The sequence below is a fragment of the Schistocerca cancellata genome, chromosome 2, assembly GCF_023864275.1.
Source record: "Schistocerca cancellata isolate TAMUIC-IGC-003103 chromosome 2, iqSchCanc2.1, whole genome shotgun sequence".
NCBI classification, from domain to species: Eukaryota; Metazoa; Arthropoda; class Insecta; order Orthoptera; family Acrididae; genus Schistocerca; species Schistocerca cancellata.
Window position 1 is genome coordinate 1,001,174,597 of NC_064627.1, and position 72,089 is coordinate 1,001,246,685.

General features: G+C 44.7%; 1 protein-coding gene across 1 annotated transcript; it reads right to left on the bottom strand.

Moving 5' to 3' along the window:
* Window positions 1-21,987: 21,987 nt before the first annotated feature.
* LOC126149193 (uncharacterized) lies at window positions 21,988-51,287 on the bottom strand. The gene is made up of 3 exons (XM_049915800.1): window positions 51,233-51,287; window positions 38,048-38,209; window positions 21,988-22,662 (listed from the first exon to the last, which is right to left on the bottom strand). Exons 1-3 carry the CDS (start codon window positions 51,279-51,281, stop codon window positions 22,274-22,276), a joined length of 600 nt encoding a protein of 199 aa, XP_049771757.1. The 5' UTR covers window positions 51,282-51,287; the 3' UTR covers window positions 21,988-22,273.
* Between the last annotated feature and the right edge of the window lie 20,802 nt (window positions 51,288-72,089).

A 72,089-nucleotide genomic window follows, 5' to 3' on the forward strand; every position in this document is an offset into this window, starting at 1 on the left:
GTACCGCGTGTGCCCAAGCTCGGCCTATGTGTTGCTCGGTTGTAGTCTTGCCTGGGAACACTAAATAACGTGACTAAGCTCCACGGTAATATATTTTCTAATAAAAAACTGTTGACTCGAGACATACATTATCTGATCAAACGCATTAGGACAGCCGAAAGTAATGCAGAATTTATCACCAGACGTCACGAGAGTTGGCCCCCACCAGTATAAAAGGAGAATGGAGTACTGTGTTGTCTACAGAGAAGCAGTAACATCAGAATGGGTCAGTCGGGGTAGCTGACAAGGGACCACTTGAGTATAAAGATCGCAAGTTCAGTCTTCAGTAAGCTCATTTTAAAGCATTGAATTAACAGTCATGACGGGAAAAATGTTAGCTGCTAATGACTCACCATGTGCTTCGGGAGGGCGACAGAAAATGACTGTCCAGGAGGTACAGAGATCAACCTCCTATGGGATCTACGTACTACACTTCACAAAATGCACATCATCGACATTCAAGTTATGCTCAAAACAAATCATTAAAAAAATAAACTGGTAGCCAAGATCACAGGCATTCTTTTTATTCCATGATTACCGGTTTCGGTGAAACTAAAGTCGCCCATCATCAAGGTCAGAGAGAGGGAGAAGAGGTGATGTACAAGGAGGTGAGAGGAAAAATACATAGGGGCAGGAAAAGATGGAGATGAAAAATGGGGAGGGAAGATGGACAGAAAGATAGAAAGGAGGTGATGGACAGGAGAGGGGCAAGGAGGAAGAGATGGACAAAGAAAGAAGGAGGGAGACAGAGACAGGGGAGAGAATGAGATTAGGACGTATATTCAATTCGCATACATGTTAGAAACGTGTGCTTTTCCCTTTATTTCTTTTTAAGCAGATTGAACCACAGGAAAGCGTGGCTGCATATAGCTAGTTGTAAAATATAAACGCTGCTAGTGAAGCTCGTCTACGGGGCTGTCATGATCACATGCTCTTCCCGCCCCTTACGAATCTGCACCTGCGTGGAGTGCACCTCGTTTACCCACCTTCTGCTCGTTGGCAGCACTGTTTGAAGCAGGTTTAGCGTACGCCCCCCTCCCCCCCCCCCGTCCTCATACCACCCACCACTGTTCTGCTCTGCAAGCTTCAAAGTGCATAGCACTTAATTTTAGATAAGTCACGACTTCAGCAGTTCTCGTTGCCAATTTTTCTCGGAAAGGAAGACCCAGCAGCTAGTGATTTCTCTCGCTTTAGAGCAAGATTGATCTTATCACCGTGATTACACAGCGAGTGCTAAAACATTTTTGCGTCACTAGTCTTTGCAATGAAGTGCGAGTAACATTTGCGACCCAGTTTGTCGATAAGGCCTTAGAGATAATCGTGTTCCACCGAAGCAGGAAATAATAGAGCCTAATAAAAGAGGCCGCAGAACTGTATCTATCAAGTATCCGTCTCCAGGAAAAATAATGAAAATTTTTGCGCTCGCCCTGCTGTTTGCAGCTGCAGGATCTGGCAAGAGAGACCCGATTGCGGCCATGGAGGTAAGGCGTTCTTTGATGTTTCGCTGAGGTCGGGTAGAATCGGATACGTACGCATTCCGATGTTATACACGTTACAGTCACATTAATGTGACCACCGCCTGTATCTGACGTCAAAGTGCAGTAACACTCACAGACGATAGGGGTGGCGGCACGAGCAGCGGAGGATACATAAAGCGTGTTGGGGCGAGAGCGGGGAACAGTAGAGTCGTTGTTGTAATGCGCAAGCAGAGCGACTTATTCGACATCCAAAAGGGCATGATCATTGGCTTTCGGGTCAAAAGTGGAAGCATTTCCGAAACACCTAAGTTTGTAAACTGTTTGCGAGCCGTCGTGATTAACGTGTACCGTGCATGGTACAATGGCACTATCCAACATTGGTGCCGAGGCAACAGAGGTGCAGTACAGGCCATGGATGACAGGGATGAACGTCGGCTGAGGAGACGCATACTGGCGAATAGACATGCAACTGTTGAGCATCTGACTTCCCACATGAACCAACGAGCTACCAACACTATCCCCTCAAAGACTGTTCAGCAAGCGTTCCTACGTACGGGCGTCTGCAGCAGGCGCATGGTTGATGAATCCATGCTGACAGCTGCTCACCAGTGACAAGGGATGGAATTTGCACGCGAGTACCGCAAGTGGACGTCAACAAAGTGGCCTTTTTACATGAATCACGGTTTCTGCTGGATCGGACAGATGGCCGTTTGCGCGTATGCTTAGGGAATGCTTTCGTAGTATTTCTGGGTGACCTCGTCTTTCTGTAAGGTATAATGAACCACTACAAGCATGACTCCGTCCTTGGTCACCACGTCCATCTCACATGCAGTGGACAATGTAACATGCCATACAGCTCGCCGTGTACACGCATGGTTTGAAGAGCACCAGAATGAGTTCACTATACTCCCCTGGCCACCAGACTTTCCGGATTTAAACTCCATCTAGAATCTGTGGGACCACCTCGATCGGGGTGTTAACGACTTGGATTCTCAGCCGAGGAACATAGCTCAGCTGCCCACGGCAATGGAGTCGGCATGGATCCACATCCCTGTCGCTACCTTGCATAACGTCATTGATTCTCTTTCTGTATGTCTCTTAGCGGTCCGTGGTGCAAAAGGTTGTTGTTTAGGCTTTCGACAGGTGATCGCATTAATGTGGCTGGATGGTAAATATTTTCTAAAGTACTTAATCATTATACGCTATCTGATGAAACGTATCCAGCACCTATTAGTGAATGTTCATATTGGGTATGTTTATTCTTAGCCTTTATCACGGCTTGAACGCTGATGGCAGCTCATGTTTCCCCAAGAGCCGAAACAAGGTGAGGAAATGATATTGGAAGCTGTTGTCTGGAGAAAAATCAAAACAGGTTACTTTGGTTTCAAGTTGCGACTCTGGACAGGTCAGTCTATTTCAGGAATATTATTGTCCACAACTTATTGGCTTATAGATGTTACTTTATGACAGTTTACATTATCATGATGATACAACCATTGCCTCCAAATAGTTCCTCTACAGAACGCAGCACCCACTTGCATATTTAATTTTTCCTGAAGCACAAAAAGGAGACTACAAATTAATCACGAATAACGCCCCAAATCGTAAAACCATCTCTTCCACACTTTAAATGAGAGAAGGTAGCGTTCTCCAGACATCTGCCGGAATCACACCCATCCAATTGTAAGTAGGCTATTTAGGTTTTCTTATTGGTAACGCCACGTAGCGCTCTGTATGAAAATCACTGGCTGTGCTGTGTGCAGTCTGTGGCTGGTTGGCATTGCTGTAATATTCGCCATTGTAGCGTTGGGCAGTTGGCTGTTAACAGCGCATAGCGTTGCGCAGTTGGAAATGAGCCGCCAGCAGTGGTGGATGTGGGGAGAGAGATGGCGGAGTTTTGAAATTTGTAATACCGGATATCATGAACTGCTATATACATTATGACCTTTGAACACTATTGAGGTAAATACATTGTTTGTTCTCTATCAAAATCTTTCATTTGCTAACTATGCCTATCAGTAGTTAGTGCCTTCCGTAGTCTGAATCTTTTATTTAGCTGGCAGTAGTGGCGCTCGCTGTATTGCAGTAGTTCGAGTAACGAAGATTTTTGTGAGGTAAGTGATTTGTGAAAGGTATAGGTTAATGTTAGTCAAGGCCATTCTTTTGTAGGGATTTTTGAAAGTCAGATTGCGTTGCGCTAAAAATATTGTGTGTCAGTTTCAGCATAGTCTTGTATAATTTTTCTAAGGGGACGTTTCGTATGGATCCTGGCAGGGTCGCCACAATTACACAATGGATTGACACAGGATGTAACGCAATTAATCACTCCAAATCACTCGATTCCAGTCATCCACTGTCCAGTGATGTCACTCTTTATGCCACCTCAAGTATCGCCCAGCAATGACTACAGAAATGTGTGACTTTTGAGCTACTCGGCCATTGTATCCAACCACCCTCCGCAGTGCTCGATGGTTTCTCACCTTAAACAAGCCTTGGGTGGGGTACTTCCTTATACTGACTTCTAGTTTCGTGACTGTGCGCCTTGTCGACACCACGTACCTGGTAATCCCGCGGCGGTTGTATTGTTCTGCTCCACAGCTGGCTGTTGGCTTGCCTGAAATTATCTATCGAAAAAATGCAAGCGGGTTTACGGAAGCCACTCAACGTTCAAACACAACACTGTCCTATGTCTGGTATGAACATCTATATTCTGAGACGATATGGAAACCACAGGTTGCACTGTTTACACTCTAAATCGTAAATGTTTATCCAAATTAACAATCTTGATGATTAACAGTCTAAAATACTAGGGCAGTTCGATAAGTAATGCAACACATTTTTTTTCTCGGCCAATTTTGGTTGAAAAAACCGGAAATATCTTGTGGAATATTTTCAAACATTCCCGCTTCGTCTCGCATAGTTTCATTGACTTCCGACTGGTGGCAGCGCTGTACGGAGCTGTTAAAATGGCGTCTGTAACGGATGTGCGTTGCAAACAACAGGCAGTGATCGAGTTTCTTTTGACAGAAAACCAGGGCATCTCAGATATTCATAGGCGCTTGCAGAATGTCTACAGTGATCTGGCAGTGGACAAAATCACGGTGAGTCGTTGGGCAAAGCGTGTGTCATCATCGCCGCAAGGTCAAGCAAGACTGTCTGATCTCCCGCGTGCGGGCCGGGCGTGCACAGCTGTGACTCCTGCAATGGCGGAGCGTGCGAACACACTCGTTCGATATGATCGACGGATCACCATCAAACAACTCAGTGCTCAACTTGTCATCTCTGTTGGTAGTGCTGTCACAATTGTTCACCAGTTGGGATATTCAAAGGTTTGTTCCCGAACTTCTCCTTCTTCATGACAACGCAAGACCTCACACAAGTCTTCGCACCCGAGAGGAGCTCACAAAACTTCAGTGGACTGTTCTTCCTCATGCACCCTACAGCCCCGATCTCGCACCGTCGGATTTCCATATGTTTGGCCCAATGAAGGACGCAATCCGTGGGAGGCACTACGCGGATGATGAAGAAGTTATTGATGCAGTACGACGTTGGCTCCGACATCGACCAGTGGAATGCTACCGTGCAGGCATACAGGCCCTCATTTCAAGGTGGCGTAAGGCCGTAGCATTGAATAGAGATTACGTTGAAAAATAGTGTTGTGTAGCTAAAAGATTGGGGAATAACCTGGTGTATTTCAATGCTGAATGAAACAACCCCTGTTTCAGAAAAAAAATGTGTTGCATTACTTATTGAACTGCCCTCGTATAATTCAGACGAGCGCACGCGTAACCGACACGACGCGATTGATTGTTGATGATACGGAAGCCGAATGATCGAACGAAAGTTCTTACGCTCGTCACACATACAGATATCTGGTAATAGTCCTCCTTGTCACTAGTAATGATATAACACTGGTCGTAAAGTTAATTTTTCAGTTCTCAGTTCTCACTTGTAATAGCGTGCGCGTAACCGTCGCGGCGCGGCAGATTGTTGATGATGCGGAACGCGTTGATCGAACGCACGTTCTCACGCTCGCTACAAATCACTGGCACTTGATTGCACTCTTTTGTGGTAAATAGTATTACTGATTCACATTTGTTCATTCTTGGAGACCGAACACGGCGCAGATGATCGATGCTATGCGACTCGCAACAAGAGGATACATAAATATGTTATTAACGCCACTCCTCATTTTCAATTACTTCTTGACGCACTTTCCTCTGAACCATTTCCATATGCCATCACTTTACTGTAACAGCACTTGTGGCAACACTTCAACCTGAATACTAAAAAAAACCTCTCACTTGCAGAGCTACACACTACACAACATAAGAGTTTCGTGTCCCGTGCTCGACTCACTATAGACGCGACTGCCCGCAAAGATACTCCACAATTAAGCCAGCGATATGACAATACGCTTACAGCTTGTTTAACACTGGTTTCACGTTTCCACTTCATAATAAAATCAGCAAACCCCGACTGGGCAGCTTTAAAAGGGTTGAGATATTCCTGATGCATCTGTTACTCAAGAGACATCCAATGACTGGTCAACATTTGAAGTCACGTAGCTCTCCTCACCCACAAATTCTGGTGATATTGCTTCTCTGCTGACAACAATAGTCTCTGACCCCATTTATAATGGCGGGTCCGTCTCTTGTGTCATTTAGTGGTCAATTCCAAATTACACGGGGGTATCGGGATACTATTTTTCAGATAATTTGTATAATAAATGTCAGCGTGGTTTGTTGGCCGCCTTATCTCCACACCACACGCCCGCAGCTCCATGCGAGTTATGTGGTATGGTTTCAGTTTTCGGTTTGCAACTGCCGGCGTCGGGTCCGAAGACAAGGGCGTCAAAAGATCTCATCGCATCGTGGGAAGTCGGTGAAGTACCCAGGAATTGAGGACCTAGATAGCCGAGAATGTCCAAAATATTACTTTTAGAATGTTCAAGAACATTTGAGAATGTTTTAGAATCTTCTAGAAAGTATCGAATCTTTCGGAGGGTTCGACAATTTTCTCGAAAGTTCCAGGAAGAAGAAACTAGTTGGGTCTTCTTCAACTAGGGGAATAGGCTATTTCCCTACGTTAAAAATACAGTTCGGATTGTTGTTATTTCTTGTGATTACAACATTCAAGTAGCATTTTCGGTGAATATTCTCACAAAATATCTGTTATTTTTATGTAATTAAAGCTTATAAATCAATGAAAATCAAGATTGGTCACGCGACCGAAAACGCTCTGTTCTTGCCTGAAGCTCTGGTGACGTCACAGACTAGGGGTAAGACAAAGCTATACGAAAGTTATATGAGTGTCAACCGAAGTTACTAGGTTTTTCCGTACTTTTTCTGCAAACAGTTAAGTTATTTAGTGAAGAAAAACACGTTTACAGCCTTTACCTACCAGCAGAAAGGACATTTGTGAACGGTGGTAGTGGAAACCTTCCGAAGGCTGATGCGTTTATGCTCCACCCATTTAGAATGGCGATATGTGTGAGGACGGAGACACTTTTCCCTGCTCCCTACAACGTCATTAAATTCCCTCAAAACTAAGGAATTGTAGAATGTTTTGCACGTGCCGATTTCCTCGTATACAAGACAATTAGCAGAGAGTACATAATGCAGATCGGCTCTGTGGCACAATTGATAACGTGTAAGACAACAGATTAGAGGATCGTAGGTTCTATTCCTTGTATGGTCATGAATTTTTAAATGTGCTACGCGAAATAAGAAAATAGTGACAGCAGGAACTCATTGTGGCAGTTATTTCGATGGTGAGACGTATTATATACAACTTACCATTAATTTTAGTCGGAGAAATGGACAACTGAGAATAAATGCATTTAATTTACGTACGCTCAACTGACTTGTATTGCCAATGGTGAACATATCTCCACACATCCAACGAGGTGCAGGACGATGACGTTTTGTATACGGAAGGGTGTAAAGCATATATACAATCCTGGAAATTGAAATAAGAACACCGTGAATTCATTGTCCCAGGAAGGGGAAACTTTATTGACACATTCCTGGGGTCAGATACATCACATGATCACACTGACAGAACCACAGGCACATAGACACAGGCAACAGAGCATGCACAATGTCGGCACTAGTACAGTGTATATCCACCTTTCGCAGCAATGTAGGCTGCTATTCTCCCATGGAGACGATCGTAGAGATGCTGGATGTAGTCCTGTGGAACGGCTTGCCATGCCATTTCCACCTGGCGCCTCAGTTGGACCAGCGTTCGTGCTGGACGTGCAGACCGCGTGAGACGACGCTTCATCCAGTCCCAAACATGCTCAATGGGGGACAGATCCGGATATCTTGCTGGCCAGGGTAGTTGACTTACACCTTCTAGAGCACGTTGGGTGGCACGGGATACATGCGGACGTGCATTGTCCTGTTGGAACAGCAAGTTCCCTTGCCGGTCTAGGAATGGTAGAACGATGGGTTCGATGACGGTTTGGATGTACCGTGCACTATTCAGTGTCCCCTCGACGATCACCAGTGGTGTACGGCCAGTGTAGGAGATCGCTCCCCACACCATGATGCCGGGTGTTGGCCCTGTGTGCCTCGGTCGTATGCAGTCCTGATTGTGGCGCTCACCTGCACGGCGCCAAACACGCATACGACCATCATTGGCACCAAGCCAGAAGCGACTCTCATCGCTGAAGACGACACGTCTCCTTTCGTCCCTCCATTCACGCCTGTCGCGACACCACTGGAGGCGGGCTGCACGATGTTGGGGCGTGGGCGGAAGACGGCCTAACGGTGTGCGGGACCGTAGCCCAGCTTCACGGAGACGGTTGCGAATGGTCCTCGCCGATACCCCAGGAGCAACAGTGTCCCTAATTTGCTGGGAAGTGGCGGTGCGGTCCCCTACGGCACTGCGTAGGATCCTACGGTCTTGGCGTGCATCCGTGCGTCGCTGCAGTCCGGTCGCAGGTCGACTGGCACGTGCACCTTCCGCCGACCACTGGCGACAACATCAATGTACTGTGGAGACCCCATGCCCCACGTGTTGAGCAATTCGGCGGTACGTCCACCCGGCCTCCCGCATGCCCACTATACGCCCTCGCTCAAAGTCCGTCAACTGCACATACGGTTCACGTCCACGCTGTTGCGGCATGCTACCAGTGTTAAAGACTGCGATGGAGCTCCGTATGCCACGGCAAACTGGCTGACACTGACGGCGGCGGTGCACAAATGCTGCGCAGCTAGCGCCATTCGACGGCCAACACCGCGGTTCCTGGTGTGTCCGCTGTGCCGTGCGTGTGATCATTGCTTGTACAGCCCTCTCGCAGTGTCCGGAGCAAGTATGGTGGGTCTGACACACCGGTGTCAATGTGTTCTTTTTTCCATTTCCAGGAGTGTATCTTCTGCGTAACACTAACGATACGATGTTCGTGAGAGGAAAATGACGTCAGTGTCTGAAGAAGACTTGTTGTTGTTGTTGTTGTGGTCTTCAGTCCTGAGACTGGTTTGATGTAGCTCTCCATGCTACTCTATCCTGTGCAAGCTTCTTCATCTCCCAGTACTTACTGCAACCTACATCCTTCTGAATCTGCTTGGCGTATTCATCTCTTGGCCTCCCTATACGATTTTTACCCTCCACGCTGCCCTCCAATACTAAATTGGTGATCCCTCGATGTCTCAGAACATGTCCTACCAACCGATCCCTTCTTCTAGTCAAGTTGTGCCACAAAGTTCACTTCTCTCCAATCCTATTCAACACCTCCTTATTAGTTATGTGATCTACCTATCTAATCTTCAGCATTCTTCTGTAGCATCACATTTCGAAAGCTTCTAATCTCTTCTTGAAGCAGATTTAGTTCACCTTTATGTAAGATGCTGAAACTTTAAACAAAAAGGATCCTAGCTGAACAGTGCCAAGATAAAAGAGCGTTGTTTCCACTAAAGTAAAAAGTGTGTGAACACATTAACTAGAAATCTTCGTGAAGATGACGTGTGTGAACAGAGATAGCATATTTAAGTGCGTGTAAACGGAAAGGAAAACTCAGCCATACCGTGTTTCTGACCGGTGCTGTAAAGTTTTGTAAATGTGATTTCGTTTTCATATGAGAGGACTGTTGAGTCGTTTACAAATGAGTTAAAATATCCATTCTGACTGTATTTGAAATATTGATCTATGGATGAGTGCCTATAAACAATTACAGTCCACCGCTCTGCCAACGGAACTACAGAAAGGTGCTTATACTCGTAGTATTGAGTATAACGACAGTCCATTCTCCTAATTTTCACTGCAAGTTTAATTTCGTTGAATGGCGCTGTCCTTCCTAGCAGCAGTGGGAAATTATAGCTTACAGGTAAAATAAAGTTGACTTCAGAGTGCAAAACATTCTTATGTTAGGAAATCTGTGCATCGATGTGGGGGCTTTTTCTGGCACAGTGCAACCACATTTTATTCATCTTCACACTCTTTAGAACACTGAAAAACAATTTTACCGGAGTTGTTGTACCCACATTTGTACAATGTGATACTACACACCATTTATATCCCATTTTCCGAAACGGAAATTCCAAAGGAAGGTATCACTGAATGACCTTTACGACACTAGGAACAGCGATCTAGCCAGTGACGTCACAAGCACAACGTGAGTCAAATAGAGCGTTTTAGCGGGCTTTCAAATTTTCTAATTTTTTAACACTGAAGTTCTAGAGGAAGAAAGTGTGTTACTAGCATAAAACCACATAATTAGCCATTTAAGACGATTTCCAGAAAACAGTCAAATACCTTATTATAAAACTAGATGCCACAAAAATTTACTTTCGTTGCTTTTTAATTATTTCTTTCTGGCCTTTGCATTCCAGTCTTTTAAATTTTTGGAGGATTGTATTGCAAATGGAACTGTAATGTGTAAAGATACATAGTTGTTGCTTTAAAACTGTAATTGGATCGTAAATACTCACAAACTTGATTTTTCCATCAACTAGCAGGATTTATCAAAGCATCTGTCAATTGTTCCTTGATGAAAACTGCTACTGTTCGCTGCATACTTGTGGACTCAGCTGTCCTCATCCTTAAGCCTTCACGTCTTTTCATAAAATCACAGTAAATGTGTGTACAAGCTTACATTTTTGTCTTACAGAACCGATGCTTTATTTTCGGTTGCTGTAGGTTTAAGCACTCAACTTTACTCTAAGGCATAAGCTGACAAATATTTCATCGTGATCGTACAAAATCCTTTCGTGTTTATCGTTGCATGTTGGATTTTGTGCATGAACGGACCTCTCAATTGTGTCCCGTCACTGTTCGATGGGATTCACGCCAGGCGATCTGGTTTGCCAAATCATTCACTCCAATTGTCCAGGATGTTCCTCAAACCAGTCGCGAACAACTTGGGCCTATGACATGAGGGATTTCCACTCATAAAACTTCTTTCGTTGTATGGGAACATCAAGTCCTTCAATGGCTGTAAATGGTCTCACTTGGTTCCGTCGGACCAGACGACGCAGTCCATTCCGTGTAAACACAGCCAACACCGTTATGGGCCCACCACCCTCTTCCACAACGCTTTGTTGACAAATTAGTTCCATGCCTTCATGGGGTCTGCACCACATTCAAACTCTACCATTATGTGTTACCAACTGAAATCGGGACTTATCTGACCAGGCCACAGTTTTCCAGTCGCCTAGGGTCCAACCGATATGGTCGCGACCCCAGGAGAGGCATTGCAGTCGATGCCGTGCACAGGAACTCTCGTCGGTCGTCTGCTGCCATAGCCCATTAACGCCAAATTTCACCGCACTGTCCAAACGGAGGCGTTCGTCGCACGTCCCAGTTTGATTTCAGCAGTTATTTCACTCAGTGTCGCTTGTCTGTCAGCGCTCTCGGTCGTAAAGTGATGGCCGTCGCCCATTGCGTAGTGCATGGTGGGAAGTAGTGCCAAAAATTTGGTGTTCTCGACATACTCTTGACACTGTAGATTTCGCAATACTGAATTACCTAACTATTTCTGAAACAGAATGTCCCAAATGTCGACTTCAACTATCATTCTGCGTTCAAAGTCTGTCAATTACCGTCGAGCGGCCAGAATCACGTCGGACACCTTCCCACATGAATCACCTGAGTACAAATGACACCTCCACTAATGCACTGGCCTTTTATACACTCCTGGAAATGGAAAAAAGAACACATTGACACCGGTGTGTCAGACCCACCATACTTGCTCCGGACACTGCGAGAGGGCTGTACAAGCAATGATCACACGCACGGCACAGCGGACACACCAGGAACCGCGCTGTTGGCCGTCGAATGGCGCTAGCTGCGCAGCATTTGTGCACCGCCGCCGTCAGTGTCAGCCAGTTTGCCGTGGCATACGGAGCTCCATCGCAGTCTTTAACACTGGTAGCATGCCGCGACAGCGTGGACGTGAACCGTATGTGCAGTTGACGGACTTTGAGCGAGGGCGTATAGTGGGCATGCGGGAGGCCGGGTGGACGTACCGCCGAATTGCTCAACACGTGGGGCGTGAGGTCTCCACAGTACATCGATGTTGTCGCCAGTGGTCGGCGGAAGGTGCACGTGCCCGTCGACCTGGGACCGGACCGCAGCGACGCACGGATGCACACCAAGACCGTAGGATCCTACGCAGTGCCGTAGGGGACCGCACCGCCACTTCCCAGCAAATTAGGGACACTGTTGCTCCTGGGGTATCGACGAGGACCATTCGCAACCGTCTCCATGAAGCTGGGCTACGGTCCCGCACACCGTTAGGCCGTCTTCCGCTCACGCCCCAACATCGTGCAGCCCGCCTCCATTGGTGCAGCGACAGGCGTGAATGGAGGGACGAATGGAGACGTGTCGTCTTCAGCGATGAGAGTCGCTTCTGCCTTGGTGCCAATGATGGTCGTATGCATGTTTGGCGCCGTGCAGGTGAGCGCCACAATCAGGACTGCATACGACCGAGGCACACAGGGCCAGCACCCGGCATCATGGTGTGGGGAGCGATCTCCTACACTGGCCGTACACCACTGGTGATCGTCGAGGGGACACTGAATAGTGCACGGTACATCCAAACCGTCATCGAACCCATCGTTCTACCATTCCTAGACCGGCAAGGGAACTTGCTGTTCCAACAGGACAATGCACGTCCGCATGTATCCCGTGCCACCCAACGTGCTCTAGAAGGTGTAAGTCAACTACCCTGGCCAGCAAGATCTCCATATCTGTCCCCCATTGAGCATGTTTGGGACTGGATGAAGCGTCGTCTCACGCGGTCTGCACGTCCAGCACGAACGCTGGTCCAACTGAGGCGCCAGGTGGAAATGGCATGGCAAGCCGTTCCACAGGACTACATCCAGCATCTCTACGATCGTCTCCATGGGAGAATAGCAGCCTGCATTGCTGCGAAAGGTGGATATACACTGTACTAGTGCCGACATTGTGCATGCTCTGTTGCCTGTGTCTATGTGCCTGTGGTTCTGTCAGTGTGATCATGTGATGTATCTGACCCCAGGAATGTGTCAATAAAGTTTCCCCTTCCTGGGACAATGAATTCACGGTGTTCTTATTTCAATTTCCAGGAGTGTAGTCGTGTACGCGATACTACCGCCATGTGTTTATGTACTTATCGCTTTTGTCACCTCAGTGTATGTTTTCAGAGCAACAGAGGTTAATGTAGTAACTTAATTCTTAGTCGTAATTACGCCTGGTTAATCCAGCTACGAGTAGTTTGTTTCGGTATCTAAGTTACTCTCAAGCAGTCCTGTTCTCCACTCTTGTATTTAGTAGTACATCTAGAGACATCTTGCAAAAGTATCCACACAGTAACGCTGCTGCAGGTCTTTTGGCTATCAGAAGAATTCTATAACGTCGAAACCGGTTTATGGTCGATAAATCAATTGAAAATTTAGTTAATACTTCAAGACCAAAGCACTTAGTGACGATAGTGATAGATGTGTGAGACTGTGAAGAACTGCAGGAATTCATCGGCGATGGAGTACTGAAATTATTTAGCGGAGAAAACAATACACATTTTACATAACTCCTGAATCTCTAAAGTAACGTTTTCAGGCGTAGCTTCGACTTTTGACAGACAAGCTGACAAATGTGTTCTTGCCATAACAGAGGTACCTTACCCGCACTAAGTGGAGGTGGTGCGAGCCCCAAAGACTACGATCTACTCTACAGATCCTCTTTAGGACCCATGAACGAGACGTGGTACTCCTACTCTGCTCTCATGCTGACGTCCATCATCATCCGTCGCAGATTTTCAACTTCAAGAACTCAGGTACACAAAGAGCTACTGATTTCAAAGTATCCGAAAATTTTCACTCGTTATAACATCTGTGGCACGGAGGTTAAGTGCCAGACTATAGACCCAAAGGTCTGGGTTCAATGGTTCAAATGGCTCTGAGCACTATGGGACTTAACTGCTGTGGTCATCAGTCCCCTAGAACTTAGAACTACTTAAATCTAACTAACCTAAGGACATCACACACATCCATGCCCGAGACAGGATTCCAACCTTCGACCGTAGCGGTTGCGCGGTTCCAGACTGTAGCGCCTTGAACCGCTCGGCCACCCTGGCCAGCAAAGGTCTCGGTTTCGATACCCTTTGAGACTTACAATTTTTGTCTCTCACGTATCGAGGTCGGGAAGAATGATTGCTTAAGCGCCTTTGTGTGCACTGTAAATTAATCTTTATTTTGTCTGTTTGTCAGTTACTTAATTTCATGTTCCGTGAATAATTTTGGATCTTTTTACACGATAAATCGTAATGCTCTGAAACGAGTCATTTTACATACGCATCGCAGATTAATTTGTACATATAGTTACATTTCTTTAGAGAAAGAAAAAAAAAAGATATACAGATGTGAGTTAGTAATTCCTATCCATCACCTTTTACACAATCCAGCAATAGAAATTCTTCCACCAAATTGGAGTTACCAAGGAGAAACTATCTCTGTTTGTTTTCAAATTTTACTTTGCTGTCTGTCAGACATTTTATATCACTGGGTAAGTGATCAAAGATATTTCATTCAGCATTGTGCACCTCTTTGTGTGCTCTAGACAACCTTGATATGTAGTAATGAATGCATTTTTCCTTTTGGTATCACAATTATGAACAAAATTGTTCCTTTAGTACTGTAGTGGATATTTAGAACAAACTTCACGAGGGAATAAATATACCGTGAAGCAGTAATCAGAACGCTCAACTTCTTCAACAAATGTCTACAAGATGAACATGGGTGAGCACCACATGTGATTGTTACAGCGTGTTTTTGACCAACGAAGACTTTCTTTCTTAAAGGTGAGTTACCCAAGGTCATTATTCTATACGACATTATTGAATGAAAATATGCGAAATATGTTAACTTACTGATCTGTCTTTCCCCAATATTTTCAATAATTATAGGTGCAGATGTGGTTGAATTAAGTTGTTTTAGGAGTTCCAAGATTCACTTTTCCCAGCTTCAATTCTCATCGGTATTGACACCTAAGAATTTTGAAGTTTCCACCCTATTTATTATTTCCACACCATGTGTTACAGTTATCACTGGTGTAGTACCCCTAGACGTGTAGAATTAAAATTGATGGTGATAACATTTGCAGAAAACTAGTGATACTTCTAAGAACTTTGTTTATCATTTCTTCTCTTTCTGTGCATACGCTTGGATTGATCACAATACAAGTATCATCTGGAAAAAGAACTGATTCTGCTTGTAGTATATTAGATGGAAAATAGTTTACATATCTGAGAAACAATAGCGGACCTAATATTTAGCTTTGACGGAGCGGGGTAGCACACTAGACTCGCATTTGGGAGGACAACGGTTCAAACCCGGGTGCGGCCATCCTGATTTAGGTTTTCTGTGATTTCCGTAAATCGCTTAAGGCAAATGCTGGGATGGTTCCTTCGAAAGGGCACAGCCGCTTTCCTTCTCCATCCTTACCTAACCCGAGCTTGTGTTCGGTCTCTAATGATCTCATTGTCGATGGGACGTTAAACACTAATCTCCTCCTCCCCTCCTTCTCCATTTAGCCTTGGGGAACCTCATATGTGATTGTGATCACTATGAGAGCAAAACTTATAGCTTAGTAATGTAGACCTGGATTCATAACGTTAAGTTGACGTTCAGGCGGTTGCAAGTGGGCTCTCACAGCATACTTTGCATCTATCACTATTCCTTTTGTATTTCTTGCATACTTGTGTTTCTAGTACCCACAGTTTCGCGTTTCAGTCACTGTGTAGTGTATACTTCCGCTCTTTACTTTGCGACAGGCGTTTGTTTTCGTGTGAGCAGTCAGTTACAACTGTACACCTCGCTACTTGGGGAGTAGCCCCGTCCAGTCAGCAGCACAGCGTTTCGTTTGTGAGTTAAGAGTTTTAATTGCAGTTTATTCTACAATTCCTCCGACTTTAGTATGGTTGGGGGCTGTGATTGCTGTGTTCAGATGCGAGCTGAGTTAGTGAACCTTCGCTCGCAGCTCCAGGTGGTGCTGGCTTTGGTCAAGCAGCTGTTGCCAACAGGCATCGCTCTGGGAGGCTTTACGTGTGGATGCAAGCTACATCCAGCACGCCCCTAGTGTTCCCCAATCAGTCCACTACTGTGATCGCCCCACCAGGGGAGCTGACTGGAAAGCCTCCCCAGTTCGTCTGACGAACACGTTTCGAGATCTAGTTGTAGTTGATGACCACCCAGAGCCAGATGCAATCGCCTGCCCTGTCCTAGGGCAGCCTCAAGGCCCACAAGGGCTGGGCATTCAGAGAGCGTAGGTTTACTGGTATCTGGGAGCTCCAAAGTGTGGGGCACCTCGGATATAGCTGCTAAGTGGGGGGGGGGGGGGGGGGAAACAAGTGTGCACTCTGTACGCATATGGGGGGGAGTCATTTCAGATATGGAACGAGTTCTTCCGGATGCCATGAAGAGCACAGGGTGCAGCCAAGTGCAGATGGTGGATCGCGTCGGTGCTAACGATGTGTGTCGCGTTGGACTGGAAGAGAGTCTATCTGGTGGCTAGCTGAAGCGATAAACACTGCTAGTCTTGCTTGAGAAATGGAGGCAGATCTCACCACCTTATGTATATTCCAATACATTTCAAGCAAAAATGTCTCCCGTGTATGGGAACATACATACTGGATGTATGAATGCAGGTTGTGGACACGTGGTTGACGACATACGCAAGTTTGGGTCTGGCTCTGTGTTGTGCTCAGATAGCCAAATCGCCGGCACGGTAGCTCAACGTGTTGACTCAGAGAGCAGGTTAGCCTCTGTAATAAAAAACTGAGTGGAAGGATCAACAAACGAACTTTAACGGATGTCATGTGACGTCCGCAACGACCAAACCCGACGGTCAACACCGAACAAATATGCATAATAAATGGTAAGGCGACGGTCGACGATAAACGGAAAATCCGGGTTCGAGTCCCAATCCGGTACCAATTTTTATTGTCGTCCTTCCGTTATACAGCGATGGTTCTTCGTATTCGCAACTGTGAATACATTTCATATGTTTCATGATGGCTGTAGTCGCCGCATTGCCTGTTCCGTCGGATATGCATGCTTTGCGAAGGAACATTGGATCGTACTTCTTAAAACAGAGACACTGCAATAACGTAGATACATAGCAGTGGTGAGTTATGCTCGTGACTCGACACCAATAGAAGTACCGTTGCACCATCTCTTTTTCGCATGATGAAAGTGTTCTGCCTTTAGTCAACTTAACGTTTTATCTTGTTTCTGTAGTTAGTCTCTACGTAAAACTTACTTTTCGTGTAAAAAATATTGAAAACCACTATTTTGGGTTTCACGCACATTTTGTGCTATGCAGCCTTTCTCTTTTCTTTTTGACAAAACTATTACATAAAAATTTGGTTCCTTCGAGCCTTATGGTCTGATATCGCAGCTTAGTAATGAACTGGCTCCCTACTCGATATTGCTTATAATTATTTTCTTATGAAAATTAAGAAAGTGCCCTAACATATTTTGAGACGATTACAGTGAAACATGTAGCATTTGCACCTATAATAATGAAAAAATATTTCCAATTTATTTTGGACATAAAGGGCAGCTGTAGTTTCTTTGCAATACATGTGACACTAGAAATGTGAGGAATGTCCGGTTATAAGTACGGGAGGGACTTATTGCCCTAATCTTGTCACGATTGATCATCGTCATCGTCAACATCGTCATCGTCAACATCGTCATCGTCAACATCGTCATCGTCAACATCGTCATCGTCAACATCGTCATCGTCAACATCGTCATCGTCATCATCATCTTCATCTACATAGTGGATCGTGCAGTCCTTTCCGTTGAAGTAAGGAATTCTAATGTCATCCTTCACGAATTTCCTTGCTCGTCCGATCGTTTTGTAGAGAAATGCCGTTTACGGAAGCCTTTTGCCTTCCATTTGTATTAGGTGCGCCTAGCAGTTGGCCGATTCTTTGTCTTTCTTCTCCTCTGTTACAATAACCTTCAATCCTGTCTGATTTACAAGATTATAGCCAATCGTTTTTCTTCGGAATTTAATTTTTGTAGTGTTAGTTGCTGCCTTCTTTTTGTTGATAGCACGATTCTCACAACTACGAAACAACATGGGCACTATCATCACTCTTATTTTATTTCTTTTTTGCGGTAGGCACCCTGTTTATAGTGCTCCATGTAACCTGGAATTTGTGTATTTTAACATAGGATCTTAATGTCGTAAACATCTGAATTTACTTGCGGGTTCTATTAAGGTATTGTCGAATACGATCTTTGAAAGGACTTGATAATCTGATGATACATTTCCCATTGTAAGCCGTTATTTTAAAGCTGCACCTCTAGGCTGTAGTTTAAAACTGAATTGTCAAATTATTAGGTGACTAATTGTAGGACAGTACACACTGAGGTGACGAAACTCATGGTTGTTGTTGTTGTGGTCTTCAGTCCTGAGACTGCTTTGATGCAGCTCTCCATGGTATTCTATCCTGTGCAAGGTGCTTCATCCCCCAGTACGTACTGCAGCCTACATCCTTCTGAATCTGCTAAGTGTATTCATCTCTTGGTCTCCCTCTACGATTTTTACCCTCCACGCTGTCCTCCAATACTAAATTGGTGATCCCTTGATGCCTCAGAACATGAACTACCAACCGATCCCCTCTTTTAGTCAGTTGTGCCACAAATTTCTCTTCTCCCCAGTTCTATTCAATACCTCCTCATTAGTTATGTGATCTACCCATCTAATCTTTAGCAAGCTTCTCTAGCACCACATTTCGAAAGGTTCTATTGTCTTCTTGACCAAACTATTTACCGTCCATGTTTCACTTCCATACATTGCTACACTTCATACAAATACTTTCAGAAACGACTTCCTGACATTTAAATCAATACTCGATGTTAACAAATTTCTCTTTTTCAGAAACGCTTTCCTTACCATAGCCAGTCTACATTTTATATCCTCTCTAGTCCGACCATCATTTGCTCCCCAAATATCAAAAGTCATCTACTACGTTAAGTGTCTCATTTCTAATCCTAATTCTCTCAGCATCACCCGACTTAATTCGACTACATCCCATTATCCTCGTTTTGCTTTTGTTGATGTTCATCTTATATCCTCCTTTCAAGACACTGTCCATTCCGTTCAACTGCTCTTCCAAGTCCTTTGCTGTCTCTGGCAGAATTATAATGTCATCGGCGAACCTTCAAGTTTTAATTTCTTCTCCGTGCATTTTAATACCTACTCCGAATTTTTCTTTTGTTTCCTTTACTACTGCTTGCTCAATATACAGATTGAATAACATCGGGGAGAGGCTACAACCCTGTCTCACTCCCTTCCCAACCACTGCTTCCCTTTCATGTCCCTCGACTCTTATAACTGCCATCTGGTGTCTATACAAATTGGAAATAGCCTTTCGCTCCCTGTGTTTTACACCTGCCACCTTCAGAATTTGAAAGAGAGTATTCCAGTCAACATTGTCAAAAGCTTTCTCTAAGTCTACAAATGCTAGAAACGTAGGTTTGCGTTTTCTTAATCTAGCTTCTAAGATAAGCCGTAGGGTCAGTATTGCCTCACGTGTCTCAATATTTCTACGGAATCCAAACTGATCTTCCCCGAGGTCGGCTTCTACCAGTTGTCGTGTCGAACTGCCTTCTGCTGAAACTAGACCTAGCATGGACGCAGCAAGTTGTTGGAAGTCCCCTGCAGAAATATTGAGCCGTGCAGTCTCTGTAGGCGTCCGTAATTGCGAAAGTGTTGCCGGTGCAGGACTGGGTGCACGAACTGACCTCTTGATTATGTCTCACAGACGTACGATGGGACTCACGTCGGGCCTTCCGGATGGCCGAATCATTCATTCGAATTGTCCAGAATGTTTTGGAAACCAATCGTGAACAACTGTGGCCCGATGACATGTCACCGTTGTTTGGGAAAACGAATGACTGAAAAAGGTCTCCAAGCAGGCGAACATAACCATTGTCAGTCAATTATCGGTTCAGTTGGAACAGAGGGCCCAGTCCATTCGATGTAAACACACCACACCATTACGGAGCCACCATCTGCTTGCACTGTGCCTTGTTGACAACTCGGGTCCATGGTTTCTTGAGGTCTGCACCACACTCGAGTCCCCCCACCCCCCACCACATCAGCTCTTACCAACTGAAAGCGAGACTCATCTGATCAAGTCACGGTTTTCCAGTCGTCTAGGGTCCAACCTCTCTTCAATTGTACCAACGAATGACCTACACGATGCGCAAACTTGACTCCTTAATCGTGTTTGTTTCCCCTCCAATGCACAATCCTAGCATGCTACTGCACCTCTACCGACACATTCCACCAACCCCACACCTGCATAAGAACCGTTTCCTCTCTCAACGCCCACATCTCGTGGTCGTGCGGTAGCGTTCTCGCTTCCCACGCCCGGGTTCCCGGGTTCGATTCCCGGCGGGGTCAGGGATTTTCTCTGCCTCGTGATGGCTGGGTGTTGTGTGCTGTCCTTAGGTTAGTTAGGTTTAAGTAGTTCTAAGTTCTAGGGGACTGATGACCATAGATGTTAAGTCCCATAGTGCTCAGAGCCAGCCTCTCTCAACGAAATTTCAACTGTCACCCTGTCCCAGACTATAAACTTCCTCTCGACATTTACCCATCCTACCATCTGTAAATCTACCCCACCCATTCCACCTTATCACGACTGCCTTTCCCTTCCCTCTCTATGTCTCTCTTCTTTGTCTCTCCCCCCTTACTTCCCTCTACCCTCCCCTTTTCCTCTTCACATTGTGGCCTTACAGGTGCCCCCAACAACTAATCCCATCTTGTCTCTCAACAACGACTCCCGTTCCAAATATACTGCGCAGTCTTCCATGCTCATACCCCCAGCCTCCTGCCCCCACAACACCCAACTTTTTTTCTCTTCAGCAACAGACGACCTATTCCAGGGCTGTTCCTTCCACTTTTATTGACAGTCAAGTGTTTCTTTTTAAGATCGTTGTTTTACATGGTGTTATAACTGCACTATTATAGTTTCATGTTTTGCAAAAAATTTGGAAATTTGTGGTAATGTCTTATGGGACCAAACTGAAGAGGTCATCGATCCCTAATCTTACGCACTACTTAATCTATCTTACACTAAGGACAGCAAACACACACACACACACACACAGACACACGCACACACGCCCGAGGAAAGACTCGAACTTCGACGGGGGGAGCCGCCCGGACCGTGACTAGACGCCTAGACCGCGCGGCTACCCCGCGCCGCTCACGTTTTGCCTTTTATTATTACTATTTTTAATTAAAACGTGAAAGATATATTTCTTATATATAAAAACTTCCATAAATTTCATCTTTGAAAATTTTTTATTCACTTGTAAATAACTCACTTTTATGTTAGTGTATTTTTGGTCTAAGTTAGTTTTACTTGTCCCTTTGCTCAAAAGCGGGTTGCATGCACTGCCGACAACCCATCAGCTGCTGATATGAGGTGAGGAGGCATGAAATAACAATAAATAAACTACAAAACACAAACTTAATGTACCTTTGTTTGCTTTTTTATATACTGCCCCTAAAAACGATCTGCAAGGCCGAAACTGGCCGACTGTGTGCGTTCTAGGAAAACTAATGCGTGTAAGCAACAGCCGAGTTCGATACTTTACAATGCCTTCAATAAATGTACGACTACGGTACACCACTTGAAGAAAATGATCAAGAATAGTTTGTCATTCAGAAATGGTTCAGATGGCTCTGAGCACTATGGGACTTAACATCTGAGGTCATCAATGCCCTAGAAGTCGAACTACTTAAACTTTTCTATCCTAAGAACATCACACAGAACCATGCCCGAGGCAGGATTCGAACCTGCGAACGCAGCAGCAGCGCGGTTCCGGACTGAAGCGCCTAGAACGCTCGGCCACAGTGGCCGGCAGTTTGTCATTACTTAAGATGTATTGTAGGAATGTTGTGGAACATGTGCACTACCATATTCAGCAAACTTGTAGCTGTTTGTGTCTTTAAGTTTTAATTGCGTTGTACTTTTCTGACTCATAAAACTATAATTTTACAAAACAAAATTTTAATGCAACACATAATACAATTTGTACGAAGTAAACCAGCTGTGCTTCAACTACAGAATGAAACTCACTTTGAGGTCAATGTCTGATAACAAATTGAGGCTGACAGCAGACCTAGACGTTTTTCTGCCTTTTCTGTGAGCAATGAGACAGCTGGCCACATTATTCGAAGTAGGTGCCGCTGTGGCAGCGTGAACATTGAATAACATAACCCACTGCGTCCTTAGCATCTCGTATCTAACTACCGTGACGGGTAGACGTGGCCTCATAGCTAAGAGTGTACGTCAGTCCAATAGCTATTCCAGATCCATCGATCCTGGAATCGATGACGGAGTAGTCGGAGAGGTTTCTCGCTGTGTACCACGGGTAGATACCGTCCTTCTTGAAGACGATGTTGACCGTGTACTCGTAGCCACCGGTCGAGTAGAAGTAGTGCTGGACCCGGGGCGCGCTATTGAGCGTGGCGTTCCACAGTGGGATGTCCAGCTCCTGGCCGAAGCTGACGGTGCCGTTGAAGGAGCCGGTCGCCACCAGGTACGTCTCGTCCTCGGATGAAACCCTCCCGATTTTCTTCTCGTACACGAGGAGGTCAACCTCCTCATCGTATGTTCCATCCGTTCCTGGATCTGTCAAGCAACAAAGCAAGCTGTGAGCCTGAGATGTTATTTATCAGGACCAGTTTTAAACATTCTTACTTGGCGGAAAAATCCCATATATTTTTGCGTCAAAAAGCAGGGAGTGAGAGAAGGGTGTATTTACAATAAAGCGCCAAACAAACTGGTATAGCCATACATATCCATATTCAGAGATATGTAAACAGGCACAATACTGAGCTGCAGTCGGCAGCGTCTTTATAAGAGAACACGCGCAGTTGTTAGATCGGTTACTGCTGCTAGAATGGCAGGACATCAAGATTTAAGAGAGCTTGAACGTCGTGTTATAGTCGGTGCACGAGCGGTGGGACACAGCATCTCCGAGGTAGCGATGAAGTGGGGAATTTCCCGTACGACCATTTCACGGGTATACCGCGAATATCAGGAATCTCCGCCATCGCTGCCCACGGAAAAACATCCTGCAAGAACGGGATCGACGACGACTGAAGAGAATCGTTCGACGTGACAGAAGTGCAGCCCTTCCGCAAGTTGCTGCAGATTTCAGTGCTGGGCAAACCATTCAACGAAACATCATCGATATGGACTTTCGGAGCCGAAAGCCCACTCGTGTAACTGCACGACACAAAGGTTTACGCCTCGCCTGGGCCTGTCAACACCGACATTGGACTGTTAATGACTGGAATTATGTTGCATGGTCGGATGAGTCTCGTTTCAAATTGTATGAAGCGGATGGACGTGTACGGGTATGGAGACAACAACACGGATCCATGGACCCTGCATGACAGCAGGGGACTCTTCAAGTTGGTGGAGGCTCTGTAATGATGTGGGGAGTGTTCAATTAAATTGATATGGAACCCCTGATACGACTCTGACAGGTGACACGTACATACGCATCCTGTCCACCTGCATCCATTGATGTCCATTATGCATTCCGACGGACTTGGGCAATTCCATCAGGACCATGCGACAGTCCATCGTTTTGATGGATCGCAACCGCAGCTTGTGCTCTGGTATAGTGGTGGAACCGCTAGAGACCTTTCAAAAACGTTCGACTAATGTGATCTGAAGCAGCAGTGGGAGTTTACGCTTTTCCAGCATTCCTGTTTCGATCTTGTGGTGTGATCATAAGAGGGGTGCCACATTGAGGCATGTGTGAATAAAACATCAAGGAGCCCTCTAAGGCCCCATCCCCTCTCCCCCATTCCCAGTTCCAGAACACCCTCCGTGCCACTTGCGTGCGCTCCTTTGTTGGGCAGTTTAAAAATGTTCTTGTACAGAAACAACCATTCACCTGATACGTAAGTGCCGTCGTAACAGATATCCCTTTCGACACCGCTTGGATTTCACATTTTGCCAGCAGATGCTAGTTCAGCGATGTAGCACCTTTCAGCTGAAGTGTGTCGAAATGACTGCCTTTTACACCAGCGTCTAAGAATCAGTAAATGGCTGTGTCCGTACAGGGACATTTTTAAAGTGGCCAAGAAAGGCGTGTAAGAGGCACTGATCGTGTTGCCGAAATGGGGACAGAACTCAGAGGAACCCTTTGCGTCCCACACAGACAGCGCGATCACGCCACAGGGTGGGGCGAAACAGGAGGGCTGAAAGGGCGTAAATGCCCTTCGCTCCTTCAGATCACGTTCAAATTTCATCAATTGATTTCAAAATGTCTCTAGGTGGTTCAAGCCCGTACATCAGGGGAAAAATTGCGGTTGTGTTACATTCCAAAGATGTCAGATAACCTTCAATGTGGCTGCAGCCCCAGGATTTTCTTAGAGAGAGGTTGAATCGAACAGGGTGTGTCTGCAGCGTCAAAGGTTGTAGAGATCGTTGCACACTGCACTGCCAGCTGTTTTTTTGAGCGCGGAATTTGCGGATATCAACGGTCTAAGGTAATGGTTTTACTGACCACCTACATGCCACACCACTGAAACCTTTTCGTGTCGATTCTGAGCGACGATGTAACTGAGGTGTTTCCATCTGGCGTTCATAAGAAAACCGCGTGGTTTCAATGCTGGGCGACGTTGTTCTGACCTTCATCGGAGAGGCGTCAAGAGAAGCTGTCAAATGTCGATAAGAGGGGGTGTTCCGACCTCCCATCGTGTGACACGTCCACGGTGGTGTTGGGCAGAATATGAGGTGAAATTTATGTGAATACGAGGTGTCTGTTCTTTTGGACGTGTGTGACACAATTTTGTTGTTGTGGTCTTCGGTCCTGAGACTGGTTTGATGCAGCTCTCCATGCTGCTCTATCATGTGCAAGCTTCTTCATCTCCCAGTACCTACCGCAACCTACATCATTCTGAACCTGCTCAGTGTATTCATCTCTTGGTCTCCCTCTACGATGTTTTCCCTCCAGGCTGCCCTCCAGTACCAAATTGGTGATCCCTTGATGCCTCAGAACATGTCCTACCAACCGGTCCCTTCCTCTAGTCAAGTTGTGCCACAAACTCCTCTTCTCCCCAATTCTATTCAGTACCTCCTCATTAGTTATGTGATCGACCCATCTACTCTTCAGCATTCTTCTGTAGCACCACATTTCGAAAGCTTCTATTCTCTTCTTGTTCAAACTATTTAGCGTCCATGTTTCACTTCCATACATGGCTACACTCCATACAAATACTTTCAGAAACGAATTCCTGACACTTAAATCTATACTCGATGTTAACAAATTTCTCTTCTTCAGAAACGCTTTCCGTGCCATTCCCAGTCTACATTTTATATCCTCTCTACTTCGACCATCATCAGTTATCTTGCTCCCCAAATAGCAAAACTCATTTGCTACTTTAAGCGTCTCATTTCTTAATCTAGCCTTGAGCAGCCGCTGGTGAAGTATCAGTGCAGCAGCAGTGCAGTAGCAGTGCTGTGGCGAGTCGCATATTTAGCTTTCATATTTGTTTTGTAGTTTGATTCTTAATTTCCTTCCGAGTGTTTGTGCGCTTGCATATTTAATTACATAAAATCCTTTCGTATTCTCGTATTTGAGAGGAGTAATATTGCTTATTGATAGCTGCAGAGTATAAATTCGCGGAGTGGTTAGATATTAGCAGTAGGATGGATAGGGTGTGTGCGTGCTGTGTGCGGGCGCGGGAGGAGCTGGCCGCGGTTCGCGAGCAGCTGAGCGTGCTGTTGGCCACGGCCAGTCGCCTTCAGGCTGCTGCCTCGAGGTGCAGCGACGGCGGAGGGTCTGGCGCGTCGCTTGAGACACCCCAGGTGTCGCTTGTTGCGTCCGCAGACTCAGCCGCCGAGGGACCTTGTAGTGTACCCGGCGGTTTGGGCCGCCCTCACCTCAGCGTGAGTGGCGGACTGCAACGCGTTCTCGTCGCTCGAGGCGGAGGGCCAATGTGGAGGCTGTCCGGCTGGCCTCGCCCGTTCGTCCTGTCAATGGGCAGGTGGCCCCTCCTTCAGCAGGGCCCGAGCAGGCACACGGGGGCAAAGGCTTGCTGGTTATTGGGAGCTCCAACGTTAGGCTGGTGATTGAGCCCCTTAGGGAAATAGCGTACAGGGCTGGAAAGAAATCTAACGTGCACTCTGTTTGTCTGCCGGGGGGCCTCATCCGAGATGTGGAGGCGGCCTTTCCTGCGGCTATCGAGCGTACGGGGTGCAGTCGTCTGCAAGTAGTTGCTTACATTGGCACCAATGATGCCTTTCGCTTTGGTTCTGAGGCGATCCTCAGTTCGTACAGGCGGCTGGCGGATTTGGTGAAGACCGCTGGCCTCGCACGCGGGGTGCAACCAGAGCTCTCTATTTGCAGCATCGTTCCCAGAGTGGATCGGGGTCCTTTGGTTTGGAGCCGAGTGGAGGGTCTCAACCAGAGGCTTCGTCGACTCTGTGACGGCCTTGGCTGCAGATTTCTAGACTTAAGCTATTGGGGGGGGGGGGGGGGGGGAATTGTAGGACGCCCCTAGATAGGTCAGGGGTGCACTACACAAAGGTAGCGGCTACTCGGGTAGCAGAGTACTTGTGGCGTGCACATAGGGGTTTTTTAGGCTAGGCAGCAGTGCGAGGTGTCCTGATGAACACTCACCAGTCGATGTGCAGGCAGGGAAATCAGGACGCTGTCAGTCTAAAGACACTTCAGCTATCAAGATAGTAGCAGTAAATTTTCAGAGTGTTCGAAATAAAGTTCCTGAATTTACTGCCCTCCAGGAAGCGTGTGGCGCGCAAATTATTCTCGGGACTGAGACCTGGCTGAACCCTGAGATAGGATGTTCTGAAATACACTCCTGGAAATGGAAAATAGAACACATTGACACCGGTGTGTCAGACCCACCATACTTGCTCCGGACACTGCGAGAGGGCTGTACAAGCAATGATCACACGCACGGCACAGCGGACACACCAGGAACCGCGGTGTTGGCCGTCGAATGGCGCTAGCTGCGCAGCATTTGTGCACCGCCGCCGTCAGTGTCAGCCAGTGTGCCGTGGCATACGGAGCTCCATCGCAGTCTTTAACACTGGTAGCATGCCGCGACAGCGTGGACGTGAGCCGTATGTGCAGTTGACGGACTTTGAGCGAGGGCGTATAGTGGGCATGCGGGAGGCCGGGTGGACGTACCGCCGAATTGCTCAACACGTGGGGCGTGAGGTCTCCACAGTACATCGATGTTGTCGCCAGTGGTCGGCGGAAGGTGCACGTGCCCGTCGACCTGGGACCGGACCGCAGCGACGCACGGATGCACGCCAAGACCGTAGGATCCTACGCAGTGCCGTAGGGGACCGCACCGCCACTTCCCAGCAAATTAGGGACACTGTTGCTCCTGGGCTATCGGCGAGGACCATTCGCAACCGTCTCCATGAAGCTGGGCTACGGTCCCGCACACCATTAGGCCGTCTTCCGCTCACGCCCCAACATCGTGCAGCCCGCCTCCAGTGGTGTCGCGACAGGCGTGAATGGAGGGACGAATGGAGACGTGTCGTCTTCAGCGATGAGAGTCGCTTCTGCCTTGGTGCCAATGATGGTCGTATGCGTGTTTGGCGCCGTGCAGGTGAGCGCCACAATCAGGACTGCATACGACCGAGGCACACAGGGCCAACACCCGGCATCATGGTGTGGGGAGCGATCTCCTACACTGGCCGTACCCATCGTTCTACCATTCCTAGACCGGCAAGGGAACTTGCTGTTCCAACAGGACAATGCACGTCCGCATGTATCCCGTGCCACCCAACGTGCTCTAGAAGGTGTAAGTCAACTACCCTGGCCAGCAAGATCTCCGGATCTGTCCCCCATTGAGCATGTTTGGGACTGGATGAAGCGTCGTCTCACGCGGTCTGCACGTCCAGCACGAACGCTGGTCCAACTGAGGCGCCAGGTGGAAATGGCATGGCAAGCCGTTCCACAGGACTACATCCAGCATCTCTACGATCGTCTCCATGGGAGAATAGCAGCCTGCATTGCTGCGAAAGGTGGATATACACTGTACTAGTGCCAACATTGTGCATGCTCTGTTGCCTGTGTCTATGTGCCTGTGGTTCTGTCAGTGTGATCATGTGATGTATCTGACCTCAGGAATGTGTCAATAAAGTTTCCCCTTCCTGGGACAATGAATTCACGGTGTTCTTATTTCAATTTCCAGGAGTGTATTTAGTGAGGGTTGGAACGTGTATCGGAAAGACGCGGGCGCTGATAATCTCGTTGTTGTGCGCGCTAAAACACTAATCATTATCATCATCATCGTCGGAAATACAGATTAGACACCGTAGGAGATGGTGTCTTCATTGCAGTTGACAAAAATATTGTGTCTACTGAGGTTGAAGTAGAGTATGATTGTGAAGTTATCTGGACACGTTTAACAGGGCTAGGGGAAATAAAGTTAATTGTGGGGTGTTATTACCGGCCACCAGGTTCCACCGTGACAGTTCTAGAATCAGTCAAAGGGAGTCTACATTCCGTATCGCCGAAGTACCCGGGTCATGCTATATTAGTCGGAGGCGACTTCAACCTACCTGGTATAGACTGGGATGTCTATGGATTCATTACAGGTGGGACAGACCAGCCGTCGTGTGAATTACTTTTGAACACATTATCCGAAAACTGTCTTGAGCAGTTAAATCGACAGCCAGCGCGTAATGGAAATATTTTAGATCTGGAAGCCATGAACGGACCAGACCTCATCGACAGTGTCAGTGTTGAGACAGGGATTAGTGATCATGATGTTGTCATTACGACTAGGGTTACGAAAGTTAAAAAGACGGTCAAGAAGGCTATGAGAATATTATTACTAGAAAGAGCAGATAAGCAGTTGTTAGCATCCCACTTAGTAAATGAATCTACTTCATTTACTTCCGGTACGATTGACGTGGAAGAATTATGGGCAAATTTTAAACACATTGTAAATTACGCATTGGAGAAGTCTGTGCCGAAAAAGTGGGTTACGGACGAAAAAGACCCACCGTGGTTTAACAGCACAATTCGGAGAATGCTCAGGAAGCAAAGGCAGTTGCACTCGCGGTACAAGAAAGATCGGGAGAATGAGGACAGGCAAAAGTTAGTAGAGATTCGTGCTGCTATAAAAAGATCGATGCGCGAAGCATTCAGCCACTACCACCGTCATACCTTAGCGAAAGATCTTGCTGATAACCCAAGGAAATTCTGGTCTTACGTAAAATCGGTAAGCGGGTTGAAGGCTTCCATCCAGTCACTCACTGATCAGTCTGACCTGGCAGCGGAAGACAGCAAAACGAAAGCTGAAATTTTAAATTTAGCATTTGAGAAATCTTTCACGCAGGAGGATCGTACAAACATACCGCCGTTTGAGTCTCGTACAGATTCCCGTATGGAGGACATAGTGATAGACATCCCTAGGGTTGTGAAGCAGCTGAATGGGTTGAAAATAAATAAATCGCCAGGTCCTGATGGGATTCCAATTCGGTTTTACAGAGAGTACTCTACTGCAATGGCTCCTTATTTAGCTTGCATTTATCGCGAATCTCTTGCCCGAGCGACTGGAAAAAGGCGCAGGTGACGCCTGTATATAAGAAGGGTAGAAGGACGGATCCTCAAAATTACAGACCAATATCCTTAACATCGGTTTGTTGCAGGATTCTCGAACATATTCTCAGTTCGAATATAATGGATTTCCTTGAGACACAGAAGTTGCTGTCCATGCATCAGCACGGCTTTAGAAAGCATCGCTCCTGGAAAACGCAACTCGCCCTTTTTTCACATGATATCTTGCGAACCATGGATGAAGGATATCAGACGGATGCCATATTCCTTGACTTCCGGAAAGCGTTTGACTCGGTGCCTCACTGCAGACTCCTAACTAAGGTAAAAGCATATGGGATTGGTTCCCAAGTACGTGAGTGGCTCGAAGACTTCTAAATTAATAGAACCAAGTACGTTGTCTTCGATGGTGAGTGTTCATCGGAGGTGAGGGTATCATCTGGAGTGCCCCAGAGAAGTGTGGTAGGTCCGATGTTGTTTTCTATCTACATAAATGATCTTTTGGATACGGTGGATAGCAATGTGCTGCTGTTTGCTGATGATGCTGTGGTGTATGGGAAGGTGTCGTCGCTGAGTGACTGTAAGAGGATACAAGATGATTTGGACAGGATTTGTGATTGGTGTAAAGAATGGCAGCTAACTCTAAATATAGATAAATGTAAATTAATGCAGATGAATAGGAAAAAGAATCCTGTAATGTTTGAATACTCCATTAGTTCAAATGTGTGTGAAATCTTATGGGACTTAACTGCTAAGGTCATCAGTCCCTAAGCTTACACACTACTTAACCTAAATCATCCTAAGGACAAACACACACACACACACACACACACACACACACACACACACACACACACACACATGCCGGAGGGATGTCTCGAACCTCCGCCGAGACCAGCCGCACAGTCCATGACTGCAGCGCCTGAGACCGCTCGGCTAATCCCGCGCGGCACTCTATTAGTAGTGTAGCGCTTGACACAGTCAAATCAATTAAATATTTGGGCGTGACATTGCAGAGCGATATGAAGTGGGACAAGCATGTAATGGCAGCTATGGGGAAGGCGGACAGTCGTCTTGGGTTCATTGGTAGAATCTTGGGAAGATGTGCTTCATCTGTAAAGGAGACCGCTTATAAAACACTAATACGACCTATTCTTGAGTACTGCTCGAGCGTTTGGGATCCCTATCAGGTCGGATTGAGGGAGGACATAGAAGCAATTCAGAGGCGGGCTGCTAGATTTGTTCAAATGGTTCAAATGGCTCTGAGCACTATGGGACTCAACATCTTAGGTCATAAGTCCCCTAGAACTTAGAACTACTTAAACCGAGCTAACCTAAGGACATCACACACACCCATGCCCGAGGCAGGGTTCGAACCTGCGACCGTAGCAGTCCCGCGGTTCCGGACTGCAGCGCCAGAACCGCACGGCCACCGCGGCCGGCCTAGATATGTTACTGGTAGGTTTGATCATCACGCGAGTGTTACGGAAATGCTTCAGGAACTCGGGTGGGAGTCTCTGGAGGAAAGGAGGCGTTCTTTTCGTGAATCGCTACTGACGAAATTTAGAGGACCAGCATTTGAGGCTGACTGCAATACAGTTTTACTGCCACCAACTTATATTTATCGGAAAGACCACAAAGATAAGATAAGAGAGATTAGGGCTCGTACAGAGGCATATAGGCAGTCATTTTTCCCTCGTTCTGTTTGGGAGTGGAACAGGGAGAGAAGATGCTAGTTGTGGTACGAGGTACCCTCCGCCACGCACCGTATGGTGGATTGCAGAGTATGTATGTAGATATAGATGTAGAATTCCCTCCGCATCACCTGACTGGATTCGATTACATTCCGTTAGCCCCGTTTTGCTTTTGTTGATGTTCAGCTTATATCCTCCTTTCAAGACACTGTCCATTCCGTTCAACTGTTATTCCAGGTCTTTTGCTGTCTCTGACAGAATTACAATGTCATCGGTGAACCTCAAAGTTTTTATTTCTTTTCCATGGATTTTAATACCTACTCCGAATTTTTCTTCCGTTTCCTTTACTGCTTGCTCAATATACAGATTGAATAACACCGGGGATAGGCTACAACCCTGTCTCCCTCCCTTCCCAACCACTGCTTCCCTTTCATGCCCCTCGACTCTTATAACTGCCATCTGGTTTCTGTACACAATGTAAGTAAATTGAATGTCGAGGTGGAGTGGTGAGCGCGGGAGAGGGAGGGTGGGGGGAGGGGGGAATAAAGGAAATGGAAGGGTTTAGTGACGCCGCCTGCATCAGGATTTTACGCGGAATCAGCGGCGACGAGTGAAAATGTGTACTGGACCGGGATTCGAACCCAGGATTTCCTCCTTAGTAGGCAGTTGTGTTAATCTCTGTTCTGGCGTAACCACAAGCGCCGGAATGAAGAGGAAGTACGCAAGACCAGAGAAGGCGGTGAGGCGACGTCAGCCAATAGCCCGCTGACAAGAACCGCACCACGACAGGAACGACCACTGCAAGAAGTGAATATAAGCGCCGTTCCTGCCAGCCTTGGCCGGATATTAGTGGACGGTATTCACAGAGTATTAGCACGGACTAGCAGAGAGTGCTACGAGAACAGTTATTAGTGAACCATATACATTGTTTGTATGGACATTTATGTTGCATGTCGCCCATCGCTTGGGACACTGTTGTCAATTCGAGTAGTGTCAATCTGCTTTATTGAAATAAAATTACTTATGCTATTTGCTTGATTTGTTGTATAGCATTCCGAGAACCCAGCATCCCTTGGACACCCTATACGAGACGAGTAGGCAAGACCCCAGAACCTCTGCACCATCTGGTAGACAGTGTTTATCGCATCTTTGCGGACTGTCGCGGCACATCTCTCGGCCGACCCACCTTCCCACCCAGAACCACCTATCCGCTGTTCCTGTCCCTGTCCTCCAAGCTCGTTACTCTAGAACCTCGCAGGAGATCGGATGTATTGGTGCATCCGCACTGAAGAAGGTGAATTCTTGCTCATTGAGCTGAATCAGTCAAATGAATGTGTGGTGTCTGTTCTTTCGGACATGTGGAAAAGAGCGGACACCGCGTGAAATCCGCAGCTGTGGTACATTACGCGTAAATTGAAGGTGGAGGGGGGAGAAAGGAAAGAAAAGGGAAGGAACTAGTGGTGTCAGCTGCATCAGAATTTTACGTGGAATCAGTGGCGAGTGGTGAAAATGTGTGCCGGGCTGGGATTCGAACACGGGATCTGCGGCTTTCTAGACAGTTGCTTTACCCATAGCACACATTCACGTATCTGATCCGCGTTGATGGGCAAGAATTCAAAATCTTCAGAGCGAATGCGCATTTACGTCCTATCTCCCGCGGAATTTTCTAAGTAGTGAGCGTAGAGGACACGGACAAGGACTGAAGATGGGCTGTGCTAGGTGGCAATGTGGGTCAGCCAAGAGGCGTGCGGAGATAGTCCATGCAGAGGGGATAGGTGCCGTGTTCTAAGTGCACCGGCACGGTAGCTCAGCGTGATCGGTCAGAAGGTTAGCTGCCCTCTGAATAAAAACAAACTGAATTAATCGATCAACAACGAACTTCAAGGGATGTCTTACGAAATCCACCCCGAGCATAAGCAACGAACAAAAGAGAACAAAATGAGATTATAAAAAAAAAGTGGTGCAGTGGTTAACGCAACTGCTTTGTAAGTCCGAGATCCCGGGTTCGAATCCCACTCCGACACACATTTTCGATCGTCGCCGCTGATTTCGCGTAAAATCCCGTTGCTGCTGACATCACTAGTCCCTGTCATTTCCTTTCTCCCCTGCACCTTCAGTTTACATATGTATTGAAATTTAGTGCCAACGTGATGCCATTAACCCATCTCTAATAAGCTTCTTAGCTCTAGTATTTTTTTCGAGTGTGACGTCAGACACCCTGCTGTTTGAAGCTTCGCCGAGCCCAGGGCTTGCAGAGTACAGATCGCAGGGTGACACGCTTTTGCACTATTGCAGAGGAAGGTTGTAGGTATATTGGGGCCAAATTTTACAATTCTGCGTCACACTGGGAGACAATTACCATGTTTCGAAAAAGTAACCCTTGAATTGTGTTACGCAGTGTATGTTAAAGATGAGAATGATTTTGGATTTAGGGCAACAGAGCGGTCACTGGCGCTTCCAACATGAAAATCTCGTTGTCTGAACGATGCCCACACAAGCCAAAGTGCTGCGACGACTCCTCAGTAACACACATTAGCTGTTTTATTCAGAATATCTGGCTATGTCGACACAAATACGTGATATTCGCCATTGACTAAATCAGTTTATCAGTTACTTTGTCGTGTAATAAAATCCACCAAATTTTAGGATGCACTAAACTGCGATAGGTAAAATACTCAGCTCACTGTTTCCATGGTGGGTGATTAATTACTGTTGAGTTTGTTGCATCCAAGTTGCATAAAATTTTTCTTTAAAACTGAGCGAAGACATTTAAAAGGTTTCTTTTTTTTCTATGAAAGTGAAGGGAATTTCCTGTCGCAGTTATAAAAGTTTGGGGAGGCATTATAAAACAATTAATGATTAGCAACACTGTTTCAAAAACAATTTCATTTTTCGAAGAGGGCTTACTTGCAAGCAACGAAAGAGACAATTGGTCACTGAATAACCCTGTCTGTTTTACCGAGCGAGGTAGCGTAGCGGTTAGCACGCTGTACTCGCATTCGGGAGGACGGCGGTCCAAACCCGCGTCCGGCCATCCTGATTTAGGTTTTCCGTGATTACCATAAATCGCTACAGGCAAACTCCGGGACGGTTCCTTTGAAACGACATGGCCGATTTCCTTTCCCATCCTTCCCTAATCCGATGGGACCGATAACCTAGTTGTTTGGTCCCTTTCCCCAAATCAATAAACAAACCAACCAACCAACCAGTCAACAGCTAAACCTAGAGGTGTCATTCAACAGATCTGAAAGGACTACGATCAATTGTAATTACGATTATCGTTATATTATCTAGTTCTTTCAAAGATCGTATGTGACAGTATGTAGTGGAAAATAGTAGTAAACTATACTCTTTACGACGTTTCATATCCGAAATTGAAGATCTAAGAAAAAAGTTTCAATTGATATATAGTGCTACAGGCAGAGCACTTTAAAAGATCAAGAGTGGTGACAGTGCCAATGTTGTCGCATAGTTATTAGAATTGGAAAGAAGAGACCTACTGAAACACTGATCATTAAATTCGACAGAAGAACGGTTGGATACATTCTTAGAAATCAATTAAGAAATAATGGATCAGATATGAATTAAGGAAACTGCAATAAATGAAAAGACAAAACAAAAGTTCAACTGGAGAATGTATTAGTTGACGACCAGTTTGGCTTTAGGAAAGGTAAAAGCACCAGAGAGGCAATTCTGACCTCGCGGTTAATAATGAAGGCAAGACAAAAGAAAAATAAACAAACGTTCATAGGATCTGTTGACCCTGAAACAGCGTTCGACGGTGTCAAATGTTGGAAGACGGTCGAAATTCTGAGAAAGATAGGGGAGAGGCAGGTAATATGCAATATGTACAAAAGCCAAGAGGGAACAATAAGAGTGGAAGACCAAGAACGAAGTTCTGAGATTAATAAGAATGTATGAGGGAATGTAGTCTTTCACCCCTACTGTCCAATCTATACATCGAAGAAGCAATGACGGAAATAAAAGAAAGTTTCAGTAGTTGAATTAAAATTCAAGGTGAAACGATACCAAAGATACGATTCGCTGATGACATTGCTACTTTTGATGAAATTGAATAATTTCAGGGTCTGTTCAACGGAATGAACGGTCTATGTAGTACAGAATACGTAATGAGAGTAATTCGAAGAAAGATGAACCTAATGAGAAGTAGCAGAAATGTGAACACCCAGAAATTGAACCACAGGATTGGTGATCACGAAGTAGATGAAGTTAGGGAATTCTGCTACCTAGGGAGCAAAATAACCCTAGATGGACGGAGCAAGGAGGACATGAAAGGCCACCTAGCTCTAGCAAAAACGTCATTCCTGGCTTAGTAGTATCAAACATAGGCCTTCATCAAACAATGGAAACTCCAGGTAGGAATATCAACAATGTAGGAAAAGACAGGTTGCTACTTATCGTAAGCCGGCCGGAGTGGCTGTGCGCTTCTAGGCTCTACAGTCTGGAAGCGAGCTACGGTCGCAGGTTTGAATCCTGCCTCGGGCAGCGATGTGTGTGATGTCCTTAGGTTAGATAGGTTTAAGTAGTTCTAAATTCTAGGGTACTGATGACCTCAGAAGTTAAGTCCCATAGTGCTCAGAGCCATTTGAACCATTTGAACTTATCGTAAAGAGGACAAGTCAAGTTGCAGACAGGCACAATTAAAAGACACTCGCATATAGCTTTCGGCCACTGTCATACACACACAAGATAACCTTCAGACACATACACACACACACACACACACACACACACACACACAAACACACACACACACACACACACACACACACACACACGCACACCTCACGCACACACGACCGCCAACTCCAGCACCTCGGGCCCGAACACAACATCACGTGGGACACAAGCAGCAGTCTGGTTGGGGTGGGGAAAGGGAAGGGAGAACAGGGTGCAGGTGAGTAGAGAGGCGAAAGCTGTCTGACGGAGTGTGCAGGAAATAGACTGCCAACAGGCGCAGGGGGGTGGAGAAAAAAGGAACAAAAAAGGACAAGACCACCGGATGCGTTGGCAGACGGCTGCAAATAAACAGGGTGGTAGATGAGAATGGGCAGGAGATGATAGGACAGACGGGGTGGAAACTGGTGTAGAGCGTGTGATGACAGTATGTTACCATAGATTGAGTTCGGGGTAATTATGGGAGCGGAGAATATGTTGTAAGGATAGCTCCCATTTGAGCAGTTCAGAATAGCTGGTGATGAAGGGAAGGACCCAGATGGCTTGGGTGGTAAAGTACCCATTAAAATAACCCGCCCGGTTGGCCGTGCGGTCTAACGCACGGCTTTCTGGCCGGGAAGGAGCGCCTGGTCCCCAGCACGAATCCGCCCGGCGGATTTGTGTCGAGGTCCGGTGAACCGGCCAGTCTCTGGATGGTTTTTAGGCGGTTTTCCATCTGCCTTGGCGAATGCGGGCTGGTTCCCCTTATTCCGCCTCAGTTACACTATGCCGGCGATTGCTGCGCAAACAAGTTCTCCATGTACGCGTACACCACCATTACTCTACCACGCAAACATAGGGGTTACACACGTCTGATGTGAGACGTTCCCTGGGGGGTCCACCGGGGGCCGAACCGCACAATAACCCTGGGTTCGGTCTGGGGCGGCGGAGGGGTGAAGTGGACTGCGGTATTCGTCGTGGGGTTGTGGACCGCTGCGGCTGCGGCGGGGACGGAGCCTCTCTGTCGTTTCTAGGTCCCTGGTTAACATTCAATACAATACCCAATAAAATCTAGTGTGCTACGTTCAGCTGCGAGCTGTGCCGCAGGGTAGCCTACTTTGCTCTTGGCCACAGTTCAGCGGTGGCTGCTCGTCCTGGTGGACTGCTGGTTGGTAGTCATACCAATGTAAAAAGCTGTGCAATGATTAAAGCAGAGCTGATAAATGACACGGCTGCTTTCACAAGTAGCTTAGCCCCTGATGAGGTAGGATGAACCTGTGACAAGACTGGAAGAGGAAGTGCTGGTTGGGTGGATTGGGCAGGTTCTGCACCTGGGTCTTTCGCAGGAATATGATCCCTGTGACAAGGGGTTGGGAGTGGCATAGGGATGGACTAGGAAGTTGTGGAGGTTGGGTGCGAGACAGAACACCACTTTAGGACGGGTGGGAAGTATCTTGCGTATTATATCCCTCATTTCAGGGCACCCCACTGCTCTCGGTCGTTAAGTGAAGGCCATGGAAGAGGTAATGTTTCAAATTTGGTATTCTCGGCACATTCTTGACATGTGGATCTCGGAATATTGCATTACTTACAGATATCCGAAATGGAACGTGCCATGCATCTAGCTGCTACTACCATTTCGCGTTCAGAGTCTGTTAATTCACGTCGTGTGGCCATAATCACGTCGGAAACCTTTCCACATGAATCACTTGAGTGCAAGTGACAGCTCTGTCAATGCAGTGTCACATTTATAGCTTGTGTAGGCAATACTACCGCCATTTGCATATGTGCATATCGCTATCTCATGAGTTTTTTTACACGTCGGTGTATATCAGACCCCCAGCTAATCGCTTCCATAGGAATCACAGGGACAAGATTAGAGTAAGTACAGCCCACCGAGAGACTTTTAAGCAATCTTTTTTTCTCAATCTCCATACGTGGAAGGCATAACTTAACTGACGGGGTATCGAACTCACAATCTTTGGATCTATCGTCTGGCACTTAAATACTGTGCAACTGAGCCCATAACGACTGAATGCTTTTAATGTACTCTGAAGTCAGGAGCTATTTCAACAGTGCCTACCTGAGCTGCAGAAGGTGATTTGTGACGGAATGATGATGGACGTCAGGATGGCTTCAGAGTAGAATCTCCACGTCTCGTTGATGGGTCCTGAGGTGGAACTGTAGAGAAGATCGAAGTCTTTGGGGTCGCGCACCACTTCCACGTAGCGCGGGTAGTACGCCACTACAACACCAAGAGCACACTTGTCATCTCGACTGGCGAAATGTCAAAGCTGCACCCTGTAAACATGACTTTAGATATTTCAGAACTTTTGTAAACTACATGTTCCTTCTGCGTTACATCATTTCACTACTCCGTGGCCGATCAACCCCTGGAATCCCTCACAATCTCACACAATATCCATACAGTCCGCTTTGATAACGAATTACTAACAATATTTTGGGAGATAAGTGAGTGTGTTGGCTGTACACAAGAACAAAATCACACTATCTCTCATTGCCTGTTTTTGGGTGTGATGCTCTGTCTCTTTACCCTCTTTATGTGCGCTTAAATTTTAAAATAAATGAATAAATATGACCCAGGAGCTATTAACAAGTAAGACAAAGTTAGCTATGTTGTATGTAGGTGCAAAATACGTAAAATAAAGATCTGCAACACAATTTTCACTAAACAAAGTTAGTTGTCTCCAGATTATTATTAAAATCGAAGACTGGTGAACTACTCTGTTAAGTGGTTTAGAAAGCGACTCAAGCCCCCAATATAGCAGGAAGTTTAATTGTTGTATAAAAAATTAAATAAATTAAAAATTAAATGAAAACAGATCGCTTATCGAATGACAGCTAAACTGGATCTAACCTAAATATTCTGAATTCAGCTCCAGCAAATCGAGTCAAAGCCCAGCCTCAGTGTTCAGAATCAGAGTCCCAAACCGACTTCACACGAAAATTAAAAGTTCAGCCGAACTTCCAGCACAAAAATATACAGAGTACAGATTGGTGCGGAATTAGATGTCCAGCTACTGACGACCCAAAAACTTCTATCTTTCTGCATGGAGATGGCTGGAAAACCGCTCAGACTCACACCAACACATTACGAACACACTCCTGACCAGCGCAGGTCCTGCCTCAACCGGATCGTGCCGAACACTATCCCAAAGCTGGCGGTCGCCCTTAAATAGCCTTAGTCCACCACTTCACCGAAAATCATACATATAGGTCACTTAATGAGTTTCTTAGTTTCAACAGCCTAGTTTACGTATTGTCATACATAGATAACATTGTGACTCTGAATGCGCCATTAGATGCACTGTAAAATTATTGCCCAAATCGATATATCGATATATTACATTTAATTCTAAGTGCAATAGTTCACCCAATACTTAAGTTTAAACAGTTACAAAAACTCCACTGCGGTGCTTGAAAACAGATCATATCTCAGTGCCATTAAATATTACAACAGTTATAGATGTGGCATAACTTTACGATCGGACTTTTACTCCTTTTTCCAATGCACTAATCATAACTGAAATATCTATAAGCGAGACTCCGGAAAGTTATAACAAATAATGAAGCACATAAAAAATATGAATTTTAAGATTTTAAACATGGATGAAGCAGCAATTGTTAAAAATCTTCACGTTAAATAATAACAGCCAAACAGTTGCAGGATAAAGATTTATTGAAATCCTTGACCATGGTTTCGGTATATCTAAATATACGTGAACAGGAAGACACCTTCATTAGCAAAAAACTTAGCAACATAACTGCTATAAGCGTTTGTTTTTTCTTCCATCGCAGTTGTGTTGCTAAGTTTTTTGCTAATAAAGGTGTCTTCGTCTTCAGGTGTATTTGTGCTTCTGATGAAGGTATATTTAGTTATACCGAAACCGTAGTCAAGGATTTCAATAAATATTTATCCTGCAACTGTTTGGCTGTTATCATTTACCGCGAAGATAAATTTTAAGAGCAAAAAGTTGAATGTTCTGTGTAACACACTCCACCAAAGCATGCTGCCCTGCTGGATGTGTACTTGTCTTGTGTCATAAGTTATATAAATTTTCAATTAAAACCAATTACATTGCGTTTCATGGTTTAACTTAGGATGCTACAAATCAAGTGGGTATGTAAATAGAAACATCTCACCGAGAACCACAGTTGGAGTGTTCTATCTCCACTGTACATTACATAATAAACAAGTTATTAAACGAATGACAATTGCCAAAGCGTTCTATGTGCTGTATCTTTTTAATTATTAAAATTATAGGTAATAGCTGTATATTGGCAGAATATTGGCAGATTACGTTCCAGCTCCACTCCAACGTATGGTAAAAATAATAATTAACAAAAGCTTGCACAGGGCCACTCCCCTTCGTTGGTCTGTATTACTTCGTGTTATCTATTGTTGACTCTTTTCTTCCAGTTTTATACAGTCACAATGTGGGTAATATTTCGGTTTTCAGCGGACACGAAACTTCTACAAAAGTGCGTGCATGGAAAAACTCAAAATTCTACTGAAAGTTATAACACTCTGACAGAAAAACCATGCCCCAAGACAACATTTGTTTCCACAACTACTGTTGAAGTTGCAGTGCATGGTTCTTGTTTAGCTTTTAACTGTGTTAATTTTGGGGGACTATGGACTCTAAGGAGGCCAGGATTTGATACAGGGTCTTACACACTGTCGATATTGAAGGAAATCGATAATAGGAGAATTTATGCAGTTGATATAGTTACTCAGATCGAAAATCAGGTTAACCTAAGAGGAAAAGCAAAGAAAAGACTGCTTGAGGACGAACAGGAGAATGCATTTGGATTGCACTAGTCCAGCCAGATAAGGGAAGGCCTAATGCAAATACTGTCAAATTTCTGATTCAGGTTTCCGTAACACACATTTTGGCAAATTAATGTGCCTCTCCCTGAAAAACCACTGACATTATAGTAATTAAATTTGGCATTCAATTTGTCAATACTATGATGAAACATGGTGTGGTTCTCACGAACCACTGACATTATAGTATTTAAATCTGGCGTGCAATTCGTCAGCACTATAATGAAACATTCTGTGAAAGGAATTTTCATTTATTACTATGGTAAGGCATTTATGTAAAAGAAAAGCCCCTAGACGCGATATATGTTTTTTACATGAATTTGATGAGTTGTAAAAATCAGCAAAAGTAGATATCAATATTCGGTTCCGCAGACATTTGTAATAATGATACATCAAACTTAGTACAAACATACATGAAATTCGTTTTGACAAATTTTTCAAGGAGGGAACATTTTCACTCACCTTGTCGAAAAAAATTTCCGTTATTTTTGGCTAAAAACGTGTAACTTCAATCAGCATGAAAACGTATATGTGTACCCATGTAACATTCCTTAACATCTATGTCAAATCTACACTCCTGGAAATGGAAAAAAGAACACATTGACACCGGTGTGTCAGACCCACCATACTTGCTCCGGACACTGCGAGAGGGCTGTACAAGCAATGATCACACGCACGGCACAGCGGACACACCAGGAACCGCGGTGTTGGCCGTCGAATGGCACTAGCTGCGCAGCATTTGTGCACCGCCGCCGTCAGTGTCAGCCAGTTTGCCGTGGCATACGGAGCTCCATCGCAGTCTTTAACACTGGTAGCATGCCGCGACAGCGTGGACGTGAACCGTATGTGCAGTTGACGGACTTTGAGCGAGGGCGTATAGTGGGCATGCGGGAGGCCGGGTGGACGTACCGCCGAATTGCTCAACACGTGGGGCGTGAGGTCTCCACAGTACATCGATGTTGTCGCCAGTGGTCGGCGGAAGGTGCACGTGCCCGTCGACCTGGGACCGGACCGCAGCGACGCACGGATGCACGCCAAGACCGTAGGATCCTACGCAGTGCCGTAGGGGACCGCACCGCCACTTCCCAGCAAATTAGGGATACTGTTGCTCCTGGGGTATCGGCGAGGACCATTCGCAACCGTCTCCATGAAGCTGGGCTACGGTCCCGCACACCGTTAGGCCGTCTTCCGCTCACCGCTCACACCCCAACATCGTGCAGCCCGCCTCCAGTAGTGTCGCGACAGGCGTGAATGGAGGGACGAATGGAGACGTGTCGTCTTCAGCGATTAGAGTCGCTTCTGCCTTGGTGCCAATGATGGTCGTATGCGTGTTTGGCGCCGTGCAGGTGAGCGCCACAATCAGGACTGCATACGACCGAGGCACACAGGGCCAACACCCGGCATCATGGTGTGGGGAGCGATCTCCTACACTGGCCGTACACCACTGGTGATCGTCGAGGGGACACTGAATAGTGCACGGTACATCCAAACCGTCATCGAACCCATCGTTCTACCATTCCTAGACCGGCAAGGGAACTTGCTGTTCCAACAGGACAATGCACGTCCGCATGTATCCCGTGCCACCCAACGTGCTCTAGAAGGTGTAAGTCAACTACCCTGGCCAGCAAGATCTCCGGATCTGTCCCCCATTGAGCACGTTTGGGACTGGATGAAGCGTCGTCTCACGCGGTCTGCACGTCCAGCACGAACGCTGGTCCAACTGAGGCGCCAGGTGGAAATGGCATGGCAAGCCGTTCCACAGGACTACATCCAGCATCTCTACGATCGTCTCCATGGGAGAATAGCAGCCTGCATTGCTGCGAAAGGTGGATATACACTGTACTAGTGCCGACATTGTGCATGCTCTGTTGCCTGTGTCTATGTGCCTGTGGTTCTGTCAATGTGATCACGTGATTTATCTGACCCCAGGAATGTGTCAATAAAGTTTCCCCTTCCTGGGACTATGAATTCACGGTGTTCTTATTTCAATTTCCAGGAGTGTAGTTACATTGCCTTGAAATCTTTAGACTTTATAAGGCCTTTTCTGCCCAAGGTAATGGAAATCTGCACACGTTCCCCCTTGACGTACTACCCCTCATTGTGTAGATCACAGTTTACGTTGTATGAGTGCAAATATGAACGATATGTGAGAAGCCATTGTGTATGTCAACAGCGGCTCTGACCTCACATCCGCCCATTTTCAAACTTGGACCGTTCCGCCTGTCCCACCGGCCTATGTATCTGTGCGTAGGACATTAGAGTACGTGATGGTCAAGTTCTAACTTCGTAAGATAAACGTTTACGTTACGACGGTTCGACTCAAACTCGAACTTCAATTTTAATCCCGCTGTGACCGAACGGTTCTAGGCGCTTCAGTCTGGAACGGCGCTGCTGCTGCGGTTGCAGGTTCGAATCTTGCCTCGGGCATGGATGTGTGTGATGTCCTTAGGTTAGCTAGGTTCAAGTAGTTCTAAGTCATAGGGGACTGATGACCTCAGATGTTAAGTGCCATAGTGCTTAGAGCCATTTGAACCATTATCGTAAGAAACTGAAATTTTTCAAAATGTCAGTGAGGTGTGTTTTCCCTCAGAAGCTCTGAACATTCCCTGTACATGCGGGAAAACTGCATTCATGCAATGTAGTAGAAGCCGTTTCAATTTATGTTTCCCATGTCTATATGATAAATACTACCCTGCAACGTGTGATCTCGAGAGTATTTGTACATTACTCTTGCGGTCTAGCACATTTTGATTCACTGTATTACTGAATAAAGTCATTCGCGTCATTATTTATCGAGGTTTGACTTCGGCTTTACAAGCCTGTCCTTTGCCCTTGAACATTTAATTAAAAATAGTAAATGCTCAATTAAAATATGAAAATCACTACAACTTCATGAAAATGGACGTGGTTTCCTTCATTATATTACCTTTCAAATGTCATAGAAATTAAATAATGAGACAAGTGATGATAGATAAGAAAATAAAGAAAAAAGACTAAAAAATAAGTGTTAGGAGGATTCGAACGACCCTTCTGCACAGCGCCAACGCTAAGCGCTAGAGCAAAATGACTTCTTACGGTCAGAACCATCGCACATATACACTCAAGAACCAAAGGAACTGGCACACCTGCCTAATATCGTGTAGGGCCCCCGCGAGCACGCAGAAATGCCGCAACACGACTAAAGTCTGAAATAGTGCTGGAGGGAACTGACACCATTAATCCTGCAGGGCTGTCCATAAAACCGTAAGAGTACGAGGCGGTGGAGATCTCTTCTGAACAGCACGGTTCAAGATATCCCAGATATGTTCGATAACGGTCAAGCCTGAGAAGTCTGGTGGCCAGCGGAAGTGTCTAAGCTCAGAAGAGTGTTCCTGTAGCCAGTCTGTAGCAATTCTGGACGTATGGGCTGTCGCATTGTCCTGCTGGAATTGCCCAAGTTCGTCGGAATACACAATGGACGTGAATGGAAGTAGATGATCAGACAGGATGTTTATGTACGTGTCACCTGTCAGAGTCGTATCTAGACGTATCAGACGTCCCATATCACTCCAACTGCACACGCTCCACACCAATGCAGAGCCTCTACCAGCTTGAACATTTCCCCTGCTGACATCCAGGGTCCATGGATTCATGAGTTTGTCTGCGTACCCGTACACGTCCTTCCGCTCGATACAATTTGAAACGAGACTCGTCTGACCAGGCAACATGTTTCCAGTCATCAACAGTCAATGTCGGTGATGACGGGTCCAGGCGAGGGGTTAAGCTTTGTGTCGTGCAGTCATCAACGGTACACGAGTGGGCCTTCGGCTAAGAAAGCCCACATCGATGATGTTGCGTCGAATGGTTCCTAGGCTGACACCAGGTTGATGACCCAGCATAGAAATCTTCAGCAATTTGCGGAAGGGTTGCACTTCTGTCGCGCTGAACGATTCTCTTCAGTCGTCGTTAGTCCCGTTCTTCGAGGGTTTTTTATCCGGCCGCAGCGATATCGGAGATTTGAATTCTTTATAGACGAATGGAAAAACTGGTAGAAGCCGACCTCGGGGAAGATCAGTTTGGATTCCGTAGAAATGTTGGAACACGTGAGGCAATACTGACCTTACGACTTATCTTAGAAGAAAGATTAAGAAAAGGCAAACCTACGTTTCTAGCATTTGTAGACTTAGAGAAAGCTTTTGACAATGTTAGCTGGAATACTCTCTTTCAAATTCTGAAGGTGGCAGGGGTAAAATACAGGGAGCGAAAGGCTATTTACAGTTTGTACAGAAACCAGATGGCAGTTATAAGAGTCGAGGGGCATGAAAGGGAAGCAGTGGTTGGGAAAGGAGTAAGACAGGGTTGTAGCCTCTCCCCGATGTTATTAAATCTGTATTTTGAGCAAGCAGTAAAGGAAACAAAAGAAAAGTTCGGAGTAGGTATTAAAATTCATGGAGAAGAAGTAAAATCTTTGAGGTTCGCCGATGACATTGTAATTCTGTCAGAGACAGCAAAGGACTTGGAAGAGCAGTTGAACAGAATGGACAGTGTCTTGAAAGGAGGATATAAGATGAACATCAACAAAAGCAAAACGAGGATAATGGAATGTAGTCAAATTAAGTCGGGTGATGCTGAGGGAATTAGCTTAGGAAATGAGACACTTAAAGTAGTAAAGGAGTTTTGCTATTTAGGGAGTAAAATAACCGATGATGTTCGAAGTAGAGAGGATATAAAATGTAGACTGGCAATGGCAAGGAAAGCGTTTCTCAAGAAGAGGAATTTGTTAACATCGAGTATAGATTTAAGTGTCAGGAAGTCATTTCTGAAAGTATTTGTATGGAGTGTAGCCATGTATGGAAGTGAAACATGGACGATAACTAGTTTGGACAAGAAGAGAATAGAAGCTTTTGAAATGTGGTGCTACAGAAGAATGCTGAAGATAAAGTGGGTAGATCACATAACTAATGAGGAGGTACTGAATAGGATTGGGGAGAAGAGAAGTTTGTGGCACAACTTGACTAGAAGAAGGGATCCGTTGGTAGGACATGTTTGGAGGCATCAAGGGATCACAAATTTAGCATTGGAGGGCAGTGTGGAGGGTAAAAATCGTAGAGGGAGACCAAGAGATGAATACACTAAGCAGATTCAGAAGGATGTAGGTTGCAGTAGATACTGGGAGATGAAGAAGCTTGCACAGGATAGAGTAGCATGGAGAGCTGCATCAAACCAATCTCAGGACTGAAGACCACAACAACAACAACCTGATATTCACGGTGCACTCGTGAAATGGTCGTACGGGAAGATCCCCACTTCGTTGCTACCTCGGAGATTCTGTGTCCCATTGCTTGTGCGCCGACTATAACACCACGTTCAAACTCACTCAAATCTTGATAACGTGCCTTTATAGCAGCAGTAACCAACCTAGAGACTGCGCCAGACGCTTGTTGTCTTATATAGGCGTTGCCGACCGCAGCGCCGTATTCTGCCTGTTTAAATATTTGAATATGGATGCCTATACTAGCTTCTTTGGCACTTCATTGTACATCCGCTACATAACCGACGCTTAAAACTTTCTTGCGATTTTCGCGGAATTACACCTTACTGCTTGCACATTATGTTGTTTTAATGACTTACTAAAGGTGTACACAGTTTGACAAAAATACGTGATCCCAAAGTGGCGGCCTCCCCGCAGGGGTACACGAGACCGCAGGTACCCAGCAGCAGATGCGCCCCTACGCCTCATCCAGGTCTGACGCCGTTCGTCCGAAGTCTGCCTCGCGAAGTCCGTCGTGTCACAATTTTCAAATAATTTGTGTCTTCTCAAATAAGTTGCATAATCTTTGCATTTGATAATTCAGCATGCGTAGACAAGGAGGTAAAAGTGGAACATAACTATTTGAAAGTATATGAGGACATTGAACGAGTAATGCAGTAAGGGGATATGAAAATCTAATAGTCATGGGAGACTGGAATGCATTCGTAGGGAGAGGAGTAGACGAAAGGGTTATGGGAGAATAATGGCTCGGTACAAGGGATGAGAGAGGAGAAAGACTAATTGAGTTCTGTAATAAATCTGAGCTAGTAAAGAGGAAGAGGTATACTTGAAAAGTGCCGGGAGATTCCGGAAAATGTTAGTTAGATTACATCATGGTCGGGCAGAGATTCCGAAATCAGATACCGAATCATAGGGCGTACCCAGGAGCAGATATAGACTCAGATCACAATTTAGTGGTGATAAAGAGTTTAAGTGATTAGTCAGAATGAAACAAAGCGCAAAGAGCTGGTACACGGAAGTAGTACGGAAAGAAGAGATACGCGTGAAGTTCTCTGAGGCTATAGATACTGCGATAAGGAATAATGTAGTAGACAGTTCATTGGAAGAGGAATGGCTATCTTTAAAAACTGGAATCACCGAAGCTGGAAAGAAAAACATAGGTACAATGAAAGTAACTGTGAAGAAACAATAGGTAACAGAAGAAATACTGCAGTTGATCGATGAAAGGAAGAATACAAAAATGTTCAGGGAAATACACGAATACGGAAATACAAGGCCCATAGGAATGAAATAAATAGGAAGTGCAAGGAAAGCTAAGGCAAAATGGTTACATGAAAAATGTGAAGAAAAAGAAATGATTTTCGGAAGGAATGACTCAGAATAAAAGTCTAAAGAATCTTCGGTGAAATTAAAAGCAAGCTTGATAATATTAATATTCCAACTGAATTCCACTGTAAAATGCACAGGATAGGGCGGATATGTGCATAGAGTACTCTGAAGACCTCTAGGATGGGGATGACTTGTCCAATGACGTGATAGGGAAAGAAACGAGAGTCGATGTAGAAGAGATAGGGATTCCAGTATTAAAATCAGAATTTAAAAGAACTTTTGGGGATCGAATAACGCAGAAGGGATAGGTAACATTCAAACGGATTTTCTACAATCATTGGGAGAATAAAACCTCTATTAACATTGGTGTCTAGAATGTATGTGTCTGGCGATATACCACCTGACTTTCGGAGAAACACCATTCACACAACTCAGAAGTTTGCAAGAGCCAAAAAGTACGAGAATTATCGCACACTCAGATTAACAGCTCATGCATCGAAGTTGCTGAGAACAATAATGTACAGAAGAATGGGAAAGAAAGTTGAAGTCTATTAGGTGATGACCAGTTTGATTTTAGGAAACGTAAAGGCACCAGACTAGTAGTTCTGCCGATGCGGTTGACAATAGAAGCAAGACGGAGGAAAAATGTAGACACGTTCGTAGGATTTGTTGACCTGGAAAAAGCATTCGACAGTGGCAAATGGTGGAAGATGTTCGAAATTGTGATAAAAATGGGGGTAAGCTATAAGGAAAAACGGGTAATATACAATATGTATAGAAGCCAAGAGGGAACAATAAGAGTGGAAGACCAGGAACCAAGTGCTCGCATTAAAAAGCGTGTAAGACGCCCCTCCCGTTTAATCTATGGCGAAAATAAAGAAAAGGTTCAATAGTGGCATTAAAATTCAAGGTGTAAGGATATCAATTATAAGATTCGCTGATGTCATTGCTATCCTCAGTGAAAGTAAAGAAGAATTACAGTATTTGCTGATTGGAATGCACAGTCAAATGTGTGTAGAATATGGATTGAGAGTGAGTCGAAGAACGACGAAAATCATGAGAAGTGGCAGAAATGTGAAACGGGAGAAACTTAACATCATGACTGATGATCAAGAAGTAAAAGTTAAGGAGTTCTTCCGTCTAGACAGCAAAATAACACATGACGGTCGGAAAAAGGAGGACGTAAAAAGCGGGCTAGCACTGACAAGAAGGGCATTCCTAGTCAAGAGAGGTCAACTAATATCAAACATAGGTCTTAATTTGTGGAAAAAATTTCTGAGAATGTACGTTTGGAGCACAGCATTGTATGGTAGTTAAACATGGACTACGGAAAAGAAGAGAATCGAAACATTCGAGATATTGTGCTACAGACGAATGTTGAAAATTATGTGGACTGATAAGGTAAGATATGAGGAGGTTATCCGCAGAATCGCGCGAGGGAACGCAGAAGAAGGGACAGGAACGTAGGGCATCTGTTAATACATCATGGAAATACTTCCACTGTTCGAAAGGGAGCTGCAGAGGGTAAAAACTGTAGAGGAAGACGGAGATTGGGATATATCCGGCAAATAACTGAGGACGTAGATTGCAAGTACTACTCTGAGATGAAGAGGTTTGCACAAGAGAAGAATTCTTCGTGGGCCACTCCGCAAATGTCTGAAGACTGATGACTCATTTAAGAATAAATAAATAAATAAAAGACTCACACTATACCCTTTGCCAAACTGATGGAAGGATGCGAGTTTGGCGAAAGATTGGAGGACGTCACTTGCGTAACTCACTTGCGTTACTTGCGAGGTTATGTTACGTTGTGGGGGTGTTATTAGAGGTTATGTTCTGTTTCTTTTATGGTAATTAGGAAAACGCAAAATGCAAAAGGATGTGAACACATCTTACAGCATTGTGCACAGAGTTCTGTAGAGGAACAGTTCGGAAGTGATGACTGTTTGTATGAGCACGATAATAGACCCTCTTATTAAACAGCATCAGTGAGACAGTAATTTGTGGGCAATAACATCTCGAATTGGACTTGCCTTCCCAGATTCCCTACCTGAACTCAATTTAACATCTTCAGCAGGAGTTAAAACGCCGATTTCGCTCCAGAATGCATCCAACATCAGGACATTCTTTGGTTTCGGCTCTTGAGGAAGAATGAGGTGCCAGTGCTACACCACCTCATTGACAGCGTTCCCGGTAGAGTTCAAGCCATCATGAAGGTGAAGGGTGAACATACGCAATATTAATGTCCATGAGTGGTGTTGTATGCTTTGGATCGGATGCTGCATATTTATTTAACGTTTCATAGTATTATTTGTTGCGATAAACGTTCCAACACAACTCTCAGAAAATACACTACCAGCCATTAAAATTGCTACACCACGAAGATGACGTGCTACAGACGCGAAATTTAACCGACAGGAAGAAGATGCTGTGATATGTATATGATTACCTTTTCAGAGCATTCACACAAGGTTGGCGCCGGTGGCGACACCTACAACGTGCTGACATGAGGAAAGTTTCCAACCAACTTCTCATACACAAACAGCAAGTGACCGGCGTTGCCTGGTGAAACGTCGTTGTGATGCCTCGTGTAAGGAGGAGAAATGCGTACCATCACGTTTCCGGCTTTGATAAAGGTCGGATTGTAGCCTATCGCGATTGCCGTTTATCGTATCGCGAAATTTCTGCTCGCGTTGGTCAAGATCAAATGACTGTTAGCAGACTATGGAATCGGTGGGTTCAGGAGGGTAATACGGAACGCCGTGCTGGATCCCAACGGCCTCGTATCACTAACAGTCGAGATGACAGCCATCTTATCCGCATGGGTGTAACGGATCGTGCAGCTACGTCTCGATCCCTGAGTCAACAGATGGGGACGTTTGCAAGACGACAATCATCTGCACGAACAGTTCAACGACAATTGCAGCAGCATGGACTATCAGCTCGGAGACCATGGGTGCGGTTACCCTTGACGCTGCATCACAGACAGGAGCGCCTGCGATGGTGTACTCAACGACGAACCTGGGTGCACGAATGGCAAAACGTCATTTTTTCGGATGAATCCAGGTTCTGTTTACAGCATCATGATGGTCGCATCCGTGTTTGGCGACATCGCGGTGAGCGCACATTGGAAGCGTGAAATCGTCATCGCCATACTGGCGTATCACCCGGCGTGATGGTATGGGTTACACGATCGGTCACCTCTTGTTCGCATTGACGGCACATTTATCAGAGGACGTTACATTTCAGATGTGTTACGACCCGTGGCTCTACCCTTCAATCGATCCCTGCGAAACCCTACATTTCAGCAGAATAATGCACGACCGCATGTCGCAGGTCCTGTACGGGCCTTTCTGGATACAGAAAATGTTCGACTTCTGCCCTTGCCAGCACATTCTCCAGATCTGTCACCAACTGAAAACGTATGGTCAATGGTGGCCGGGCAACTGGCTCGTTACTATACGCCAGTCACTACTCTTGATGAACTGTGGTATCGTGTTGAAGCTGCATGGGCAGCTGTACCTGTACACGCCATCCAAGCTCTGTTTGACTCAATGCCCAGGCGTATCAAGGCCGTTATTAGGGCCAGAGGTGGTTGTTCTGGGTACTGATTTCTCAGGATCTATGCATCCAAATTGCGTGAAAATGTAATCACATGTCAGTTCTAGTATAATATATTTGTCCAATGAATACCCGTTTATCATCTACGTTTCTACTTGGTTGAGCACTGTTAATGGCCAGTAGTGTATAATTTCGTAAAGCTTACCCATCCAAAACTACCCTATAGTTTAACTTGAAAGAACACCTTCGATCCACTAATAGACTCGTCTCTCTCTTACCAGATCCTGCAGCTGCCAATAGCAAATTGAGCACCAAACTCTTCATCATAGTGGCTGGAGATGTATACTTGACTGATACCGTTCTACGGCCTCCTTTATACGGCGTTACTATTTCCTGCTTCAGTGGAACACGAAGCCTTATCGACAATTATGTCGCAAATGTTACACACTACGTTCGTCACATGATCAGATTAGATCGTGACATGTAGTATAAGTGTTCATAGAAGGTGAATGTTCTTCCTTAACTGCGAGATAAGTGATGTAAAGATTTTATTTTCGTCTGCGTAAACATGCGATAAGATCAATGCTGCTCTAATGTGCGAGAGGTCCCCAGTTACTGGGTCTTCCATTCCAAGGAAAACTGATATTGATCCGGGGGGGGGGGAAATTGAGGGGCGGTGGCGGGGGGGGGGGGGCGGTCAGGGACGGGTGGGGGTGACACGTGTATACAAACCTGGGGGTGAGGGGGGGGGGGAACAGCATTGGGTCATGACACTCCGCCAAAGTACGTTTTAGAAAAATCATCTATATTTTTACGATTAAAAATTTCCAAATTCTTCAACTAATTTTCGGAGAATACGGTACTTTGCGAAATAGGAGAATATAAAATGCCAAGAAATTGTAAAAAGAAATTTTTAAGCTTCCGTTTAACAGTGGGTAGCTTGCAGTTGTATTCCTGAGGGTGAGACTACGTAGATTAGTTTCCAGCATCACAAGTGTTCCGGCCTACCGACAAGGGCCGACATGAAGATCACGAACATAACCGCAGAGATGGCTGTGAGACGACGCCAGCCAGTAGTACGTTGACTAGGACCGCACCACGACAGGACCGGCCTCTACAAGAAAAGAATATAAGCGCCGCTCCTGCCAGCTTCGGCGGGACAGTATAAGACGGACACTAGCAGACCCGTACTTGGAGACCTGGACCAGAAACCACGCACTAGCTGAGAGGCACTAGATGTGATCCATATGACCTTGTGTGAATTACTTGTATGTACGTTGCATATAGCGAAGGACATTGATTATTTGCATGTCACCAATTCCTTGCGACCCAAAGTTAAGTACGGTCAATCTATTTTATTGTAATAAAGACCATTAATTTCATTTGCTTGAATTGTTAAATAGCTATTAGTGAAAGCAGCATCCTTTAGGCACCTTATAAGATACGAATGGGCAGGACACCACAACAGGCTGCGGAAGACATCCATCCAGAAAAAGCTGTCAGTTCACTGGCTGATTATACCTGTCCCATCATCGGCTCTGGCGCAGTCCACAGGAGTAGTAATGCATTATGGATTCAAGATTACTCATAAGACCTCTGGGGTTTCATCATACACCAGGGGTAATTGCGGGAGTTATTTTTAAGGCCATCCCCCCCCCCCCACCGTGGGACTACTCAGCCTGCCTGTGCATCTGAGACAATTGAATGTGGTGCATACAAGGTCACAAAACGCATCCCCTTTCTCTCTTCACCAATAGGAATCAGGCTCCTCACTTTCTTCTCTCCCACTTTTATCACTAGGGGAACTGTGTGGGCCTTGTCATTCTTGTTCTGTGCACGTTATTGAAAGGATCAGATTTGTTTGGGATCAGGGTGTGAGTATTTGTTATCAATTATAATAATAAATTAGAATTTTTTTTTAAATTCCATGTATGTGAGTTTTGTCATCTGACATCTGATACACTGTAGTGAGAGGAACATCATCAGCAGCGTTATCCTAAATGAAAAATGGCAGCAAATATTACCATAATTTATGAGGTAACACAATTTGACATTACAGTGTGTGTATAATTTAATGACCTCACGACATATTCTGCAAAATTGTGATTCATATTACGTACAACCAAGAAAAGAACTTTCACAAATATGATAAAGTTCAAACGTCAAAGAGTAAACAGCTTCTTCAAACAGAAAATATTTTCCCCAATTCACATAATGTTCACCAGATCAATAAAATATCGTACTACACACTCCCTAAAGTAGACTATGTTCTTCCCCAGGTTTCAAGCTATCTCGTTACGAAAGTCTGCAGCTCGTGGTCAAGTGGCTAACGTTACTGCCTCTGGATCACGGAGTCCGGCGTTCGGTTCCCGACTGGGTCACACACTGGGTGTTTGTGTTGTCTTCATCGTTTCATCAGCATTCGGGAAAGAGGAGACACTGGACAGTGAAACGATTTGGGAATTTGTACAGGCGCTGATTACCGGCAGTTGAGTGCCCAAAACACCAAATATCGCCTTCATCCTTACCAAATTTCACAGTTATAGGTTCAGCGCATTAGTAATAAATTTAAACACCATGCACAATGCGGCAGTTTTTCAGCATCTCAATGTTTATGATATCATATATCCTGAAGTATTAGTCGTACATAGATGTAATTTTGCAGGTACAGTCAGTGGTATATACTTTCTGCATAATGTCTCGTGAATACAGTTAGTAGTGAAGAAGTAATAAATTACAACGTTCTGCCTCATGCTACGGTCGCAGGTTCGAATCCTGCCTCGGGCATGGATGTGTGTGATGTCCTTAGGTTAGTTAGGTTTAAGTAGTTCTAAGTTCTAAGGGACTGATGACCTCAGAAGTTAAGTCCCATAGTGCTCAGAGTCATTTGAACCCTTTTTTGAATTTTGGTCAGATGAGTATAGGGTAATACCAACAACAGCAGAAAATGGTATACCGAGATTAGGGTTCGTTATGAAGAGGAAGGTTCGACAGAGGGTGAGTTACTGTGAACAGTTCAGTGACAGGGCTGTTCGACAGCAAACCAACACCGACGATAGTTCAGGCATACATGCCGACATCGCAAGCCGAAATTGAAGGAAATATAAAAAGTATTTGAGAATACTGAACGGGTAATTCAATACGTAAAGGGATATGAAAATCTAACAGACACAGGGGACTGGAATGCGGTTGCAGGGGAAGGAGTAGACGAAAGAGTTACAGGAGAATATGGGCTTAGTACTAGGAATGAAAGAGAAGAAAGACTAATTCAGTTCTGCAATAAATTTCAGCTGATAAAAGCGAATACTCTGTTCAAGAATCACATGAGGAAGATGTATACTTGGAAAAAATACCGGGAGACACGTGAATATTTTAGATACATTATATCATGGTTGGGCAGAGATTCCGAAATTAGATACTGGCTAGTAAGGCGTACACAGGAGCAGATATAGACGTAGATCACAATTCTCTAGTGATACAGATTAGGCTCAAGTTTAAGAGATTAGTTAGGAAAAAGCAATGCGCAAGGAAGTGGGATTCGGAAGTACTGGGGAATGAGGAGATATGCTTGAAGTTCTGTGAGGCTGCAGGTACTGTAATAAGGAATAGCTTAGTAGTAGGTAGTATAAGGTAGTAATATTCGATGTTCTTCCCACTGTCGTCATTTAACCCGAAGGATGCATTTGTTATATAGTTTCTATATACCAGATTTCACAAGATTTTTCCATCAATGAACACCATCAAGAAATAATTAATGTTTCCAATTGGCCCACGACTGGTAATGAACGCCGAAGCCTTACTTTACTTCTGCTGTTTGGAGTATGTTAGAATTTAATTTCCAGCAAACTTATGTTTGAAATATCTTGATGTATGTAGGAGGAAGTAATATACTGCCAGCAATATACTCCCTCTGGGTTTCGCAACAGTAGCCCTGTACGTTATGCACAACGACTCTAATGCAGTAGTAGGCACCGCATCCGTACGAAATTTTGAGGTTATAAAGTGGTGTTTACATCATAACCTGTCAAGTATATTGCATATGAGAGCAGTGAAGTGAAACACACTGCCGATGCAATGTTTTCTCGACGCTTGAGATACCATACGCGGGAATGATTGAGCAACCGAAAAATTGTTTCGATTTCAGCTTAGAGAAGCATACTTATATATAATTCACCATTCGTCCATACATCGTCCGATGCTGAGAGACAACTGCACTAGGGTATGGATTGAAAAGTGTGGGCTTCCGTCCCTCGTCTGTCTCAGTATTTGTCTCTGCCATTTCTCTCAATTGTATTAGTGTTTTCTTTGTGCAAAGGGCCAAACGTTGAAGCTATGAATCGAAGCTTAATACTATCTTCTCTCCACCATTCGTCCATTCGCTTTCCCAAGCTTGGAAAATATTTAGCAGAGCAGTCCATACCACTGGCAAATACTTTTTTCTTGGTGACAATTATCGGTAATAGTGGGAAAAATCTCTAGCAAAGTTGAGATTTTGCGATCTATAGTTGATAACGCATAACTGCAAATAATAAGTATGTTTCCCAGTATCATAACAGAACACAGCCTTGGTTCCATCATCAGCGGAGCAAGTATTCGGCCCCAGTAAGTTTACCAGATTAACAAAACAAACACTCAACGAATACAGTTATTACAGAGGTTTAAAAAAAGTCTTTAGTGAACCTCGGTAGTGATTCTTAGTAAACCTACATTTTATCTCTTATAAAACATCGCGAAGATTAGTTATCTGGCAGTGGTTCTACTTTGAATAGAGCCTTAGTGATTTCCCCTCCAGCTGAACTGGCTCAACCCCCATGACGAACGAACCAAGGATAAATATTTGTCAGTATTATGGTGAATGATGTCTTGGACTGAGAAATATATGATCTCCGGCTAGTACTGCTTTGTGTGGTATTGTCTCCCGCTATTAACAAACGTTCATTAAATAAAAGGCACTGTCTTCTACGACATATACATCGCATAATGATTTTTAAATTTCATTTGCTTACGACGAATATTCTGTCATTCCACGGGGCAACGAAATCAGATGTGTTACATAGAATTCTATCAAGGGATAATCTGTAATATCATTCTCACTATCGGTGTTTGGTAGCTTATGGAATCTTCAAATAATTACCGCTACACACAGACAGGTAATAGTTTATAACCTACTCTCGATTCCGATTGACTGGAATGCGAAAGTCCGCAGCTCATGGTCGTGCGGTAGCGTTCTCCCTTTCCGCGCCCGGGTTCCCGGGTTCGATTCCCGGCGGTGTCAGGGATTTTCTCTGCCTCGTGATGACTGGGTGTTGTGTGATGTCCTTAGGTTAGTTAGGTTATAGGGTAAGTTATAGGGGACTGATGATCATGGATGTTAAGTCCCATAGTGCTCAGAGCCATTTGAACCATTTTTTTTATTTTTTTTTTTTTTTTTTTTTTGGAATGCGAAATTCTATACAAGTTAACCATCAGCTGGTATGTATTTACAATAATCCTCCTCATTCTGTGTACAAAATATTCTGCTGACTCTTTCAACCTCTGCGGTAAACCATCAACGTCTTCAAGAAAGAACGGCGAGCTACTACCATATGCCTCTTATTCTGCTCTATGAGAGGCTCCTTAGCTTCTCAAAAGTAGATTCGTTCCTTAATCACTCTTGATATACAGATATAGGATGGTGGGAACATAAAGGAATGATAGTCGTCACTGAATGCACTTTTCTCTCTATAGTGTTTCACGAGAATTAAGGAATTTACTTTCCGATACGATGTGCTAATATGACAGTTCTTGGAGTAGGGCAACAGCTACAGTAAAACTCCATGTATCTAATGTTTTTGTTGTTGAACTGCGTTTACCTTGTGACATGATATGCACACCAAGTGCTCTGGACATATCTACATCTACATTTACATCTACATAGATACTCCGCAACCCACCGTACGGTATGTGGCGGATGGTAGCATTTACCACTACTAGTCATCCCCCTACCCCCCTGTTCCTCTCGCAAATCTCAAACAGAGCGAGGGAAAAACCTCTGTCTGTATTCCTCCGTATGAGCGCTAATTTTTCGTATCTCATCTTCCTGGTCCTAACACGCAATGTATGTTGCCGGCAGTAGGATCGTTCGGGCCAGCTTCAAGTACCGATTGTCTAAATTTTCTCAATAGCGTTCCTCGAAAAGAACGCCGTCTTCCCTCCAGGCATTCCCAATTGAGTTCCCGAAGCATCTCCATAACATTTACTTGTTGTTCGGACCTACTGGTAACAAATCTAGCAGCCCGCCGCTGAATTGTGATGTCTTCCTTTAATCCAGCCTGGTACGGATCCCAAACACTCGAGCGGTACTCAAGAATAGGTCGCGCTATCGCCCTATATGCGGTCTCCTTTAAATGTGAGCCACACTTCCCTAAAATTCTCCCAGTTAATCGAAGTCGGATATTCGCATTTCCTACCACAGTTCTCACGTGCTCGTTCCATTTCATACCACTTTGCATCTTAGCGCTCAGATATTTTAATGACGTGACTGTGTCAAGCAGAACACTACTAATACTGTATCCGAACATTGGAGGTTTTTTTCTTCCTACGCATCCGCATTAACTTAAATTTATTTCACATTTAGAGCTAGAATATGTTTGTTGGTTGTAAATATAAGATCAGCCATATACTGCAACAAGTGCTACCACCTCTAATACAACGGTGTCTATGTTATGTGCAAAAGCAGAGCAAAGACTGTGAAACAAAAGATATATCCAAATGTATGTTCTCATCTACGCTACTGCAGCGTGATATGGTAACCCTACCAGACAGGTTTCGTAGAGAATGACACAACCTATTTACGCCCACCATCCTTACCTAACCCACGCTTATGCCTCCTCTGTATTAAACATCCGATGATATATTAGTTTATACGAGTACACCAACTGTAGGAGTCTGTGTAATCGGTTTCCGCGTTAAATAATTTAAACTATAGAAAGACAGATAATAGTTGAATTAGAGTCCCAGCTGTCAAACGTAACTTAATCATATGCGTTAATTGTTTTCCCAAACTGTAACGAAATACTTGCAAAGAAATACCCTCCCAGACGCTTACGACCCTTGGTGGGATGTAAACGAATCCTAAAATGTGTTTCTAAGCTTTTAATAGTACGGCGCTAATGGTAATACATGTATCGTGTTGACGAAGCTGTTGCAGTTTACCATTAGGACACTCATTGTAACGTCGGCCAATCCTACTTTGCAGCAAGAGTCGATTTGTTATTTTAAATCACCCACAGTGCCATTTATTGTTAAACAATAGGACGGCAACAAGCGCACACTGGCTGGATGATAACAGATAGCGTTACCGCCTCACATAGGAACGGCTCTGACAACGCATTACCTGCACTCTAACCTACCGCACAGGACTATGACTAAACGGGTACGGATAATATGATATGACCATTCCCCAGGGAAATAGCTTTATAATCTACGAATATGTATCTCTAATGCAATGTAACATCCAAAAAACTAACTTATCTTCTAGGTCCGTCACGTCTGAAGTATCACAGTTTAAATTCATATAATACATAGAACTGAATCCATCACTGTTAAAAAAAAATCCGCAGCATAATCTTGCATTATATCCACGAAGCTGATACAACAGCTTGGTCCATTAGAACATGAATTGTATGAGCGTAATCCCAAAAGTAAGGTCTCTTATTTTTTTATAAGTACATAGATCTGTTTATTTCTACAATAGTTTATATCAGTTTACAGCTTGAACATTTAGCTATTTTTCGACATAATCACTATTTCTGTCGATGCATTTTTGTAGACGCTGTGCAAGTTTTTGTATGCCCATGTCATACTAGCTCGCCGTCATGCTGTTCAGAAAGTTATGAACCTCTTCTTGCTGTTGTTGCTAGGATTGTAGTATGGACCAAAATAAGATGAAAATGTCTAGTAAACATGGGTTCTCAAACGCATATCATAAGTACTACTAGCACTTGTTCATATTCGATACTGTGAAACACATCTCCTCCGCTGCAAAGTCATTGATTTCCATATATCTGAAGGCGGTAATATGGACAAAAACAAGAAAAAATTTCAGTAAATATGTTCCCTAAAAGGCATACCTTAGAAGTTATGAGGACTTGCTCAGTAGAAGAGATGTGTTTCACAATAGCGGAGATGAGTAATGCTCATAACTCATATGATATGCTTTTTGCAGTCCATAGTTGCTGGAGATTTTTTTCCTTGTTTGGGTCCATACTGCCTCCTTTAGAACATGGAAACCGAAGAGTTTGCAGTAGAAGAGGTGTTTCACAGTATCGAAGACGAACAAGTGCTCATAGTTCTTAAGGTATGCATTTCAGAGTCCATGCTGTTTCGCTCCAAACTACCACTTCTGAAAGTTGCCCACCCCACAATCTTAGCAACTATAGTACCAGTAACTGTATTCAACTATCAGAGATATCAGAATGATTTTCCCTTGTAATTTTCGACTTTTTCGTTTCTGCACCGGGCTCCGTCAATTCAGATTGATACATTTACCCTAATCCTTCATCCTGAAAGTTTGCAAAATCATTAAGGAATCACATGTACATCTGGTGCGTATATCACAAATATTGATTACTCTCTTTGTATAAATACAAATAACCTGTATTCCCACTTTCGTATCTGGATACCCTTACCTATACGCTAAAACACACGCATTTGGATTACTGACTTTATATATCTTAAATACAACCTTATGCCTACTGAATATTACAAAAATATCACTCAATTACCATCTAACAATGATGACCACCATTTTTATGTTCTCATATTTTCATAACACAGAATATAAGTCCAACTGTGGCTGTCAAAGTTTCGTATACGTACTCTAAAGCTACAAGATTTATGTTGCAGATTGAAATAATGATACTGTACGAGAAACTGATTTCACCCTACGGTAAACAAACATAGCTGAGTTAAGCTATTTTGTGTCTCCATGCACACTGGACTCGCATTCGGCAGGACGACGGTTCAATCCCGCGTCCGGCCATCCTGATTTAGGTTTTCCGTGATTTCCCTAAATCGCTCCAGGCAAATGCCGGGATGGTTCCTTTGAAAGGGCACGGCCGCCTTCCTTCCCCGTCCTTCCCTAATCCGATGAGACCAATGACATCGCTGTTTGGTCTCTTCTCCCAAACAACCAAACCCAATGTCTCCATGTCTCGTGGGGGACGCCGCTGTCCAGGACAGGCTCGGGATAGGGATAGGGTTCGGATCTGAGTCCACTTGTGTTACGTCCGTAGTAGTATCCTAGTATCCGCAAGTGGACCTAACTGTGTTTGGTAGGTCCTTAAGGTGGGGGGGGGGGGAGGGAGTGTGCACCTGTCGGTATCCCACATTTTAATAACAAATGCCACCATGCATATATTAATCATATAAGTTCTTTCTACAATGTGGCATTGGACAACGTTAAAATGTCTTTTCTAATAGAATATTGTAACAACTTCGTGAAAATGATACACGTATTTCCCATAAGCGCCGTACTATTACAAAAGTTAAGCAACACATTTCTAGGCTCTGTCTACATCATACTATGGTTCATAAACGTCTGGGATTGTAATTTCTTTGCGAGTGTTTTGTTACAGTTTGGGAAAGCAGTTGCACATGTGACATAGTTGCGTTTGACAGCTGAACCTCTTATTCAGAGTATTAATTTTAGTTATTTAACATGGAAATGGGTTAGAAAAACTCATATAGCTGGTGCACAAGTATAATATAAAGCACCCAGGGACATTTACTACAGAGGATGCAAAAGCATCGGTTAGGTAAGGATGGTCGGTGTAAATTGGTTGTGTCCTTCTCTAAGAAACCTGCTGTTACCGTACAGCATACCAGTACCCTAGGCAAGGAAAGTCAATATTTTGATATATTTTCTAAGTGTTTAGCAGTCTTTGTTCTACTCTTTCACATTACATTATGTAGGAGGTGGTAGCACATCTTGCAGTATATAGCTGATCTTATATATACATCCACTAAGCGTGTGCGCAAAACATGTGGTGGTGATGTATGTATGTATGTATGTACTGAAGTGGGGACCCAGAAACGACGGAGAGGCTTCGTCCCCGCTGTAGCCCTCAGTGGTTTACAACCCCAAAACAGGCTACAGCAGTCCACTCACCCCACCGCCGCCCCACACCGAACCAAGGGTTATTGTGCAGTTAGGCCCCCAGTGGACCACCCTCCCTCCCCCCCCCCCCCGCCCCCCGGGATTTCAAAACCAGTGGGATGTAAATGCTATATAAGATAGTACATTTTTTATTCAATGTTTGTCAGTGGCAGGAGGCAATAACACACTCAGTAATCCTGGCTGGAGATCACATCTTCTTCAATCCAGGACATTATTTTTTATTCATAATACCGTCAAACATATATCCAAGATTCGTTCGCCATGGGAGATGATAAAATCAAACTGTAGGCGAAATCGCTAAGACCCAACGAACATTATAAGGGAGAGTCACTGCCCGATAACTATACATTATGATGTTTTATGTCTAGAAGTACAGGATACACAGGATGTTTCACAGTTCATGTTAAACACTTCTAGTGGTTGTAGGGGGGACTTAGTAGATTAAGTTGAGCAGTGCGCGGCTCACGTTCATGCTGTTTCTTGCTTGACAGCTTGTCTTTACCGAACTGTCGCCTTGTTTCTTATTCGATTTACTGGCGTCACGTTGGCTTGCCTGCCCGTGAGTGGCATCAGCAGCGCGTATCGATAAGAGCACTGTCGTATTATCTTTGAAGCGACCGCTAGTATTTCCGGCTCGCCGTATGTCGGGAGTTCAGGCGGGACGCAGCGCCAATGAGGTCCGGACAGCCAGTATTCGCCGAACGCTTGCGACACACGACTGGTCCTACGGAAGGAGACTGGAGCGGGAACGACCGTTGGTTGGTCGTTTGGTCGGTCGTCTCATCGGGCGACGTGTATTTGGTCTTTTGACCATTTCTGGGCCTCGTCAGTTGGTCATCTTGCCGAACGTTGGTCGGTTACTTCCTCGTGCAGACATCGTCGCCGACGGGGAAGAGTTACCTTTGCATGGGTGGGTCCGAGCATGTGTGCCCGGGTCGCCATGTCTCCGAGTTCCGAACGGACATCGAGTTGAGTCGGGTTGGAGCTGCAGTGAGCTCCGGACAGCCAAGACTCGCCCGACCGTTGCCGACCCTCATAATTTGAGTGGGGACGACCTTGGTTGGTCGTTCGGTCGGTCGTCTCATCGGACGACGTGTATTTGGTCACCGACCGCTTATGGAAAAACTGTGTGTGTGTGTGTGTGTGTGTGTGTGTGACTTGTCATTTCTCCTTGTTGTTCCACGATGATTGTTTTTGGGATTGTCGGAGTTCTTGGTGCTAGTGTTTACGTGAAACTGGGTGAAGCTTCTATTATTTTCATTGAGCAGATGAATGCTGTCTGCGTACTGGAGTAGGTAGTCGGTCGGTTGCGACAGAGCAGCCGTGTTGATGCTGTCCGGCACGGCGTGTAGTTCGACAGCTTGATGTTGTTCTCCTTTTTTCCCTTGAGTTGTTATTGTGCCTTGACTGTGTTTAGATGCCAATTATCAAGACGTAGTGCTGCTGCGATCTTCGTCCCCGCTGGTATTTTCGGTTGTCGTGCCGTTGGTTGGGTGGAAGGGAATTATTGATGAGGTCGTTGGTTGGTTCTTCAGCCGTCCCTAGGTCGTGCTTCCACCCGATTATTTAGTGCAGGGCCGGCCAGAAATTCTGCACTCGTGCGGTGCTCCTTCACATGTGCAACTTCCGGGTCACAGCGTGCACGCCGCAGCCGTCAGCGTTCAGGTAGTGCATGTTTCTACCCACAGATGTCGCTTTATCCACTTGCTGGGATACTCTGTACCGGCGTATTCTAGTGCTCTTAACACAGCTTGCAAGCCAACCATGGGAAGGTATTCCGCGTATTAAACATTTAAAATACTGTCACAGTCTACTTATTGAGACGTCTACTTTTATGTTAACAGTTTAACCCAGTAAGACAAGTAATACAGTTAACAATCGTGGGGTTTTATTACGGCAGCTTGACTGACGTCACGTAAATACGAGTAATGTTTTTGATCTAGTATTTAAGAAAGAGAGCACTTAGCGACTTCCAACGAACTTTATTCATGATTTCAAATAACATTAAACTAATGAAAGGTATCCTATAACTAATTCTCGGTGCCCACAGTTACACCCACATAATTTCTGTCTCACTGACCTCTCAACAGAATGATAACCGCAGACCTCTCGATGATCACCTGTTATTTCAATACCATTATTGTTACATATTTCGTCAGCTCCGTCTGAAATCTTCATAATAACCGACAATTAGATGAATGTTACGTTTTATCGACTTCAGCTGAGCGTAGCCCTTCACACATTAAAAAAAACCCTAAATGTAGGTATACATTGGCACAATCGGTTTAATGACCAACTTTCCTGATAATAATGTAACATGGAGCAGAATGAGGCACTAATGCACAGTTAGTAAACAATAATTTTTAATTATGGAAGGAATAAATCCAAACACGTTTATCACTGGGCATGAGAAATGATAATCGAGTTGATGTGTCTCATCCATTTTCTTAAGGACATCTAATTTTGCTTGCCGTTCTTCACTCTTGAGTACACTACACTCGTCTTTGTGATACGTGTTGTAGTGTCTTTCAATTGAAAACTTACGCTGGCCGCCTATTATTCGGCGGCATAGCAAACACTGTGAGTTTTCACCAACGACTACAAAAAAGAATTGCAGTTCCCAGCCATTTTTAAACGACTGAGAACATAGATCTCCCGTCCTTTGCTTTTTCACAGTACCTGCCATTTCTCAGTACTTCTCTGTTAAGGTTACGGTCACCAGCGGTAAACGAGACCACCTAAACAGGGAAGTGGAGCCGCCGCCGTTCATTTAGGACACGTGTCTAATAACAGATGTCGCTGTCGCTCGCTGTCGCACATGTGCGTACATGTGCAGCACTACCGCACGTCTGCACACTGTGCAGCGTTTGGCCAGCCCTGATTTAGTGTCACACTTGGCTGCATGTTTCACCTAACCTGTTGTTAAAGTTTCCTCACCAGGCCGACCCTTGGAACACTTCTGAGCACCACTGTTCTGTTCTTTGTGATTGTGATTTTCTTTTATCACAAGTACTGTGCCAGGCCTTTAGCCGTGTATTAATTTTGTCTGTTCTATGTTAGTATATGGCCTTCAGCCGAGCCTTATGTGAAGTATTTTACGATTAGGCCTTCAGCCGTGTTTTATTTAAAATTCTTGTTTGCTCTATATTTAGGCCTTCAGTGGCTTTCAGCTGTAATGTGTGAATTCCTGTCTGTAAGGTTTCTCTTTAATTATCTGGAATTCTTAAAATGGCCTTCAGGCGTCCTGTGTAAATGCTTATCTTAAGGTTTGTCTTTAATTATTTTGAATAATTGTTTGTGCCTTCAGCCGTCAAGATATTTCAAATTTTCTTAAGATGGCTTTCTGTTGTACTGTGTAAATGTCTTTAAAGGTTGCCTTTTATTATGTTGAAAAACTATTGGGCTTTCAGCCGTGTAATTAATTTAAATTTTCCTTGATATGGCTTCTAGTCGAGATTTTTAAATGCTTGTATTTTAAAGAATTTCCTTCGCTGATGTGAAATATTATTTGGGTCTTTAGCCAAGAAGATATTTTAAATTTACTTAAGTAAGGCCTTCAGCCGTTTCTCTAAATCCTTGTGTTTTAAAAGGATTTATTTGAACTTTATTACTGAGAAGTTACTTGGGCCGTCAGCCGTGAACTGATCCTTGTTGTTTTAAAGAGAAAACTGTGCATTGCTTCTCGAGGAGTAAAGTGGTGTGTTCTTGTGTAACTAGCAGTAACTGATCTTGGCCCCTTTCCACAACCTGATCCGCTCTGTCCTGCGAAACCAGATTTCACAAGTTTCGCATAGGAACAGATGTCCGGAAATGTCACCCAACGACGCTACAGACTTCAGTGTCATTGGCGCCTCCACTTGTAAATGAATGTATATACAAGGTGATTTGATGACGATGTTCCAAACTTTCAGGGATAACGGAGAAGGATAAATGAATCAATTTGAAGTAAGGGTTCCTGATTCGGAAACGAGCAGCCTGAAAAGTTACAAGCGTAATCGTTCTGGTACCTCTGACAGTGCAGTATTTGTACCAGTACTGTTATTGCTAAGACCGTAGGACATGCAACATCCAGATGGCTTAGTATGGACCAAGACAAGAAAAAAATGTCCAGTAAACATTGGCTCTAAATGAATACTTGAGGAGCTATGAGCACTTGTTCATCTTCACCAGTGTGAAACACTTCTCCTCTATTGAACAAGTGCTCATACCTGTATGTTCTGTCCAAAATTACTTTAGGATTGATATTTCGGCAGGAACACGTAGAGGCGCGGAACAGAGTTCGCACGTCCAGCACGGAACACACGCGTAATCTTACATTTCATTCAAATTGCTCAAACAGGCAAACTATTCACGTCATAAATATGCAAATTGCATCAACGTGTTCTGAAGGAGTTACACTACGCAACAGATTAAGAAAAGTGCATTTTCTCGTGACGTTACCGAATTTTCGACATGAGGGAAATTTTTTTGTTATTGAAGTTAGGTGAATACACCATGCGACTGAAGTCTTAAGAATACATTTTATGAGGCGTGTTCAAAAAATTCCGGAACTTTGTCGACAAAAATTTTCTGAGCTTACCTTTTACTTATTGTGCATGGTCTCCTTCGAAATACTCTCCTCCACAATTGATACACAGCTCCCAACACCGTTTCCACTTCCGGAAGCAGTCTTGGTACGCTTCTTGCTGGATCGTGCGAAGCACTGTCTGTGAATTTCCTTCCATCGCCGTAAATCTTCGTCCTTTCAACAGGGTTTTCAACATTTGTAATAAAAAAGAGTCCTCAGGGGCCAGGTCTGGAGAGAATGGAGTACGAGGCAGCACAGTGACTTTGTTTTGGTTGCCTTATGGTGATGCAAGAGCCATGCATTATCTCGCCACATTTCAGACCGTTTCCTTCTCACATTTTCTTGCAAGAGTAGCAACACTACCCGATAGTACCGTCGATTAGCAGTTGTCCCTGTGGCACGAATTCATCATGAACTAATCCTTCAAAGTCAAATCCAAGGTTGTATAAAACTGTGGACAAGGATGTGCGACTGCCTTAAAAAATCCTGATTTATTGTGAACCTCGGATATTCCTTCCTGCGATAATAATCATAAACATGACGACCAATCGCACCCTCTTCAAACGAATAGATATTGCTAATCCGCTTATCTATACGACATTTTTTTCCCAGGGGTATTAAGTTTTGATGATTCTTCATCTTCCTTTCCTTCGTGGAAGATATTCTTCCCAATCTTCATGCCAGTGTTTTTTGTGTTCAGAGTTGCAGCACTTCTGTCGAAGTGGTAACGGGGGGCAGCGAACCACCATTAAGTTTTTCATTCTCAAAGCAGGCACGTAACGCGTAAACCGGTTCTCCTGACTGCCATGGTATGGCGGTCCCCTGGCCAAGAGATCGACGTCGAACTTTTCTACCTGTAACTTCTACGAACTTGCCGCTGACATCGTTCAGGACCACACAAGAATAACGGTAACAACAAATAAAGGTAACGAAAAAAATAATGACTCCTACAACTGTAAAAATGAACACACAGAAAGGCACAGGGCGCAACGATCACTCAGGACAGCAAGCTAGGTGCAACTGAAGCCCATTACAAGCAGGAAGTGTTGTGTGTGGCGAAGGCTTGGCAACTTCGGGGATTAGCTACAGCTGCACGTAGCGTGGTACTGGCGGAAAGTGGCCTCGAACGTGCCGAGTGAGTTCCCTCCCCCCCCACCCCCTCTCACCACTTCCGTCCACACTGTCAATCCTAAAGTAATTTTGGACAGATTACAGATGAGAGAGCGCTCAGTGTGTGTGTGTGTGTGTGTGTGTGTGTGTGTGTGTGAGAGAGAGAGAGAGAGAGAGAGAGAGAGAGAGTGAGAGAGAGTGAGAGAGTGAGATTGAACAGCCACTGTGTACGTGTGTATTGACGAGTATCGAGTAGCGCTACATTCCTACTCGTACTAGCTACAGTTTTTTGTTTGTAGATTTTGATCGCAGCATTATTGCAGATTTATTATGCTCCTTGTCGCTTTATTCTCGGCTGTTACACAATGAGAGAAAAGATGCCGTTTATAAAGCCAACACTGATACGATATTTGTAAGATTGTTTTTCTCAGTGTACGATAAGACATGATGTGCTTTCTTCCTTAGCTTGATACTGTTTTTGGCGAAGCCCTCTCAGAGACCTGTGGAGTCTCAGAGCACACTTTGAGAATTGGTGTTCTAGATGATGTCGCTGTCGCTGTGTCAGTCGTAACCCCTGCTGAAGAATGGCCAGCCGAGAATCAGGACCACTTTTCCATTTAGTCCAATCAAGCGGCAAACGAAGCGCCTGCTGGTCTTACCACCTCACAAGGGACTGGGAGCAGAGCACGCAGACGATGTTCTAAGCCCGTGTTGCCATTCTGAGTCGACCGATTTTGGAAATCCTGAAACCTGGTCAAACTGACTCAACACCGCTCCTCGCAAATAGGAGGGTCGTTGCAAAAGAGGTTTTTGTCTCGAATATGATAACGAATTAAAAAAATTCTGAGATTTGTAAGTGGAAGGTTAGTTCATATGTAAACATTACATAAAGATTTACAGGGTGAGTCGCTAACTGTTACCACCAAGAATAAATCCGAAAGTACGATAGGAGCTGAAAAGTTTATGGGACAAAAGGTGCATGGGACAACGTGGGCCATAATATGATGTTGGTTTTTTGTTGCTAGGTGGGACCGTGTCAGAGATATGAAGGTCAATTTTGTTTTTTTAAATGGGATGCTATAGTTTGGTACTTATTTTCTGGTAGCGGCTATCGAGACGAATCCAATCATGTGTAACAGTAAGGTCTTTGAAGGTCAATGAAGGTCAAAAAGGTTTCAAGAACGTCGTTTTACAGAAGGTGATCGAAGTGATGACCATTGGTGTCAATGCAGTGCTGCAATCTTCTTATCATGGATTGAGTGGTATTCCTTATCGCTTCGGGACTTATCGAAGCACTTGCTCTGATATTTCTCTCTCGCATATAGTGCAAATAGTAAATATTCGCCGAATACAGAGTATCCATCTAGCGTGCCATTGACATGTAAACACCATTCGACGGTTTCGCAATACAACACTAATAGCAACGCTAAGACTAATATCGTCGAATCAAACTAATGTGAATGCTGTATTCCTTCGAAGAACAAGTCGATGTGCTTCTCATTTACGGAGAATACCGATGAAATTCAGTGAGAGTTAGAGACTTATACGCTGAAAGATATTCTCAACGCACTCACCATACACGTGGTACGTTTAAATATGTGTAGGATAAATTGAGAATAACTGGATCTTTAACGCATCCGGAAACATATCCGGAAAGGAAAGTTACAAACGGGGAAACGGAAACTGGTACTCTTGCAACTGTGGTTCGAGATCCTTGTGTTAGTTTGCGTCAAATCGCAAGGGGATCTGACATAAGCCAGAGTAGTGTTGTTCGTATTCTGCATCGCCATAAATATCATCCTTACCGTATAAGTCTCCACCAAGAATTAACTGGTACGGATTTTATGCGTCGCATTGAATTCTGCCGATGGGCTCTACTTGAGATTCAGAGGGATGACATTTATTAATTTGATTTTATTTACCAACGAGGCTACATGGAAATGTTAATTTGCATAATATGCATTACTGAGTAACTGCAAATCCATGTTGGCTGCGGCAAGTTGCACACCAAACTATAGCACCCAATTTAAAAAAAAATTTGACCTTCGTATCTCTGAAACGACCCCACCTAGCAACAAAAAACCAACGTCATATTATGGCCCACGTTGCCCCATGCAACTTTTGTACCAGAAACTTTTCAGCAGCTATCATACTTTCGGAGTTATTCTTGGTGGAAATAGTTAGTGACTCACCCCGTAGAACGAAAAAAGTTTGTCGTTAAAACGTGATTTACTGTTCACTGCAACAGTACACAATAGTGCACTACAAACTACGCGCATCCATGGCATCAGGAGTGTGACGTAGGAATGTATTGGTGGTGCCGGTGTTTACAGGCATACTTAATAACATTCCAATGAACAAAGTTTCATGCTTTTATTACACACAAATATTTAAACAAAAATTCTTTCAAGAGGTGAACCCCCAATTACCCTTACAAGAGAAACAATAAAACAATTTTATCACGCAATGTTTTTTAATAAAACTTTTAAGACCAAAGAACAATGAAAATTTAGTTTTATGCCCCTTTACCTTTAAGGAACAACTAATATTAAGACAGCAGCTAATGATCCAGCATGACACAAGCGTACTTGGACTCAAACAGACCAACTTTCAGATTATGTGCTGGGTTCATCTTCCAGCATTTGGAATAAACAATTTTAAAAGGGCCCACAGATAATCTTTACAAGAAAAGATTTCAATTTACGCACTGAATTCACCGTCCTGCGTTTCGAAATAAATAATACACACATCAAAAAATGTTATGCATCACCTCGGTTCCGAGAGTTCCGTAACCTGTACAGAAAATTGGAATAGAGATCAACATAAACATCATTTCCGCCCTTTTTATTGCTCATGAAAACCACAAATTGCATGTTGTACCACCATACAGCGAGACGCCTGGACACTTCCCTCGTTGAGAGCCATTCCTGGCACAAAGTAACAACGAGGACGCGTTCGAACCGCGGTATTGACCATGGTCGGACTACGGACAATTGCAAATTTTTGGTAAGTTGTATGGGACCAAACCGCTAAGGTTATCGGTCCCTAGGCTTACACACTACTTACTCTAACTTAAACTAACTTACGCTATGGACAACACGCACACTCATGCCCGAGGGAGGACTCGAACTACAGACAACACGATCCGTGTACCTCCTTCCTGGTGGAATGACTGGAACTGATCAGTTGACCGACCATGTGCCGCGACCGGTGCAACGGAACACCACTCTGCAGCCATTCTTCATCAGCCGTCTCTGTAGCAGTGAGAAGTTCAAATTCTAGATGGCGGCCGCTGGCGCGGGAATCGAACCATCGCAGGAAGTCTTCCCAGGAATCCACAGTAATGTGACGTGACGCTATATGGCAGTACTTTCCAGGAGAACGATGCGTGAAGAGAGACGATAGTGTGAGTTTAGCAGCCATGCGGGATGAACGGTGCCCGACTTCAAATGGTTCAAATGGCTCTGAGCACTATGGGACTTAACACCTGAGGTCATCAGTCCCCTAGAACATAGAACTACTTAAACCTAACTAACCTAAGGACATCACACTCATCTATGCCCGAGGCAGGATTCGAACCTGCGACCGTAGCGGTCGCGCGGTCCCAGACTGTAGCGCCTAGAAGCGCTCGGCCACCTCGGCCGGCCAACTCCGCTCCCAGCGTAGCCAAGTGACATACTCTTTCCAGGCCAGACGACAGCCAAGTAACACGTAGGCCGGCCTTGGGCACCGGATGTAGAAGCCATGAATAAGGGATACTACTATGTTTATCGCTACTGACGTCACCGCCAGAATGGTGACAAACGTGGCTACCGACAAGTGGCTCCGTTGAATCAACGCAAACGCTAAATGCCATTATGCTAGCTCATCTCACTTCACGGCCTTCTTTGTCACCTGGCCGTTGCTTAACTCCGAAATATTTCTCCCCACGAAACCAGCATCTTTATTTACGTAGATTTTTACGTTGTTAAATTAGTAGTGGTATGCGATGCGTCCTCAGAGAACAAAAACTGTCCAGCAGTTAAGTCATTTCCATATTCAACGCCTCTCTGGATGCACAGGATGTCCATAAAATAGTGTTATCATTCCATAAAATACGGGGTGTTCAAAAAGTCTCTCTGCAGTGCCGTATGATTGTTAGCCGCGTGTGCCGTATGATTGTTCGCCTGCCTGGATTACTTCCCTTCAAGTGGACTCTCCCAACATTCCACAGCTTCATTAATCTCAGCCAGCGTCAGTAGTATCGTTGGTGTGTGTCGTTAAGTGTTGACGAGAACGTTTAAGTTTAGTTCCTTTGTTCGTTTGTTTCCTTTTTGGCACTGTTAAAACGCTAACCATTGAAGAAGTGTGTTTTTAGTCGAACAAGTGTTCGAAGCTGGCGGTAAATACACAGTTTCAGTACGTCAAACATTTAATTCAGTTTTCCCGGAGACAACACTCCCGCATCGCGATACTGTGCAAGATGTTATTAACAAATTTCGAAGTACGGGTTCAGTGACAGATGCACCGAGAAGTGGTCGTCCTAACGTTTTTTCTGAGGATAAACTACTCGATATTTCCGATAAAATGTCCATGAGTCCGAACAAGTCAGTAAGAAAACTCGCCCAGGAATTCGATGTTAGTGTCGGAACGGCCCACACAGCTGTAAGGAAAAAATTAGAGCTTTTCCCATACAAAGTGACAGTCGTGCAAGAACTGAAAGATACTGATCATGGCAAGAGACTGCATTATTTTCAATGGTTCAAAAATTTCGTTCAACAAAATGGAAGGGAGATTCTTAATGAAACGTTTTTCGCTGATGAGCGGTGGTTTCATTTATCCGGGTACATGAACTCGCAAAATTCTCGTATGTGGAGTACTGCAAATCCATTGTGTAGTCATGAGGAACCACTTCATGCTGTGAAAATAGGAGTTTGGATTGCAAATTTCTAGACGTCGGATGTGGGTTCCATATTTTTCAACTAAACAATAAACGCGCAACGATACTGCAGTGATATTCTGTACCCATTCATAGGAGAACTTGTGTTAAGTGAAATACTGAACGGTTACTTTCAACAAGATGGTGCAACTGCGCATACAGCTCGCGTTTCCATGTCACTGCTTGCTGATGTTTTTGGTTATCGCATAATTTCACAGGGACTTTGGCCTCCACGATCGCCTGACCTAACACTACCTGACTTTTTCTTCTGGGGTGCAGCGAAAGCAACTGTCTATAAAAACCGTCCAAAATCCACCGATGAATTGAAAACTGCAATATCCACTTTCACCGCTTCTGTTGCAGAAGTAATGTTGCAGCTTG

Excerpts from the sequence above, each read along its gene's own strand:
- LOC126149193 (XM_049915800.1), bottom strand. The coding sequence starts at position 51,281 with ATGATGAAGAGTTTGGTGCTCAATTTGCTATTGGCAGCTGCAGGATCT. Across the intron at positions 38,210-51,232 it reads ATTGGCAGCTGCAGGATCTG|TGGCGTACTACCCGCGCTAC; the intron begins GTAAGAGAGAGA and ends TTGGTGTTGTAG. Across the intron at positions 22,663-38,047 it reads AATCACCTTCTGCAGCTCAG|ATCCAGGAACGGATGGAACA; the intron begins GTAGGCACTGTT and ends GTTGCTTGACAG.